This window comes from Drosophila guanche, unplaced genomic scaffold (genome assembly GCF_900245975.1).
Source record: "Drosophila guanche unplaced genomic scaffold, DGUA_6, whole genome shotgun sequence".
Taxonomy (NCBI): domain Eukaryota; kingdom Metazoa; phylum Arthropoda; class Insecta; order Diptera; family Drosophilidae; genus Drosophila; species Drosophila guanche.
The window spans coordinates 3,463,043-3,535,131 of NW_022995755.1; the positions used below are offsets into that span (position 1 = coordinate 3,463,043).

The 72,089-nt window shown below is 45.7% G+C and overlaps 2 protein-coding genes across 3 annotated transcripts in view; both read right to left on the reverse strand.

The window, feature by feature from the left end:
- Window positions 1-12,217: 12,217 nt before the first annotated feature.
- On the reverse strand, window positions 12,218-48,526 carry LOC117589699 (GATA-binding factor C). 2 transcript variants are annotated; one of them, XM_034281861.1, is made up of 9 exons: window positions 48,100-48,526; window positions 45,914-46,443; window positions 33,465-33,751; window positions 33,190-33,340; window positions 25,943-26,088; window positions 17,163-17,306; window positions 13,663-13,849; window positions 13,328-13,515; window positions 12,218-13,191 (listed from the first exon to the last, which is right to left on the reverse strand). In XM_034281861.1, the coding sequence occupies exons 2-9, from the start codon at window positions 46,242-46,244 to the stop codon at window positions 13,165-13,167; spliced, it is 1,461 nt and encodes a 486-aa protein (XP_034137752.1). In that variant the 5' UTR covers window positions 46,245-46,443; window positions 48,100-48,526; the 3' UTR covers window positions 12,218-13,164. The 2 variants fall into 2 exon arrangements, with proteins under 2 accessions (XP_034137752.1, XP_034137751.1); XM_034281860.1 differs by having other exon boundaries at window positions 32,551-33,340.
- A 23,527-nt stretch (window positions 48,527-72,053) lies between these two features.
- LOC117589682 overlaps window positions 72,054-72,089 on the reverse strand; it is a 777-nt gene continuing 741 nt past the window's right edge. Inside the window, exon 2 of the mRNA XM_034281836.1 lies at window positions 72,054-72,089. This exon is cut by the window's right edge and continues 616 nt beyond it. The gene's annotated coding sequence lies outside the window, so the exon portion shown is untranslated.

The window sequence follows — 72,089 nt, forward strand, 5'->3', positions numbered from 1 at the left end:
TTTCTACCGTCTTAGGCTTTGGACATTTGTGTATTTTAAACCCCATAACAATGCACCTTTAGGTATCCCTCATGGCTGGTTGTTCGCTCTCCCTCTGCGGAAACATGAATTACACATTTCTTCAGTTCTTGAAACGAATTCGATTCGACTGGGAATCGCACCTGCTTGGGTAACCTGCGGCCAGGATGAAGCAATAAAAATGCAGCGCGTGCCGAGTATTCCAGAGAAAAGGGAAAAGAAAAACATAAACCGCCAAAAAATGAACACATGAAAACTGAGAAACAGAAAGTGCAAGGTGCAAGCCGAGTGGCAAGCGGCATGAGGCATCAAATGTGGGAATGGGAACTCGACTGTGTGGCATCAGTAAATTGAATTACCGGGGGCTAAGCTGAAAGGCAAACCCAAAATGCATACCCTCAAAGAGAGGAGAGAAACAATCCTAGGCGGATTAATGCGTTTCTCGTTTTGCGCTTGAGTGACGGAAACCGCAACACTGAACATTTGTTGGCAATTGTCGGATTTTGAAATTTGTCCAAAGATTTAATGCCTCAATGGATAAACACACACATTCGAAACCGATCCGATCAGATCCGATCTGATCTCGGCTGAGCGATTGCTTTGTCAATTGCCAATTGATCTTTTGGGCAATTGATCCGCTTTCATTTCGTTTCATTTCGCTTTCAATTTCATTGGATGTGATTTGTATTATGTTTTGCTGTTATTTGCTGGGGTGCGTGCTACAAATAGACAAAATAAAAACAGTTAAATCAATAAATTTCAAATGCATTTCCAATGCAAATTCTGCACCATTATTCATCACGATATGCCATCTAAATCGGTATTTAATTGTGAGCATTAATTAGTCCGTACTGCGGTGGCTGCTGTGCTGCCGCGCGATAAACACTTGACTTACATGTATGTATATTTAGTATATGTATTACCCACTAGCACAAATACACTTAATTATGGCTTAGAGCCGTTTTGGGCCATAAACAAAACGGACACTCACTGCGACAAAAATTGATTCTTTACCATGGCAAAACTTTATGGACGGACAGTCGTAAAAAGTCGCATCAAATCAGGCAAAATTATTGAGAGCGAGTGAGCTAAGCCCTGGTGAATCCTCAGAGCTGTGGCACGTGTAAATAAATTGCTTTCCAATGGGTCGGAACCCTTCCACTTGACCTGACCATTCGGTCTTTATCAGTGGTCCAGTACGGCCAGCAGAGAGCCAGCCCGAAAGGGTTACCTCTAATCCCTAACAATAAAATACAATTTTGCCCAGCCCGCTCCCTCTCCCCTTACCGCTGCCGTTTAAGCTTGTGAAGGGTGTGTGGACCATCAAGGGATATCTTCTCGGAAGCTGTTCTAGCTGTTGTTTAAATAAGAATTGAACTGTGAAGAAGCGATGCGAATGACGTTTACTTTTTATGTTTGTTTATCGCTGAAACCGAAAGCTGGACACTCGCTCGGACACTCTGCGTCAGTGCGCTCCACCATAAATCCGGTTACTTATTCACTTCTTGCCGTTGTTAAAGGATTCTACCCACATATATCCCTGCTTAGGATTTTGTTTTATTTTATGGATTTATACAGATTTTGTTGCTCTTTGACTTGCCTCTAGGCCACTCATTCAACTGTGTAATTGGCTTTGAAATGCGAATTTGCTCTGCTTATTTCTGTTTCTGTTTCTGTTTGGAGTTGGAGTTATGTTCGATATAATGGCTGCAGAACTGTAAAGTTTAGAGTTCTCGCTGATGATGACCATCGCGTGTGACCAAAGGGAGAGAGAGAGAGGTAAGTACTCTCCGCTTTTATGGCTTATTACTGAACTAATTGAGGCCATTGTCATTCCGACTCTTTGGCAGATCTTGCTGCAGCTTGCATGTCTCCTGTCCGGGCTTTGGGTTTGAGTTCGGGTTCGGGTTCACTCGCCCACTTAATTGTCATTTCCAGACCATGTGTGTGTGTGTGTGTTTGGCGAATGACAGACAGCATTTTTGGTGCTGAAATGCTCCAGTTGCACGTGAGGCGACAATTATGCAGTAACATTCACCACAGCAACATGTTGCCAAGACCACAAATGTTGCCAGGCATTCCTGTGTGTGAGAGAATTGTCTTAGATCAGAATTACATGAATTAGAGATAGTTCGGTGATTAGTTAACTGCAGCTTGGGCGTAATACCTGTTATAAAAGATGTCTGCGTGATGGCTGAGAAGTTTGATATGGAATGCTTACAAATAACATGGATTACGGAGGAGTTTTATGCTAGCTGGTTAACAAACTATGGTTAATTGAGATCTTGTTGCAGAAATAACTAGAGAAATTAGAGGGAACTTTAAGAGCTAGATTCTGGGAATATATTGCTAAAAATTCAGCAACTTACACTCTGAAACATAAATAAATACAGACATTCGGCAAGAATAAAAACGGAACTGGCAAACAATTTATTTCTCCAAATTCTTCAGGAGTTATGCATGTTTGAATGTTTTTAAAATATATTACCCAATGGTTTGTTTAAATAAGAATATAAGCAATATAATTGCAATATTTTCTAATTATAACCAACGCGCAATAAAATGTCTAATGTTCGGTTTTGATCCATCCTAAGCAGTATTCAGTTCCCTCTTCCCCTGTTAGATGTGCGTCTTGGAAACGAGTCTTATGCGAGACCTGCCTCAAAGTGGCATAATTACATGTTTCGATGACAAATGCCAGCCCGGGCAGGGGACTGACTGCGTTCATTAGGGATTGTCGCTGGAGTGGGTGAGCGGAATGTCCGCTGTGGGGGAAGGTCGGTCTCTCTGCAAACCGAAGGAATGCTGCACGAATGCGCGCGATTAACTAGCCAAAGGAATGACCAAAAAAAAAAAACAAAAACAAAAAGTAGAGAAGAGAGAATAGAGAGGGAACGTACCCTGTCCCTGGTTACAGCCACAATTGCATTTTTGGTTACATTTCGCTCACGTTTCGGCTGCAATTAAAACCGAACGAAAGGGAACCACAAGCGAACAGCGGAGGTACGGCGCAGAGGTAGAGTAGAGGCCGCACCGCGCTTAGCCAACTATGAAGATTCAGATAAGCGTCTCATTTTCCTAGCAGCTTGTCCAGGGTCCACCTCGGGCCCAGGTCCATGGCCAGTCGCAGTCTCAGTACCTGGCCCGGGGCACCGGACAGCTTTTGGTCAGTTCTCGTTTTGTGTTCTCCACGTTTTCCATTTCATTTCATTTTCGTGTGGCACAAGGGGCGTGTTGCAACAGTACACAAAAAATTGTCGCCTCAAGTGACCTGTGGGGAGGAGGTTTACATAGGAAGACAGAGAGAGAGAGAGAGAGAGAGAGAGAGAGAGAGAGAGAGAGAGAGAGAGTAAGAGTGGCGGGGTAAAGACCTTGAGTGTCCTGTAAATGCATTGAAATTACATGAAAATGCAACAAAATGTGTACGAGGGTGTAGACTCTCCTCCCCTTCTTCTGCTCTACCTTTTGGCTTCCCCTCTCTTGGTCTCCTACCGTATTCAAATTTATTTGTAATAATGTCATTTTAAATGTTTCCAAACTGCTGTTTTGTCTCTGTTTTTAATTAAAAAGCCATTTCGAAGCGTTCTACTGTGCAGCGGGGTGGAGTGGGGGGAATGTCGCACTTGGTGGTGCTCGACTCGACAGCAGGATACATTTACAAATTGCCCAAAAGCGGGCACAACCAATCAAAACTGATCCTCATTCGTGGTCGTGGTCGTTTGTAATGATTGCAAACACTATCTGGCCATGTTGATCTCTGTCTTTGTGGGCACCGTTTTTGCTGGGCACAAAAAGAAAACGCTTTTCCATAGAATTTCCCCCAGATCATGACTGTGTTGGGGCTCGCGGACTGCGAAACTGCATAGAATTTCAACCATAATCGCAGCGAGTGAGCGAGTGAGCGAGCGAGCGAGCGACTAACAAACCAGCAAACAAGGCGAAAACAGCACAAACTGCAACTTGCAACAGCAACAGAACCACCATCACCACTACTACCAACAGCAACAGCAACAGCAACAACATCTTGCAACAAACAAACAAAGAGCGGCAAAGGTATCATCATAATCATAATGCGCATAAGCCGCCTGCCTGCCTACCTGCCTGCAATGGAAGATGTGGGGAGTAGGTTGCGTCCGGGAATTCATTCCAACGAATTCGCAATTCTGCGAAATCAAATTGCACAAATATTTCTCTTATGCAATGCACCAGGGATGGCGGAGCAGGCGGGGAGGATGGCAGAATAGAGCGGCAGATCCCCCAGCTGGAGCACTAACTAAGTAACTAAGCCTTAGTCTCAGCCTCAGCCTCAGCCACAGTCTCAGCTCGCGGCTGCTGGGCTGCTACTTCGCCAATGGTGGCCATTGTTAGACGCAGTCGCAGATGCTGGCGCAGACACAGAGACACCACACAGGCCAGAGATGGTCGCCATGGAGCAGTCTCAGTCATTTTTTGGTTTACACGGTGAAACAATTGCACAACAAAATAATGTATAGAAAATAGAAAAAAAGATTGAGCTCGAACTATCAAGTATCCATGCTTTAGGCTGATGTAAAATTTCGGATTCAAAATAAATCTAAAGTCTGATTGGATTTGCTTGATAATTAAAGACTACAATCAAGATAGAGTAAGTTGCGTGTTGTAAACGGGGCTAAAAATGGGATAAAATGTGTATCCTGCCAGGAGTCGCTGCCGACATTTTCTGCTCCGTAGCCACAGGAACGATACCTTCTCCATGTGTGGTTTTGTTTGCATATCATTATGATGAGTTACTTCTATTGAAATACAGAATATTTTGAATGCAGATAGCTATTCGGAGATTGAAATTCAAAGTTAAAATACTAAGTATAATTAATTTTGAAATATGGAACACAACACAGGCTTTCAGTATTTAAAAAGCGATTTATCATTCAATGAAATCATTCATCTAGAGATATTAATATGAACGCAAAGATGTAGACTTCACATGGGTACATTGATAGATTTGATTTGGCTTTTATGAACTTGTACGTTCTTCTCTCTAGAACACTTTTTCTAGCAGACTTCACAATCTCTGAGTGCCGTGTAAACATTTTGAGCGTCTGGCAGTCTCCCGTGAACGTGATAAGCCCAAATCAACCGCATCATCATCATCATTGCCGTCGTCGTCGTGGTGGCTGCCGTTGTTCTTCCTGTTGTGGTTGTTGTTGTTGTTCCTCTTGTTGTGGCAGTTGAGGGCCTAAACCTCGACTCACCCAGGCCAATCGGCATCGCAGGCCATGGAATTACAGCATCTCTAATCTCTCGACAATTGTGGGCGCGCACACCGAGAGCGCAGCGCGAAATCATGCGAAGAGGAAATGGAATCGCAAGATGCAACTGCAACTGCAGCAGGATGAGGAGACTGCCGGAGGAGGGCGGCTGATCAGTAGGAGTTGCAACAGGGGGGGCGTGGGCAGGAGCGGGAGCAGACCCCAAGCAGTCTGCTAAGGTCTCTTAATGCACCCAATGCACAGTCTGTGACTGTCTGGGTTTTTGTTTCCTCTCTGCTTTTCTTTTTGGCCATGACCATATCCTAAGCCCTCTGCTACCCCTGATCGTGTCTCTCTGGCACTTCTAACTCCAGAGAATTCCTTTAAATGGTTTTGGCAACAATTTCTGCCGAGTGCCTTTAGTTTCTGTGCATTTTTTCCGCGGAGTCCAGCAAATGAATCATACCAGCTGGGCATGGAGGTGCTCGCCTCCTCCCTGCTGTGGCGTCGAGTGCTGCGTCGAGTTCCAGTCCCTGTCCCAGTCCCAGTCCTTACCAGCCGATAGAGAGGAGGATGAGGCCAGACCTGCCTGCACAAGATGTGTGAATTTTTTGTTTCTGGCCAAACAGGGACGGCCCCTGCTCTGGCTCTGGCTGTGGCTGTGGCTGTATCTGTGGCTGTGGCGAAAAGAGTGAAAATTTATTGAGCTGTGGGCGCGCATTATTCATGCACTGCATCGAGGCAGAGCCAGGCCAGAGTCAGAGCGATACCAGGCAAGGTCCCAAAAGTAGGCGACACCGAGCCAGGCCGGAGTCGAGCTGAGCTGAGCTTGGGGACTTAACAGTCGCCGTCGCCGTCAGTTTGGGTTAACAGGTTAATGTTGTCCACGGGTCCAAAAAGAGAGACAACAAAAAAACAGCAACTAAGTATATCGTATAAAACTATGCACTGCCATTGTTTCACATGCCTCACGGGGTTGGGGCCTGGACTGCAACGCCGTGACCAGATCGAACCACTTATCGCCTGTCAAATGCCATCGATGATGTTGTTGTTCCCTGTTCCCCACTGTCTACTGTCTACTGTCTACTGTCCAATGCCCCAGCTAATGATGATGATGATGACGAAAGTAGAGAGTTTCGCTGCTGGTATGCGGATTTTGCTCCGCAATTGAATGTTCAATTAGCCCCAGCAGGCAGGCAGTCAGGCATTCAGCCTGGGATCAAGAAGTGTTGCCTGCTTATCACCTTCAGTCTGGTAATTACACAAGAAATGATGTTGGCAACAATAATTCGTTTTGGCACAATTCTGGGAAATTGAAATTTATGCCTCTCCCTCTATCTGTGGAGTGTGTGCATGCATGTATGTGCCTCCCTCCTACTGCTCCTACTGCTCCTACTCCTCTCCCCACCCGAGAGAACCCATGCTCAGGGCGCATTTATCGGGCAGCATCAATAAATTCTCGCTGCCCAAGCAGAAGCCCAGCAAACAGAACACAACAGAACAGAACAGATCGGATCCGATCCGAACCGAACAGCAATCGCAGGTCTCAACATTTCATAATATTTACAATAAACATGCAACTGTGTGTAGCTGCTGGTACACTGAGGGAATTCGTTTTCATATTTTATTTTTAGAATTCTGCAATCTTGAGAAATGTTTCTTTAAAACGCGAAGTTTTTCTCAGTGTAGTTTGCAGAAGTGCAGTCAAAGGAAGCTGCAACATGGACTGTGCCCAGACGTGGACTTCAGCACAGTTGCTGGCAACATTTAGCGCTTCATGTTGCGTGAAATTTGACACTTTTGCCCAAAAGAGATGACGACACAAAACTTTTCAGCGTGAGCTGGGCCAGACAGACAGGCAACATTTTGTGGCTGCTGCTGCCTGCTGCATGTTGCATGTGCTTCTCTTTTCCTTTTTTTATAGAATCCGTACCACTTGGGGGCTACCGAATTTATGTGCCTTTGTCATATTTGCCAGGCACTTCTTTTGCCTCCTTGTTTGTGTCTTTTCTTTTCTCTTTTTTTTTTGTGTTTGTTTGTTTTGTTTTGTATTTTTTTTAACAATAATACACAAATATGGCCAGTGCCTGGTTGTCAACAACTAACCCAAAGGCCAAATAACCTCTCCACAGCCACAGTCGGAGCCACAGCCATCTCCACAGTCATCTCCATCTTCAGGACCAACTTCAGGTCCGGCTATGGCTACGGCTACGGGCCGAGTGGCTGGAGTGGGGCTTAAAAGGAAGGCTCATTGCATGTGCCATGCAAAAACGCACACAATCAAGCGACAAATTGATCGCACTCCCAGATAGCGCCGGCTGGCCACAGTGGAACAAAAACTTCTTAAAATTAACAAACACTTTGGAAACATCAAAATAATGCTAGAAATATTCCAGAAAAGTTATAGGTTGGATTTAAATTTGTATAAAAAATACATTTCAATAGGTTAAGAGTGGAGAAATCATTGAATAAGTTCAAAACTGTTTAGCGGAATTCATAATAATGTCAGCCCCACTGTGACATCATTTTGTGGCCGGCACTGTTATGGTCGTAGGCCTACCTACACACTCCCTCTTGGCCAGCTCTGCAGCTCCCCTGCACTCATGATTTGGCCAGGAAAACGAGGTAACTAATATCTGTTGCAATTGCCAATGCCAATTTTCCTATTTAATATGCCACGAATTGACATGGGCCGTTGCCATTAAGCATTTGATATGACCAGGCCCAGAACTGGGACCATGACCAGGACCAGGACCAGACCCAGGCAGGGCCATGTTTGGAGCTGGGAGTTGGACATGTGATGACATTGCATTGGCCAGTTTTGCAGATGCAGTTACAGGCCCATTGGCAGTGGCAGTGGCAGTGGCCGATGCATGCCTAATTTAATCAAATTAGCTGAGAACTGTAATGGAATGAGATTGTTTGGGGCATGCAGAGCAGAAGCTCATTTGGTTAATCAGTTGATTGTGTGTGTGTGTGTGTGTGTGTGTGTGTGTGTGGAGCAAATTATGACAAAGTTGCTGAGGCAAATGGGAGCATATGGAGATCTGGCAATTTCTATAATTAATTTACAGCCCTCCCCCAGCCCTGCGAGTATCTGTTTGTGCAAGTGCAAATGCAATTTGTGCAATTTAATTTCATTAGAATAATTCTAATTAGAGCAATGAGTTGTAGCTGCTATCGGAGTCAAACCATCGTTGGGCTAAGCTCCAGCTCTGCTGCTGCCACTGTGCGAGTGTGTGTGTGTGTATCTGTGTGATAACTGAAATTTAATTGAAATTGCGGCAGGCTATTGTAGAAAATATTGAATGGAGATGCAATTACATTTGCCAGTTGGCCGGGCATTGATGAGCTCTCGGTCGGCCAATGATAAATACGGCTAATGGAAATTGGCCCACAGATTATAATGTTTGTTTCCATCTAAATTGAATTGCAATCGAGGCTCCGGCTCTCGCTCCTGTTCGTATTAAAATTCATTTAAATCGACTCCAATGGCACTCGCACTCCCAATGGTAAAAGCTATTTCCAAGGACTATCGCTGCTAATCATCTAAAGAAGTGTCCCTGTATGTTCGTTATGTGTGCGTGCGTATCTGTGTGTGTGTGTCGCCATTGTTGGGTGCACATTTCCAATCAGATAAACACGCAGACCAAAACGCACGAACTGAAACAGAAACAGAGTCAGAGTCAGAACTACGGATACAAAAGCAGAGTAAGGGCGAGAGAGGGAACGATAAAGATAGAGAGAGAGAGAGAGCAGGGCCAGGATACAATGAGGAAATGGACATTGTCAAAGCAAAGGAATGGGAACTCCTCCACTCTGTCCATCCCCAATCCGACTCCCTATCGCTGTTGCCACTAATTAGTTAATGCATGACCAAATATTTGCTGTTGTCTTGGTCTTTGACCAGACAGCGAGGAGTCGGCTGTTAGGCTCCAACAGAAATGTTCAATCATAGATTTACTCAATTCAATTAATTCAAATGTATTTGTTCATCGTTTATGGAAATTGTTGGAGCAATGACAATTTCAGAATATTTCGTTAAAGTTTCTCTATCAATTATGTGGGAATTGAAGGATTTTTCAGATTTGTATAGTTATTCTTGATTTGAACTATGAACAAATTGTTTAAAATATAATGGCCAGTCGCTCTACTACAGACAGACATTTATAGGCTGAACTCAAAATATCTTGTACAATCCCTAGAATCTACTTTGCAATCATTGAAAATCAGTTTCCATCGACTTACAATTTACAATCGAGCTCCGCCCTTAACCTCTCTAAAGCTGTTAAACTCATTTAACTCGGTTAAATCTTCATTTAAAGAAAACTAAACAAAGTTAAGGCCGCATAATTTTCACATTCCTGTCAGTTTTGTTGTTCTTGTGGCTGTCGAACCTCTACTAATTAGTTAATGCATGTGGCTCCGAATAACATTTGATGGGACCATCACAGACAAGAGTTTTCCCTAATACCCATCTATCCACCCCGAACGAAGTCCGATCCCAACACAGAACCAAAACCGAACCCATTGATTTATGCTCATATTTTGTGTGGTTTATTTATGTCGTTGGTGGCATGTTCTCCAACTGGTTTCAGATGGCGTGCCCCATTATCATCCCATGTCTGTGCCCCTTCCTCACTCTCTCTCACTCGCTGTCTGCCTGTGTGTGAATGGTTTCCCATTGGCTGGACATAGTTCCGGGCTTATCTGTGATGCTGATTAACTGATTTATATGGCTGGTCATTGCCTATGCATTGATCACCGCACTTGGCCAAATGATGGACTGGAGTGGGAGTTACTATTACAGTTAGTACGGCTATAACTGTTACAATTGGCCCGTGACATATGTGAATTGTGTCTGTCTGTCTGTTGTGTTTGTGTGTGCGGAGTGGTGGGAGGGTAATTGCCAAGGCTCTGCCTCGAATGACTTATTTTGTTTCAATTATATAGTAATTATTTAGCAATTATACATATGCATGTACCTACCTTTGTTTTGTTTTTGGGCAGCAACTTTGTTGGTCTGTAATGGCAGAGAGCCGACGGACGGACTGTGCCTAGCACGCAGTGGTCATGTGATGCTCACGAATCAGATGAATGCGGAATAGTATTCAAGTACAATTGTAGGACTCGTATGTAGACACAGCGTTTCAGTGTTGTAGGGAATTGATTTGGATAACAATTTTTAGCTTAGTAAGTTTCCATTAAGCTATGAAGTATATTCTGGGCATTGAGTATAAATTAGACATTAAAACGAATTATTTTCGTAGTGCATGTGACTTTCTCAATCTAGAAATTGATTGAGCTTCCATATTACTGGAGCTTAATGTTAATTGAAACGAACAAATGGTAGAAATACTTACATTGAGCTAAGAGCAAACATCATTTCCATTTCGTTCATCAAAAAATCGTAAAGATTCTGCGATATTTTAATGGTTTCCCATCCTCTGATAAGTTTGACTTTTCGTACAATAATTTCACTAACTCCCTGCACTGTCCATCCAAAGATATATATGCCTCAATAACTGAACAATACGGACTTGCTTGGCTGCCTTTTGGCTTCGCAGTGCCCTGCCGTGCACTTAATTGCTGTCCCAATTACTGCATTGCCATGAGATATATGAGATATACGCGGCCGATAGCTGCGTATTCATATTATTGTTTGCAATTGGGAAAATTGATAATCGCGAACAAAAAACCTTTGGCAAGGTGCAGCGGAAACGGATGCAGGGGCGACAAAAGCCTAATGGGGTCATCATTGCATATTGCTCGGCTGGTTAGGGGCTGTAATGGCTAGCAGACACGCGTTTGTCATGTTGATGACACAATTTACAGATCTGAGTGGAGTTCCCATAGTTTGATTCTGTCTCGATCAGGTTTTTGGGAGCTAGAACTTGAGTTTTCTCAGCTTTCGTCTGGACTGCGCATTCAAATTGAAGTACAAAAGACTTAGGCAACAAACTTGGCCTCTGCTGAGTAGCACTGGTGTGTGCTCTGCGGCGCTGTTCTTGTGGCAGAACATGCCATTTCACGCCTCCAAACAACTCATAATTCAAGCGTTCAATGGCCAGCAACAAATGCTGCATAACAAATGATCAACACAGAACAGAAGAGAATCGAACCAAACCCCAAACAGCACAAGAAGAACAGAAACCCAATTGAAGCACGTTTCTGGTGTACCGAAGACGCATCGAAATTTAAAGACCGATTCATGAGCATAAATGGCCATTATGAAGACATCATTCTGGGGCCGAGCTCAGGGGGGATTTGTTACCAAACCAATTTCGATTTTGTGTCCACTCATCCGCCGGCAATTAATCATCTTCAGTTACCGTTCTCAATTAGAATCGTTTGATTTTGTATTTTTTGTATTTTATGTATATTTGTTTCTTCATAAATTACTTTTATTTATTTTTATGATTTTTTTTGCTGGATTTTTCTGGTGATTGCCATTAAGTTTAGTACAATTTTCCATTTGATTTTTGTTTTGTTTTTCGATTTTAAATAAACATTATCTTTCTTGGTTTTTGTGTATATTCAACTATCAATATGGCCAAATTACAATACATTTATCGCTTATAATACATATTTATAGCTCTATATATATATAGTTGTGTATATCGTAGTGGGGGACATAAATTAGGGTTACGACTAAACCGGCTTTTTACACAGAACTTAGGGTTAGGATTTGCTCTTATTTTTTTCTTTTCATGTTTTAGGTTTTCGCTTTTTCTGGCTTTTGCTAAAATTATACAAAAATTGCTAACAAATGTATTTTACAAATTGCCTTTAACATTTAATTTAATTTAATTAAATTTAGTACTTTATGTTTATTTCTATGCATTAATGTGTGTTGTGTTTATATTTTTAAGACTTAGGTTTAAACATTGAACATTTAAGTGTGTGTGTTTCTTGTTAGTTAAAAGTTGGGTGCGGCCCTGGCTCTTTGAAATATTTATAGATTTGCTTTCTGTTTTAGTTTTTTTTGTTATTAAATTTATTTTACAATGGCTAAGGGCGCTCCCTAGTGAATATTTATATATGTATATAGATAGATTTTCATTTTTTGTTTATCACGTCTGTTTTGTTTAGAGTCTAAGAATTTAACTAGTTTACAGTAGGCATACGCTATAAAGTATTTCGTGCAATTTTCAATTGCATTCCGCGAATTAGGACAATCGTCTTTCGTTTTTTTTTCAACTTTTACTTTACAAAACTTCTTTTCTCTTCTCTTCTTTTGGACGTGCGTTGTAACGGTGTTTGTCTGCTTTTTTGTTTTTAGCAAAATTTTGTTTAGTTCTCTATGTGCTTGATTTTTCTTCTCTTTTTTATATGTATATACACAATAAATATTTATGAAACTTCCTCTGTCCCTCTCCCTCTCCCTCTCGTTTCGGTTTCTGTTTTGTTTTGTTTTTTTATGGCAGTTCATAAAGCACAATTGAATACGCTGAGAGAAACTAAATTAATTAAGCGAAATATGAAACAGAGAAGCCATAAAGGCGAAAATAAAATACAAATAAATGTGCAGCCCTTTAATTAATTTTAATGGGGGATTTTTTTTGTTATTGCTGCCGGCTTCACTCGGCTCGGAGTCCGGTCCGGTTCGACAGCAACAAAACGAAAGCTTAAATAATTAAAAATTGCACGCAATGTTTACAATTAGGAAAAACCAGCGCCTGGGCATCACTGTCATACTCGCACACCCGCACATATGTAAGTACTTATGTACCATCCACACATGCAAATGTACATGTGGGAATGTGGATCTCAAGTGCTAATAGCGAACGGGCTGTCCAGGGCTGGCTGTCAAGGAGTCCTCAGTTTGGCATTGTGTTTGTTGTATTTGTTGCATCTGGTTTGTTTCTCATTTGTGGCATTAACTGAACAGATTATTGTTCAAGTTATTACCGCTCCATCACGTATAGTCTGTGCGCCAGGTGCCCTACAAGAGAGACGGAGAGAGAGAGCAGAAAGATAGTAAAACTTTAGTAAGAAAGCTCTCAATGGAATCCACTCGCAAGGCAGAGCTTTGTCGAAACCTTGAGTGTTTTAAGCTGCTCCTCTTCAGTAGTACTCACCATTGAGCTGAGTCCCAAGTGATAGGGCTGCGAGTGGGGCACAACACCGCCGCCGAGAGAACCAGCGGTGGAAAAGCCGCCCTGCAGGCCACTTGACGCTCCCAAGGCCCCCATGCCGCCGGTATACCAGCTGCCATGCATATGCGCATGCGCCGGATGCAATCCACTCGAAAGGTGTCCATGTTGCGCTAAACAGAGAGAAAGAGAGCGAGAGAGAAGCAAATAAAGAGAACAGGCGTTAGTATGAGTGACAACCGTTTAATTGGCGCTGCAGATGCAGCTGCAGCACCAGCACCAGCACCAGCAGCAGCAGCAGCAGCAGAGATTATGCTTACCCATGGAGGCAGAGAAGCCGCCGCCAAAGCCCTTCGAGGGGTCCAGTGGCTTGAAGTCGCCCATGCCCAGATGGCCGCCCATCGGCAGACAGCCGCCGCCCAGGCCCTTCTTCTTCTTGGACTTGGAGCTCAGTTTGCGGTTACGCGTCTGTATGCCCTCCTTCTTCATGGTGAGCGGACGATTGACCTGTAAAGCGTAGGGGGAAAAAAAGAGGTGAAAAATTTTGTGCGGGAAAATCAATAAAGGAAAAAAAACTCGGTGTCTGACCACTAAAATGGGTCAAATTTATGCAAATTCATGGACCGGAAATGCCGCTAGCTGCACACGCTGTCTGTTGCAGTTGCAACTGCCAACAGGAGTTGGGGGTGCTACGTTTGTGTGCGCGGATGTGTGAGTGTTTGTGTGCTTGTGTGAGTGCAACCGGGAAGTGAAAATGAAGTATTACAAGCATTTCTACACGATCAGATAAGCGACATTTGCGAATGCGATTAGTTGGCGCTGATAAGCGCTCCCAACGGCACCCGGGCAACTTTTTTTTTGTCTGTCCTCTCCCTCTCTGTGCTCTCTTTCGCTACAGCGCTGCTGCTGTTGTCGTAGTCTTCCCTTGGCCAATGCCATTGTTGCTGCTGCTGCTGCTGGCCTCTCTTCATATGCAATGGCTTATCACTTGCGAACATCTAAGCGGCAGCATGCGCTTCATTGCGCTACAATTACAATATTGAGTTACCCTATTCCCAGCAACAACACCAGCGGAAGAGCCAGCAGGAGCAGCAGAAGGCTCTAACCGAAGCTTTGATACCCTAGCATAGTCAATGTTCCTATGGCAGTTATATTCAAATATAACAGTATAACAAATATGAGTTTTTGTTCTCAGTTTCAGACTATTCCCCACCAGGGACACAAGGCTGATCAACATACTCTTCGATGTTTCAAACAATTTGTTTAAAATCCTAATATCCCCTGCAAGGGTATATCAACGGCAGCAGAGCAAAAGGAGGAGCTGATACTCCGCAGCAGCAGAGCAGAAGCAATGACAAAAGGAAGAAAGAAATGTAACATTACAAAGAGGAAGCGGCAAAGAGAGGCAGAGTAGGGCTGCTGCTGCGGCTCTCCCTTACCTGGGCGTGAATTATACGATATTGTTTGTGCCTTTTTTTTCTGTCCTTGCAAAAGCAAACACTGAGAAATTGTTAAATTGCCGGGACATAGAAAAAGAGAGTTCTGAAGAGCCGAGATTTGAGTGCATTTCGGAGGGTTGATCATGATTGTCCCAACAAACGTATCACTTACAGAGTCGGATGAGGAAAGGGGAGTGGAGTAGTATTCAAACGTTGAACAAAAAATGTATCAAGATCACTTAGCGAGATCGGCAGCGGCGGCACGGCACAGCCCACGTAATTGATAGTCTCTCTAGCGTTTAGCGCAAATTGTGGCAATTAGCAAGTCGGCAGCTGGGCTTAAGCTTTAATTGATATGCAGCAACAAAGCATAAAGTTGTTAATGCACACAGGCCCTGATCATTAGGGAATTCACAGGAAAATTCACTCCGAGGAGCAGCAGCAGCAATATCTGAAGCATCTGCAGATTAACTTTTTTTATGCATAAAATCTAAATCGAGCGTGGAGCGCACACACGCGCCGCTGCAGTTGACTTGCAATGTGACAGCAGCCCACCCACATCACATCCACCATCCACACACACACACACAGAATGCAAGCCCGATGCAAACAAGTAGCGAGACAGAGACACTGGCCTGTTGTCGGCAAATTGTGTGAGACGTGTGTAGGTGGGGGTCGGGTCAGAGCGAGACGGCGCCAGGCTGCAGGCCTGTCGGCGCACCGGGCACCGTTAGGTCACCTTTATGAGTTATTGTCCTGGACACACACTCTCCCAGCCGGTGCACAGCGGGCAGCGAATCTCTCTCTTGTGCTCCTCGCGATAAGCAGACATAAAGATTATCGGGCGATGCTCAGCAATTGTCTCATTTGCTGTTAATTAACATGATGAGGCTCGCAGTTCCAAGGAACTGCCAGCAGATGGCAGATAACAGCCAGAAGATTTAGCAAGTGTGCGGAAAGCGTATGAAGAAGAGCACACTCGCACTGCCTATAGGGGAATACAGCTGGGGATGTGAGGGGAAAGTGCTGCTTGCCAGTACCCACTGTACGGCAACATTTCCATAAAATGTGCCAATCACTTGGGCTTGAAGAGAGAGGCCCACACAGGCGACCGGGCCGAATAGCAAACGAATTGAATTGAAATGAACTGCGCGACAAAAAGAGGCAGCAATACGATACAGGCAGACCGCGCGAGAGAGGGGGATAGAAATAGCTACAAAAATGTGCGCTGATTGGCATCTTATCGCGATGGGCCACTGTCCAATTGACGGGAAAATGCTCGCAAAAATACTTTTCGCTGTAAGAAAAAGCCACCCAAAGTGCATACATATGCCGCATGTGGCACGTTGCAAAGTTTGCTTGCTGTGTTTTTTTTCTTCTCTCTTCCCGCAGTCTCAAATCAGATTAGCGAAAATGGAGCACTCTTTGATATTTGCCTTTTATGGCCGAGCTCAATTAAAAATATTTCGCCTTTGCCGATAGCCATCGAAGTGCAGTTTTCCCCCCATGTGGAAAGTGGCAAGTGGCAGGCGGCAGGCCGCAACTTAATTAGTTTTCCCAGCCGGAGAGACAGTGGGGCCAGACAAGGACAGGTGGCCCATCACTTAGGGGCCACTGACATGTAAATGTGCCAAAAGTTCAGCCGCAAAACTCATTAAAAACTTGCCGCGGGGAAGCCCAAAGTTTTAGAAAAAAGGAAGATAGAAAAACCTAAAGAATAAGGTAGAAGGGAAAGAGCAGACGAAGAAAAACTCGAGCTTATCTCCTGAAAAGCGTGGCTAATGAATATTTAATAAGAGTGCAGGGCTGGGGGTTGGCGCCCGGAATCTGACATAACATTATTCAATCCAATGCAGTTTAGCTGGTGCTCGATTACATAAATTACCCCGATTTGTAGCTAAAAGGGGGAGATGGTCTGTGCATCCTGCCACGCGTTGCCCATAACTGAAATCTGGGAAAAGCTTATCGCATTTTCACAGCCAAACACCAGAGACCAGACGCTTATCGCAGTCGCAGGGGTGTGCGCTGCGCGTTGAGAGGGTGGTTCGTGGGTTGGTTGGTTGGCTAACTGGCATCTTTAAATAATCATCAGCCATTCATCATGAGGGGTGCAACCTGCTGGGGCAACAAATGAAGAAGCTAAACGGAAAGGCCACCCCCCGGGTGGGAGGACACTTCATTTTTGTCACATTTAATCTGTGTTCCCGTCCGACACTTATGGAGTGGTCCTGGGTGGCAAGGGGGGTTAAATGTGGCATGAAATCTCTTAAATCGTAAATCGATGAAGCTCCTGTTGGATGAGGATGGGGGTGGCGGGCTGGTCTCTCTTTATTTCTAATAGTTCCGATGACCAGTGGTCTGTGGATGAAAGTTTTACTTACATTGTGCAGCTTGTAGTACAATCCGCAGGCGTTGCAGACGGGCTCGCCGCTGGCGTTGCGCCGCCAAAGGGTTGTGGTTGTGGTCTTGCAATTGGCGCAGGATGTGCCCGCCCGCTTGGCCGCACTCTGCAGGGACTGCAGTGTCTGGAAAATAGAAATAGAAAATAAAGGGTTACTAAAGGATATCCGCTGGTTAAGCTACTTCCTCCAAAATTGATTTTGCTAATGCAGTCGATCAGCTAATTGAACAGCGCCAAAACTAACGCACAGTGCCCGTACCCACACATAACCACTCTACCTCTGACCAGATCCCAAACAAAGTTGCTCAACACGCCAGGCAACAGCATTTTTCAGATGGCATACCAAAAGCAAACCCAAACCCTCACTCCATAGCTCCTCTGCCTCCCCAGGTTCAACTCCAACTCGAGGCTGGACCCAAACTGGGGCCTTCGACTTGGGTTAACAGCAGCATCAATTCATTAAAATGACAATTTTTACAAAACTGCCCAAAAACAACAGCAGCAACAACAACAGCAACAGCAACAGCAACAAGGAGGGATCATGTCTGTGCCACGCTTAAATTTCCACGAATTGGCTACAAGAACTCAGAAGAACCAAAAGAACCCACGAGAGCGGAGAACGAAGAACGAAGAGCCCAAAAACCCAACAGAGTTCCCTCTTGGATCGCCCCACTCCCTAGTGCCCCAGCAGCAGCAGCAGCGGCAGCAGCACACTCTGTGGCACAAACTTTGTCTGCGTTTTGGTCTTCGTTATAGCGTACCCCATGTCCCGTGCCCCCTGCATCACAACGTGCTGTGGTACGAGTACATACGAGTGTATACCCTTCCAGACATCCAGTTGGTGGGGCTTGTTCGGGCTGCTGGTACAACACATGGCTACGAGGCCTTAAACTGGCGTTGATCATGTTTGACTTTGATTTTTAATTGTTGCCTCTGCCTCAGCTCCAGCTCCAGCTCAACCCAACCAAAGCCCCAGTTCCAGTTCCAGCAACACAGCTACAGCTTCAGCTTCAGCTCTGGTCTGGTCTGATCTCGATCTCGATCTGTTTAGCTCTGTGTCTCACCTGTTCTCGATTTGGAGATTAACATAAATCAGAGGTCATATGGCAAGGGCCCCCTCTCTATCTGCCCCTCTATATCTTTATCTTTGCTTTGGTCTGGTATTGCTTTTGCTTTGGGTGTCTGCATTTTTATTTTTTCTGTTTTTGTTTGCTTTTTTTTTGGTGGCACTGTCTTGTGTTAACGAGCTTGTAACATTTTCAACCAAATGCGAAAAAGTGAGAAATTCAAAATTAATTTCAACGCCTACAAGGCGGGAAAGAGAAGGATAGTGAGAGACACAGAGATTCAGACTGGTAATTATGTGAGGACTCTTGGTGCAGACTTTAGCGAGGACATGGCCAAAATGCTTAAGCGTATATAAATTAAGTTGTTAACATGACAATGCAACAAAACACCACAGAAACTGAGAGAAGGAGAGGTACAGAGATAGAGTGACAAACAGGATCGCCGGATCGCATTCCATTCCCATTCCCATTGCAACTGGTTTCGATTTGGGATGGTGGGCGTGCAACTTCTGTTGGCCAACACAGTGTCAATTCAATCAGGCTTGTCCGCCCTAACCTACAGAGCAGGCAACATAACCTCAATTTCAGCCAAACATAACCTCACAAATGCAAACATAACCTCAACAGGAATTACAAAGCAAATCACATAAATCAATGTCAATGCAATCGAAGCAAAGAGGGTGTTTGAGGGAGAGAGAGAGAGAGGAGGAGATGATGGGGAAAAATTGACAAACTGTCAGACATTGACAGGCGTTTGGGGTTTAATTGAAATGCAAAAAGCGCAAGCGCCAAAACAACAAAAGCAACAATCATACAAAACAAGATGGCGCTTGCGATTAATAACAAAAGCACGGCACCGAAATTTATTTGTGTGTGTGTGCACTCTCACACTTTTATGTTACACTGTGTGTACACTCTGCTACATGAGTGTGCTTGTTGTGGCTTTTGTTGCATGATGGTTGGTGCCGTGTGGCCATAAATTGTGATTTATCAATGCATGACAAAATGCGTTTGCATTGTTAGTGCCTGCGACTTTTTGCTCTCCGTGTTTTGTTGCTCGCTGTCGCTGTGAGTTTTTGCTCTCACAGATTCTGATTTTTAAGACACTCGAAGAGGGTTTAATGTACAATTTGTAACAGTGAGAAACGCATAAAAGAAAGTACCTACAACTGTTTGGAAGACTCAAACTTTAAGTTCTCGGATGTAAGTACGAAGCTTGCTGGGCATTTCTCCAAATCCATCACTGTTCTATCCCCTGACTGTTATTGCTTTTGTTGGCACCTTCGGTTGGGCTTTACTTGATTTATATATTTTTGTGACCATTGCCACAGAATGGTCGTCGCTTCTGCTGGCATATCTTTCTGCTGCTTCTCATGTTTTTTCATGCAATTTGCTTCTCATATTTCTGTTGAGCTTTTGTTGCTTTATGCAAATTTCGTTTTCATTTTCAGGAACACACACACACACAAAAACATTTAAATATTTAATTGTAAGTAAAACATAGAGAAGCTCAGCGCAGAAGGGCAAGCAGTGGCAGCAGCAGCAGCAGCATTGATTGTCGTGTGGAGTGGGTGCCAGAGTAAATATGTACAAAGTAAATATATTTCCACCTCCTCCCGCCCACTCCTTCAGCTGCCAGCTCTTCTTCTGCACTTCTATTTATTGCGCAGCTTTTGTGTGCGCTCTCTTTTGAGCTGGGCAATGGCAATGCCCTTTGCCATCTCAGATACGCAACGGGACACAGTCAAGATGGCAAGCCAAGAGTGAGAAAGAGGGATGGACAGCGAGAGTTAGAGCGAGTGGGAGGGAGAGAGTGTGTAGATGTAACAGTCTTATCTCAGTGTAACATCTTTCACTTGCGGGCAGTGAGTGAGGCAATCTCTCTCCCTCTCTCTCACTCCATCTCTCTTTCTATCTCTGTTGGGGACATTTTATCAACTCATTTTTTTCCTTGTTCGCTTTTCTACTTCGTTCGTTATCTAACAAAACATTCATTAAATTTTTCGCAGTCGCTTCGGCTGCCACTGCCACTGCTGCTGCTGCTGCTTCTGCTGGTGGCAACCCTCAGCGAGGGCTTAGAGCGCATGGCCGCCCCCTTTCTGGGGGTTGTTTTGGAGCTCATCAGCCCACACTTTGCTTCCCCTCCCTTTCATCCCAGATATGTACAGTCAGGAAAGATGGCAAAAAGATAGCGTGCAGAAAATTTCTATATCTGATGCTGTACAAAGGGGAATGTAGGGCCAGGAGTAGCAAGGGGAAGCTAGCCCCAACAAAATGGGCCTGATGCGGGCTGAAATTGGGCGGCTGGAGGCTTGTGTCTGGCACATAACAGTTACATTTATAACGGTGAATGTGTATTGCTGTGTGTTTGTGTGGGTGCCTCTCTTTGTGTGTGTTTGTCTGACTGTGAAATTTAATTTAAAAATTCAAATTTTATTGGCCCAGAGGAAAATGTTTCCTTGTGGGCCTCATTCTACCGTACTCCCCTCTGCCCTTGTCCTGTTCTACTTCGTCCTGAGTAATTTTACTTTTTTGTGTGGTACTTTTTGTATCAGTCTGTCCGATTAGATCTTCGCACTTTTTGCTCTTCCCTTTCTTTAGTTTTTTTTTGACCTTTCATTCGTATTATTACATTCTTTAAGGCCTCTTCTAGTTTCCTTTTTCTGAATAATCTAATCACATTTTGACTTTATTTAGGGTTCTCCACATCTCAATATAATCTTTCAACAGTTTCTATATTTCCTGACATTTCAATTGGTATTTTTATATAATTTTCCTATCCCTTTTACTGGCTCTGCAGCTGTTCCTTACACCTCCTAAAAGGAGGCGTGTGTCGGCATTGGACTCAAGCAAGGGTATTTGTGTGAAGTTGCTGCTATTCTGGCCTCTCCTTGCTCTCAGGCTAATTTGACTAATTAAAACATCAGGTTAGCTCATTTCCATGCTCGAAACGCAGCCACAGCCACAGCTACAGCCGCAGTCGCGGCACGAAACTGTTGCTAAAAATCACACCTGCCCGCCGGAATGGAGGTAAAAAATCAATAAAATGGTTTATGGCCAGCAAACAGAAACAAGCCATTAATGTCGCTCATTAATGCTGCTCAATGAATTTTACGAGCTTGCAGGGGGAAATGACTATGGAAAGGCAAAGGTGAAGGCTCTTTGAGTCGAGCTTGTCGCCTGGACATGTCTAAAGTCCCACATTGGAATTCGCAGGAGGCGCCACTGCAGGTCCAGCTACACAGTGAGAAAGTGACGGGGAAAACAAACGGAAACATCGAACAATAAGCTGGTAAATCTCATCAATTTTGTTGAGTGCATGACAAATGCAAGTGACTAAACTTGCAACAGACTGTCGACTATCCCCCTGCGCAAGTCTCAGTAGTCCCATTTGAGGGCATGAGAATCGTCATTAATATTTGTCACCGGCCATTGAAAGTGGGGCCCAGGAACACAGGCCCATGGCACTAGGCACTGGCACAGTCCAAATAAATTAAGGAACCAGCCACGAGGCAAGGTGGAGCCTGGTCACTGGCCACTGGCCACAGGCCACCAAAATGAATGTTGCCTAGACACGCGCACAGCCACAGCCCCTGACCCCGCGGACTGCGTGTTCGTTGTCTGAAAATGGGAAAAAGGGTTAGAAAGTGCACTGGCAACCCTGTAGCTCAGATGGTGAGCAGGGGAAACCTGTGCAAAATTATGCATTTGCATATTAAACAGTCACCATAAATTTCTTTAGGGGGTGGCATACCGAAGGAGAGGCGGAGGGGGGAGCGCTGCCCGAAAAGCGAAAGCAAGTTCTGAATTCCCACTTAACAAGCCAGCGAAAAATATAAGGAGGAATAAAATGGGTCCCTAACTCTTTGGGCCTTAATCATCTGCCGAGAGCCTGGCAACCCTTTCGCTGGACCTGCCTCTGAGGCTGCGTTTGAGCCTCTTTCATTATTATTATGGGCACGCCCCGCTTTTGGCTGCGTTGCGCTTCATATCGTTAATTTTTAATTGATCTGCGAGGCTGCCACAGCAGCCACAACAGCAACAAACTGTTGCAGCATTCCCTGTCCCTCTGATCAGGTCCCTGGCCCAGGGCCTTCTGTGTTTTTTCAAGTGCATTTTAATAACATTAGCCCCCCGCTTAACAAGATCCTAGCGCCCCAATAAAAAAAAACACAACCAAAAAAAAAGAGAGAGAAAAAAAACCTTAATGCTCTCGATTGCGTATACGCCCCGTTTTGGGGCAGTTGATGAAGAAGCAGCCACGTGCATTGAACTTTTACTTTGAGCCCTTCTCCTTTTTTGTTTTGCTTTGCTTTAGTTTTGATTTGGCTGTCGTTCGTTTATCGATGGTCCTCGTTTCTGGGATCTTCTGCATTCAATTTGGGAGCGTCACTGCCTACAACAGAAACTGCGAATTTTCCCACGCCAACAAGCATGGGGATGGGATGCGATGGATATGATGCAGATGGTGAGAGGAGACTCCACAGCTGGCCCCAAAAATGTGTTAATTAGTTTTCTCCCTCTACTTATTTGTAGACTGGTAACTGCCTGGCTTTCTGGATCTAGTTTGATCTCTGTTTTGCCTAAAAGACAACTTTTACAACCCGCTGAGAGGTCGTTGATCAATATACTCTTGGAAATGCTTAAAGTTCACATATTTTTTAATCAGTCTTAGCATAAAATTGTTATCTCCAGTTGGAATTTCATGCAAGAGTGTCACAAAGCTTCGGCTTGAATTTCTTTGGTTTGTTTTCATTTTATCTTTCCCGCTGTGCTGCATTTAATCATTTATTGATAGTTGTTTATGGATGTTGAGTTGTTGGCGTTGAAATACGCCTTCGGATTAATAATTAATTACGCTCGAGATTGTTATTTTTGTATTTCTTTCTAAATGCATTTATAAACGATTGTGTCAAGTGTTGATGGGTTTATTGTTTAACTATTTCTAAATGGATATGGCAGCTTTGGTAGTGGTTTTTATTTGCTGTGACATAAGACAATGTAATAAGCATACAAATAAATATTTTGTACATTTTTCCTTTGCTTCTTTTGTTGTATTGCCTGACGTGGCCGTCGTTTTGTTCAATTTACTGTGTGAAAATTCGCATAAATTAAGTGCAACAGCAGCGGCAACGGCAGCAGCAACTGAGGCATAAATATTATGCAAAATGCAAGCGCCAAGCCCCTCGCCCCTTACACACTCACACATATGCACATGCTGCTTATATAAGTCACGATCTCTGAGATGAGCAGCTGCCTCGCCTTGCCTCCGCAGCCGCCGGATTGACCCCAGACCAGCTACGTTTGTGTTCTTTGTCGACTTGCGGATTTAACATGGATCGGCAATTAGCCATAGCTATAAAAAACGTAATCTGGACAGTGCGTTACGAGATTGTAAGACAAATTTCAGACAAATGGACAGGATAATAATAAATAATTGAACAAGAAAAAACTAAAAAGCTGAAGTGTGTGATACAATTTCTTATGTTCTTATGGATTATTATCTATATTCGCTATACAAATTGAAGTTTGTTTACTGCCGATCTGCACTGTCTATAAGGTCACCCGCATTCGCCCTGCCAAATGTGACAAATCCCCGTCAAGGCTGGAACCAAAGGCTAGGCTGCCACATTCATAGCACGGCGCAGAGCCTGAGGGCGACAGGTAAAAAAAAGCGAAAACAAAGCGAAACTTTAACGCTTATAAAAGCTTTTTTTGGGCCTTATAATTAAATGCAATAATTGCGTTGCCAGCGGGCTGCTTAGCCAGTTCGGTTTGGCTCGGGCCGGGGCCGGGGCCGGGCTGGGTCGCAACACAAAAGCAGAACAACAGCGAAACAACTGGAAAACATATGTAAGCGAACGGGGCCCAGAAAGTCAGGGAGACTCACAGACTCACAGACTCAGGCTCAAACTCAAACTCCGACTGAAACTGAAACTGAGTTGCAGGCTAAAATACATAAATTAAAAATTTGCATTGTTCTGTTTCTGTTTCAGCAACAGCCAGAGCAGCAGCAACAAAAGCAGCAGCAACAGCCACAGCCACCGCCACCAATGGATCCCTGAAGAGGGAAACAGAAAGAATTTTGCATGCAAAAGAGTAACGACTTGTTGACTGTTTTCATACAATTCGGAAAGTTAATTAAAGGCCGCCCCAAAGCAGACAATGAGATCCCCTACCCTGGGACTATCCTTGGAGCCACCTCCTCCTCCCCGCCCCTAAATGCCCTTCTGGCTGAGAGGGGCAGGTGCAGCAGTGCAGCATCCACTCAACTTTGTATGCAAAACTCAAACAGATCTTGACCCTCTCTGATCGCCGGCGACTGGCGGACGAATACAGAATCAATACAATTGCCACCCAAAGAGTTTTGGCCAACAAAATCAATGGTCAGCCTCAGGGGGGGAGGAGGAGGAGCAGGAGCAGAGGCCGAACGGCAGAGCTAAACAATTGAATTGCATTTCAAGCAGCTAAAGGACATTTGATGTTGATGGGCCGCATCCTGTGCCACTAAAGTGCGCCAAGGAGAGAGCAAAGAGAAGTGCAAAAGAGCAGGCAGGAGCGGTGAGCGGTGAGCGGTGAGCGGTGAGGGGTTAGCTGTGTGGCAGCGGCAGAGAGACCCCCTTAGCCAGAGCCATAAGTCAGCTGAGTGCCACATAAATTTTAATTTGTTGCATATTTTGTCAACGAAAAAATCAACAAACAAACACTTTTCGATCAGTTCCACCTCCACAGGGAGAGAGACCGAAAGAGAGGGCTCCACCAGAGGACTGAGCTCGAGCTGGAGTTGGGGCTGCTCTCCAGCTGTGAATTTCTTGGGAATTCCCTCTCGAGCCACGTCACAGAGGAGCTGCTAAAGAGAGAGAGAGGCAGAGAGGCCATAGGCAGAGGCAGAGGCAGAGAGGGGAGCCATAATGGTTTATTTATGTTAATGTTATGCAATCAAAATGCATACGATTTAAATGCCAATAAAAAATCAACGCCAAGTCAGCGTTTAACAGTTTGGTTGTTCATGTGGTTGTTCAGGTTGTTGTTTGTGGTTGTTAAGGCTGTTGCCTGCTTTTTACGCATCTTTAATAGACCAATTTTTTGTGTGGTTGGTTGGCTGAACCGTGCTGGTTCCCCCCTCCCCCCTACGCCCGTCGCTGTTCTGCGTTCGTTGCCTAAGTCTTTCGTTGACTGGCGCCTGCAACGGGCTTGGGGTTACGCATAGGCTCGTATATTTCCAATAGTTTGTTGCTGCTGCTGCTGATGATGCTGCTCTTCAGACCCACACACATGCTCGACTCTTACTGCTGCTGTCCGCTGTCTGATTATGTTTTTAGTGCGCTAAGTGATAATGATGATGCACCTCGATCGTTATCAAGTCAGACTCCGAATCAAAACCATTTTTTCCCAAGCTAAATGCAATCAGTGTGCGACTGTGGAATTGTGAGGGTCTCTCCGGTTCCCGGAATCGTACGAGTATTATGACATTTGATAACTTTCACGCTGCTTTTTATGACCCTTGGCGACAGAAACGTGCCCCAAGATGGATGCTCATGTGCAGCGATTTCCCAGGAATCTCCCTCGCTCTCTGGAATCTCTCTCTGTCTTTCTCTGCTGTTGCTGAATTTATTAGTTAATTTGATGACGGAGCCCGGCGGGTTGGCATACTTATAGACGGACCAAAAGTTATGGATAGGTTAGGACTTACCAGTCTTCGCTTTGGCTTGATCAGGGGTCGATTCTGGCCGTTCATCTTGTAGTATAGGCCACAGGCATTGCATAGATAGTGTCCCGTTCCGTCGCGTCGCCACAGTGGCGTCGATGTGGCGCCACAGTTCACGCACTCGCGACCCTCTGCAAAAAATTAATGCACAAAATATATGAAGATTATGAGAAATTCATCAAAATTAATGGAGCAGTAGATGGAAAAGTTTGCGATTCTTATTTGCTATTTTGTATACACTGAAAAAAGCTTATACGTGATTTTAGCTTATGAAATATATTAGTATTTAACATATCTTAATATTATTTTGCATGGGAAACGAATGTTGCCATATAGTGTATATGGTAATGGTTTTTTTTTTACAGTGTATATCTGCTGCATTCTGTGTGCAGACTTTCTTGTGGCACTGTGCTTGCCAATGTTGCAGCAACACCAACAACAAAGGGCCACATTTTCAGCTGTTTCTCAGTCATTTTTATGTTTTTTTCCTCTCGTGTTTTTTTAATACATTTTTTTTTGGTTGCTGGGCAAACGCATGGAAGCGGAAATGATGGATTCGCTGGGGTCGGGCTCTGTCTCCCTCTGTCGCTCTCGCTGTCTCCCCCGCTAAACTCCCTCGCTCTGTCTCTTTCTATCACTGGGCTTCGACTTTTGCCTTTTGCTGACTTTACACATTTTAATTAAGCAGCGACTGTAGCAGAGACAGAGGCCGGGGCAGCGCAGCCGCTTCGTTCTAGTGACTGCAGTTACGCGCTCTCTTGGACGGCTCTCCCTCTCTTTGGGCTAACTGTAAGTCAGCCTCATTTGAATAAGTTTAGTCATAATTTGTAAGCAAAGTTGATTTGCCTCTCACACACACTCACACACTGACACACAAGTACACGCATAAAGAAAGGGTGGGTGAGAGAGAGAGATGAAGTTGCAAATGTAACGCGTTATTAACGTTCCATATTACAGTTGTCTTTGCTCTTCCATCTGCGCTTCTTCTCTTCCCCATTCACTGCTCTGGTCTTTTGCTCAACTCATTTAATGACGCCACTAAATGGGCTTCATTATTTCGGTTTTTGTGTTTAATGCTTTAGCTTGTTTTGCCTTTGTCTCGGTTCTGTTTGCTTTGAAATTGAAATTTAGTCATAAAAGTGGTGCCCCAACCCACTTTCCACACCCCCGACAGTTACCATTAGCTATGCTAAAGGGAGAACAGAAAGATTTAACGCTACTTTTTGGAGCTTAACCCAGGGGGCGTAATTAATTAACGGTGGCCTTTTTACATGGCCACATGAGCATAACTTTTTATTGAATATTAGCCCACTGGCCGCACCCAAAGGGGGTGGTGGGGTTGAGGGAGCGTGGTAGCGAGCGGGTGTCGGCTTCTCATTAAGTGCGTCGCCTGCCCAAATGCCATTAGGGGAATTCCAGTTGCGTTTTGATGACAGAACTTTAACGGTTATTCCTTAGTTCGGTTTGGCCTCACGTGATTTAGCTGCTGATGTTGTCACACGTGTCCTAGTCTGTCCTGTAGAGTCCTATTCTGTCCTGTCCTTTGGCATGCCAAACATTTTGTTGTTGAGCTTTCAAAGAAATTAAATTAAACGCTCTGCGTGTCTCACTCCTACTTCCATTTCCACTACCTCTTCCACCCCCACTCACACTCTCTCTCTCTCTGTGTCACACAGCGTGTGGTCAAGTAATCTTTGTCCATCTGTCTCCCTCCTGTGCGCACAGCCAGAGGCGCGTTAAATAAACAGTTCATTTGTTTTCATTTAATCGCAAGTTTGCTCTGCTCTGCTTTGCTTTTTTGTGTGTTTGCTTTCCTCTCTTCGCTCTCTTTTATCGCTCCCTGAGTACTTGCGGCGACTTGACTTTTTTAATTGCCTCACATTTGGGTGCCGTTGGGAGTGCTCTTTTTTTATACCCTCGGAGTGGGTATTCCGATTTTTCGCTTAACTGAATGATCTTATACAATCAAGCAACTGTAGTTGAGGAGGGTACAACAAGTTTCGGTCTTCTAAGCTAAGCTAGCATTCGTTTTCTGTTGTTGCTTTTGTCTTTGCGTTTGGCAAACTGCGTAACCAACCAAGGAAAGGAAGAGGGCCCCCGGCCGAAATTGCCGCCAATCAAACAGACAACACCCCCTGAATTAAAACCGCATAAATTATGCGAGGGAAAAAAAGTTTCGTTTCGCGAAACTGTTGAAGTCTGAAAATAGATGTATGTTTGTTTTGTGCTTTCTTGAGAAATTTCCAATTGAATTTATGTTTGCTATTTTTTATGTCCCACTCCACGGTGCACACAAAAGCACTCGCTCTCTCTGCCAAAAGTAACTGCAATTTTCTGACTAGCTATAACTCTTTCTCTGCTTTGCACTGTTTTGCAGTGTCATGCATATGCATATGCATATGTGTGTGTCTCTGCTTCCTCTCACACGCCTCTCACACTCTTGGCACCTCCAACAGAAGCCGTTGAAAATTGAAAACTTTATGCATTTATTAGTTTGTCATAAAGCAGAACCGTTCAGAAAGGAACAGAACAACGGAAGGCCATCGTCGAGTGTTTGTTGGTCTTTAACATTTAGCATAAATGGGCTGGCCTCTTACAGATCTGCCGAGTGCACCGCCTCCTCCGACCCCTCGTTTGCAGCTTATTAAGCCATAAAGAGTGGCTTGCTATTGTTGCTCTTCTGACTGTTTGTTCTGCTGTCTCCACTCCACTCCACTCCACTCGACTCTTCTGTTCTGCTTTCTTTGGTTATGGATTTGCTCTAGCGCAGTTCCCGGTAAGTTGTGTGTGTTTTTGGGCTCCATTCCTCCTAAGGAATAAATATCCACACTCGGCAGTTAATAAATCAAATGTGTTAATGATGTTTTTACCCAATGTGCCCACTGTGACAACACAAAAAGAGCAAAACACAGCAAACGACTGCAGTGTCCGAGAAGGGGAGGGAGCCGAAAAAGACAACGGAGTCTGCATAGAGAAATGTGGGGAGTGGGAAATCAAGGTAGAATTTTTACAAGGTATGGGAATCGTATTGCCCATGAGGTACATATCCTTTCTGGCGAGCACTCTGGCAATGCCACCACTTGGGGCCTCCCTCTGTTTTATGGCCATTAAGCCTTTGTTTTATACACTCCTCTCCTTTGTTTTATTCATTCTTCTCCTTTGTTTTTGGTATCAATTTGCCTGTCCTGTGGCCAGTCTCACCCCATCTACTCACTCCTCCTCCCCTCTCTGACCACATGACAGTTTTTCTTTTCTGGATTTTTTATTTATTTATTTATTTGTGTGTTTTTTTCCAGACACACCACGTAGCAGGTTGGTCTATGATTTAGTAGCCTGCTTATAACTGTTATTTCTTGTCTCCCCCCTCCCAACCCACTGTTGATCTGCTTCGTGGACTGTGGTCCAGGGACAATCATCATCATCATTGCCTTGTAATTTCTTGGAAATTTGTGCACACTTTGGTATTTCTTCCTCATCTGCTTCTCCGTTTTCGGGTCTTGCCTCGTCTCGTCTCTCTCTGCTGTGTTGTTGTGTTTTACGGTGTGACATTGTCTGGGGTCCCAAAAACCCATAACCGAAAACCAAAAACCTAAAACTGAAACTGAAACCGAAACTGAACCTGTTTTTAAGGGCCCGATTTGGCATCGCCTTCTCTGTTCTGCTGCTGCGCTGCTGCTGCTGCTGCTGTGCTTCTTGTTGTAGTTGTAGGCTGTCCCGGGGTCTAGAGGTCTAACTAACTGTTGCTGCCTTGATTTGACATTTGGCGTCAGTGGGCCATAATTGTCTAGAATTTATGTGTTGTACCTTTTTTCTCGTTAATTTGTTGCATGTGGGTAGACGTAGACCAGAGAGTGGGAGAGAGAGCAAGAGATCCTGAGACACAAACCAACAAAACATCACATCTCTCTGGTCTCTGGTCTCTGGTCCACACAGGTTTTAATTAGTTGTTTGGATTAATATACAGATTAATGGCTGGGCCGTGGGTCTTGGTTAGGTTTAAGATTGCTTTTGCTTGAATAGAGAGACAATTACTGGTGAGCAAGACAAAAGACACATGGATGTGTGAGTAAATAGTTGTTGTTTCAAAGTTGTTGAAATTTCAGAAATGAAAATGCTTAAAATACTCGGAATAAAACAAGAACAAGAACGAGAACGAGAGATAAACGTAAACGTAAACGGTAAACAGAAAGGCGAAAAGGCAAAATAAAAAGTATGCGCCTAGTATGAATAATTGACACGCTGCGAACAAGAGAGAGAGAGAGAGAGAGACTAAAGGGGGGAATGGGATATGGGATCCTGCGCATGCCACACATAAGTGGCAAGCGCCTCATTTTGAGGCCAGAGCTGTCAGGTCGCGGACAAAGGAACAATGGACCCTATAGCCATACCCCGGCTCATCCCTGCTGTTTAAGCCCAAAGAGCCCTGATTGAGTGAAGTGAGAGGCAGGCAGAAAGGCAGGAAGGCAGGCAGGGAACGAAGTCAAAGGAATGCCCAGTGCCCATACCCATATCAATTACTTAAAGCTCATTCACAACATTTTTTATTTTCACCTGACAAAAGCCCAAATGGCATCCAATCAATTCAATGCACATTCGTGGCAGTCTCCCAGTTCAGTTCAGTCCTCAGTTCCAGTACGAGTCGCAGTCGCATCCCCAGTGGCTGTTGGCTGTTGGCTGTTGGCTGATGCTGAGGCAGTGGCAACGAGCCACAAACTCGCAACACATGTTCTTGCGCCCGAAAAACTTATCGCAAGCGATGCGATAAAGGATAAATAAATACGGGAACAGGCAGCAGCAGCAGCAACAGAGGCAGAGGCAACTCTGAGGATGACTCGAAGTTGGAGTCGAAGTTGCTGGTTGGAGTTGGAGTTGGAGTTGGAGGAGCAGGCCTAACGAAGGTAACCCAACAATGCGGCTGCAGACAATTTTTTTTCTCATCTCTCTACCTTTTTGTTTATTTTTTATTTATTTCGTATTTTCCTGCTGGGTTAGTTAAAGCAAGCAAACTGTCGCCTGGCCAAGAAAATGAAATAAAATGAAATCTGAAAACATTTTGTCAGCGGAGATGCAGCTTCTCCCTCGTATTGTGTTCGTACCGCTTCCTCATTTGTGGTCGCTGTTATACAGTCATGATTAAACATACACGAGCATGGGGCTCATACGTGTCTATTTGCATTTTTGTGGGTGCAGCTTTGAAGCAGGGTGCGCTCGGTGTTGTAACAGTAACTTGTACATTTTGCAGGTGAATGAAAGCAGGGTGCGCGACAACAAAATCTGCCCTCAACTGGGGTCACACACAGAGCGCCTGTCAGTGATGCTAATAAGGTCCTGGGATACCCCTAAAACTAACTAAAAGTTAACACAACTACTACTCTTAGCCAGCTGGCCTCTTTCGACTTGTTTTTGGGGGTTGGCCGACTCCGACTACGACTCCGACCCTCACGCATAGCATTGCCTGCCCAAGTGGCCCAAGCTATAAAGATGTCGTTGTTTCTGTTGTTCCTGTTGTTTCTGTTGCTCTTGCTGCTGATGTTGTTGAGTTGTTGTCGGGCCATGCAAAAACGCAACGGCAAAGCAGGTGCAGCAGCGGCGTTCAACTTCCGCAGCGAATGCGAATGAATGCGGCTGCTTCTGTACGTGTGTCTGTGTGTGTGTGTGTGTGGTGGGTCTTTTCAAACATCAGCCAGGGCAGTGGCACTGGCAGTAGCAGCAACATGAAGTAATTAACAACCACAACAGCAACAACATCAGCCGCATCAGCTATACAGCAACCACATTGATGAGGAGGCAGTGGAGCCAAGCAAAGCGTTGACAATAGCATTGAAGTTGCAGTTGCCGTAGTTGCCGCAGTTGCCGCTTGCCGCTTGCCGCTTCTCCTCTCCCATTGTTGGCTGCAGTTGTTGTCATTGTAATGTGCTGATTTCATGGCAAGCGACTACACCGCGTATACGCAATGAGGGAGCGGGACATGGTCTGGGGCTGGGATCTTTCTGCATATTTTTACGCGGCCCGGCAAAAGCAGGAAACATGCTCAAGTGGCGGGAATGTGGCCAGCATGCTGCTCCAGAGCACATGTCAAGTGCAACTTCTGTGTGTGTGTCCCTCTCTTCTGCTTCTTTTTTGGATGGGGCATGGACATGGACAGGGGCCGGGTTTCGTGTGGTGCAGGAGTTAAGTGAGGAAGACGTTCTAGAGTAGCTTCCCACGTGAGCGTGTGAAACGACAATGGCAAAGGGTTTTGTCAATCAAAGCAAGGGTAACGGGGGGCGGGTGACAAAATGAAAACTACAAACTAAAACAATGAAAATTAAACATTCAGTGTTTCAATTGGAAGCGGTTTACATTGACTAACGATCATTTATCGATGTGTAATCGATTAGAAAATCAAATCTTTGATTTTTCAATTAAATTTAATGGAAAATAAATTATTTTTCTCCACTTGTAAGCAATGTAAACCATTTCCATTGGACACAACACAAAGGGTAAACATAATTGATTTGTTGTACAATCGATAACTATCGATAACAAGCAACAATGATTATTCACCCACACCAAGATCGCATAATGTCGAAATAAACTTTTGTCTTGCTTACCAGCACTCGTCCTCGGCTTCGTCCGCACCGGCTTCACATCCAGTCCTCCGCCAACGCCACCACCGCCACCACCACCCAAGCCGGACCCACTGTGTCCGCCCAGGGATGACGAGCTACCGCCCGCACCACTGCCACCTCCCATGCCGCCGCCCATGCTGCCGCCCATGCTGTGCATGGCCGCACTGGCCGCTGAGGAGGCAGAGTGATGATGGTGTCCACTGTGATGGTGGTGATGATGGTGCGCCGCTGCCGCCGCCGCTGCACCCATACTATGCCGCACGGCGGCCGCCGCCACGGAGGAACTTTGGAACATGTTGGCCGCTGCCACGGCCGCAGCCTGGTGGTGCGCCGCCTGCGCAGCGTGGTGGTAGGACGCGTAACTGCTGCTGTCGTAGCTGCCCCCGCTTCCGCCATTCGCGCTGCCGCTGGCATTATTGGAGGCCGCGTAGTGCGCCTGCGCGGTGCCATCGAACAGGCCGTTCGAGGAGGTTGCTGCAGAGGCTGAGGCGGAGGCGGAGGAGGAGGCATTGCTGTTGTTGGGATTGCTGCTGCCACTTTGCTGCTGCTGCTGCTGTTGCTGCTGCTGCTGCTGCTGCTGGCTGCTGCTGGAGTTGGAGCTATTATTATTGCTGTTAGTACCTTCGCGCTGCTTGGGCGCTGATGTGGGGGCGGGTCCGCTCGAGCTGGCGCTGCCATTCTGGATGGAGGGCTTGATGTCCAGCGCACAGCTGGCGTCCGTCAGTGAGGTAGAGCCCGTGGCCTGTTGGTGCATAAAGGCGTTCATAACGGCCTGCAAAGGGGGCGGAAGAAGTACAAAATTAACTAATGGATAAAGCAAGAAACTTCATCGATAAGTTATCGATATATTTGCTTGTAACTCTGCCATCCAACTCTCTCTTTCTTTTGTTTCTTACCTGGTACTCGGATGGACCGGTTTGTACTGAGTCGGGCGTCGAATCCTTTGGCGGTGTCGGTGGGAATGGAAACGAATGCTGGCCGGCGGCCGTCGTCTGGTGGCTCTGGCCCATCTGGCCCAGCTTGTGCTCCACCTGCGGCTCCTGGGGGCAGGCGAACTGTCCCATGCTCCAGGCGCTGGCGGGGGCGAACGACTTGTGCTCGCTGGTCAGCCAGGGACTCAGCGGGGTGTGGAAGTGCGGACGGCACACTTGGGGCGTGGCATGTGTGGAGGGCATGCGGGATGCTGCAACAGAGAGAAAAAACGCAAAGTTAAACACAAAATCTGCGGCTGAAGAAATCAACTTAAATGCTGCATTAAATCAATTATGGCCCGAATTTATAACGAAGATTAACTGACTTAGCCGCGACCAGAAGCGATAAAAATTCATAATAAACGGTGCGGTTGTTCCCTGCCTGTGGTTTCCCTCTCTGCTCTGTGGCTGCCGCGCAAATTTCGCCAAGCAAAAGCCGATCCAAGGCGGAAAAGCTGCGTTATAATTTATGAAACACCAAAGAGACAGACAGAGAGAGAGAGAGAGAGAGAGCCAAGTCGAGCCGCCACAGAACCTCTGACCACACCACAAGCAAAGATCAAGCGATCGATCCACCATCGATCCAACGCTTGCGGCCTTCGGGCCGTTTTTGCATATGGCCAAGACCAAAGAGAGCCACAGAGAGACTGAGACTGAGACTGCGACTGGTGCTGGTGCTGGTGCTGGGACTTCTGCATTGTCATAAATTGTTTAATTTGTATCATAAACAATCGCGTTAAACTTTTGTCCCAGAGCTAAAAAGATCGATCAACGGCTCGGATCGGCTCGGATCGGATCGGGGGCCCCGTTTGCCGCCTCACCTATGCGAGGGCTCGGCTAAAAGTGTAGCCTAAATGTCTGGCAGTGTATAATTTAGCAGACACCAAGTGAGATTTATGTGCGCCAGTGCTGCCGCTTGGACACAGCGATCGGCATAGGCTGGCCGTGGCCCATACACAGTCCCCCCTATGTCTGTCTGTTTGAGTGTATATCCTCGAAGCGGGTGCTGGGGAGGCATGTTGCAATTGTTTGGGGCGCACTTATTCTTATTATTATCATTAATATTGCTGGCTGCAGCTCCCCAAAGAGTCGCAGGCCTTTGGGGCTTGTTTGTATGCGAAATTATTTTTGATTATGAAGCAGCCACAGCGAAGAACAAAAAGCAGCAGCAGTAGGAGCAGGAGCTCCATCAGCAGCACTCAAAGCTGGCTGGCCTGGCCAACAGTAGGTCAGTTCAATGCACGCCAAGATGGATTAGGACAAATCAAGACCAGGCAAGAGCCACAACGCAGAACAAACTTGGAATTGTTTTTGGTAAATGGAGAAGCGGCAATGCTCTACAAGGAAGTAGAGTTTGCAAATTAAATCTTTCTCTTTGAATATTTTCTCATGGGAAACTTATGCACAAACTCGCTCCTCTGAAAGCTCTATCTGGCACCCAATCAAAGCTATAATTCCCCATTCCCCGATAAAGGGTATACCGCGTTATGTGTATTCCTTCATCGCCAGCAATCAGCGAAAGAGAGAAGAACATGATCGCTCGATGGTTGGTTTGAGTTCACTTGGATCCATCGATCGATCGATCGATCGGTTGGTTGGTTGTTTGGATCGCTGCCTGCGATAATATCCATTTGATTATCCTAATAACAGTGCTTTAGTGGCGATATTATATGTACGTGTGTCTGATTATAGAAATTAGTCAGGGCAGAGGCGGTTGCAGTTGCAACCACAAGAGCAACAGTTGCACAGTTGGACTTGTGGTTGTTTCTTTGAGTTCCGTGGAATATATGTATTTGCCCTGGCCAATGCCTCAATCAAATGTTGTTACTGCTTGTCCCGAGACTTCACACTTTTGCGCCGACAACGACAAAACCCGATTACCAGCTACGTGCCACCTCATCTTTGAATGAAAATGTCTCTCCCCCACCACCACCAGCACCACAATATTGTATATGAAGTCGTCATCGTCGTACTTGTACTTGTATAATTTGGACAGACGCAGCCGCAGAGCCAGTCTCAGGGAAATAATCACATTGGACATGCTAAATTATAGAGTGCGCGGACCTGCTGCATCTTTCGGGCAGTGCCAAATCAGTGTCGGGTTCTTCTTTAATTGGTAACTTTCAATTTGTTTTGGGGCCCCCTGCCGATGGTGTTGGCGATAACAGAGCGCTGTTAATGGTGGGTAGGCCCTGGACCCTGCTGCCTTGCTGTTAATCTGCAGCCGCATGAGTCACTGTTAGCTGAAGTACGGTTTGGATTTGAGGCTGAGCCTTACCAGAAGGCTGTTGGCATCTTATTTTATGTGTGTCTGTGTTTGTGTTTGTGTTTGTGTGTGTATAAAACAATTCGCTAATAAATCAACCGCGGAGTACACAGCAATTAAAGTTGCAAAAAAGTTGAAAGAAAAAAAACAACAACAAGAAACAACGACAATTCTTTTTTTGTTGCTTTTTTATTGTTGTTGTTGCCGGTATGCAAAGCTCGTGCTGGTGGAAAGCTCTGCCTGTTGTTGCTGTTGTATGACTCGTATGTGTTGGGGCAGGGGCAGGGGCAGGGGCAGGGGTTGCCCTTGGTCGTCCCCGGCTGACACGTTCTACACAACAAAAACAACAGCAACCTGTACAACAAAAGCAAGTTTTTTGTTGCTTTTGCTTTTGTTTTTTTTTTTTTGAAGTTTTTGGCCTGCGCTTGATTTCTTCAAAGTGACAGATCAAAGCCACAAAAGCCGACCGACTCTCCCGCTCTCTTTCTCTCTCTCTATTTTTGGACATTTCTATGGCAGTTTAAAAGCGTTTGACAGCGCTCAACGCTCTCAGCGCCTGTCCATCTAGACCCCAAAGCCTCGAGTTGAGTCGCTTCGAGTAGAGAGTCGAGAGCTAGAGCCAACGCCAAAGCCAAAGCCAAAGCCGGGTATCCGTTTGGTTTTGTGCGCCGAAAGCGCCTTTTAATTGCAATCGACTTTGCTTGACGACGACGACGTGAATGACATAATTAATGTAGGTAAGTCTGTCTATGTGTGATGTGTGCGATGCACTTAGCCGGACGTGTTGGACATTTGAAGATGACAGACCATGACAGACAGACACACAGAGAGAGAGAGAGGCAGCAGCAAGCCAGAAAACAGGTGAAGTCCCGAATGGCATGGGACTGTCGCAACAATTTCAATTAGTAAAATGCAGCCAGCAGCTGGATCCTATCATTTCGGCCATCTCATCAACGCAGCAGCCTCATACCCCATGGCCATGCCCATTCCTCATAACCTTTTCTATTATCATCATCAACACATTTGAATGGTACAACAAAAGGCAATGGGTAACGCTGCGCTCAAAGAGCATTGCCATCTTGATAGGACACAAGAGAGAAGAAAAAAAAGGATTGCCAGCTCTTTGGTAAATTAAATTCACACCAAAAGCTGCCCAGATATGGGATTAGGGGTTGAGGGATTTTCCACGTTATCAATCGAGACAAATCAAATCCGTAAATGCGTAAAACGAGACACCAGGAACACAACGCTCTCTCCGACACTCACTCTCTCTCCACGATTGCTAGATGATGTTTGTGCTGAGGGGATTCCGGAGTCGATTAGTGGATTCAGCTGCTTCCTGTGCTGGCCAACAATCAATCATGCAAAGGACTCGCGCAGAAGCCAGGGAATCCTCTGCTTTGACCCCTCGTACATGTGTATTTATGTATCTACAATCGTGAGTGTGAGTGTGAGTGTGTTTGGCTGCAGGCGGTGGCTTAATTTATGGCCAGAGCTACCCTCAAGACATATAACAAGGACTTTTCACCTGCTCCGATGTAGATGTTGCTGTTGCTGTTGTAGGCGCGTGGCGGCGGCTCCAAAATGCGGTCAAGTGTCTCTCTCTCTCTCTCCCTCTCTCTGTCTCAGTCTTTGCCTCTCTCTTGAGACACTTACACCTGCTCCAAAATTGGAAATTGTTTAAACATGCAGCAGCAGCAGCAGCAGCAGCAGCGGTCGCAGCGGGCCATAAACTATAACGGATTCCAGTTTTAGCCACCACCAAGAGCCGCCGCAGTGGCACTCTCTGCTCAGCAGGTAGGTCAGTTTTGGCCGCCTCAAAGACACCTTGATAGTTTTTAGTTGGAGCTCAAAACCCCGTAGTCGAAGTGGAAGTCGAAGCTGAAAACTGAAGCTGAAGCCTGAAATTGAAACAGTGGCTCCGAGAGCGGTCTCTGGGCTGCTTAGCATTTTGCGCGCTTGTTTGTTTTAATTATTTCTTTGCTTTTCCCTGCCTGGCATTATGGCATTTGCGTGACTCCGACTGACGGACTGACAGACCAACTGACTGACGGACTGACTGACGTCCTGGGGGCCGAATGAGTGACTGACAGAAACAGAGGCAGTCAGAGGCAGGCTGCATTATTAAGCGCAAACTGCGCTGCCTCTGCCATCTATATTATTAACACTTTATTTGCGGCATGCCGCACAACCCTCTACCCCCCCCGGCACACACGGCTAGCTACACAGTCTACGTGCAGCAGCCTCGGACCTGCCTCAAGTTGCATGCCAGCTTATCATTAGTCATAAGTTGTCAATTGTATTTATGATAATGCGTTTAATAACTCAAGTAGCAGCGGCAACGGCAACGGCAGCCTGTATGTTATGCCACCATTCTGGTGGCAGTGGCATGGGGCAATGTTGCACAACTGTCTGTGCCTGTGTGTGTGTGTCTTTTGAGGAATTCTCTGGGTTATTAATTGCTTTATAATTGTCGTATTACAAGAGAATTTCTGTGAAGAATTTCACTAGAGATAGTTTTCGGATCGGCTTGGCTCTCAAATAATGGCCAACGTGTGAATTACGTGGCCACAGCAGCAGCAGCAGCGGCTTTTGCATACTACGTGCAACAATGCTGCCTGCCACAAACTACAACAAAAAAAACGTAGGAGAAACACAACAAAAAATAAAGGAAAACATGTTGACAACAAGCAGTGCAAGGCAGGGGGTAAAGGGGAGGCCGCGTTTGGGTTGGGTTTTGGCTCTGAAGTGCGCCATTTTTGTGGCCATTTGTTAGCGGTTGCAGCCGCACCATTTTCCAGCTTAGGGGAAACACACACAAACAAACAAAAATGTTAATAATGCGGCTGCAGTTGGCATTTGGTGGCACATTGAACTGCAGCTATGGCGGGGTGGAGTAGGTTAGAGCAGGGGAGTAGGGCACCTGGAATCCTTGCCACGCAATGGCCACAGCCACAGCCAAAGCCAAGGAAATTTATGCAAATACCAACTCGCCTGTCACTCAGTCACTCAGTCAGTCAGTCAAACTGTTTGACAGTTTTTAGTTCGTTTGGCTGTTTCTCTCTCTCTCTCTCTCTCTCTCTCTGCGTCTCTGTCTCACCCGTTGGTGGTCTTTTGCTGGCTAATGAGCGAACACCCCAAAAGGGATGCCGGCCGAGTGTCCTGTGCTGCTAACAAATGCCTTCGCTCGCACTTATGACAGTTCGAAGCGTCAGCGAAATCATTAAAATTGACAACTTTTTATATGCCACAAACCAAATTTGGTCAACGTTTGAAGTGATCGCTAAAAGTGTTCAACAAAGTGCGTGTCGTCGGCTGTTGTATGCCTTGGATTCTACTGGAAGCGGATTCATCTGCTTCTCCTACGGCTGCTGCTGCTGCTGCTGCTGACAAGTTGCTGTTCGGATTGCTGTTTCTTTTTGCTGTTGGGACCACCGGCGGGCGCTGCTTCACATGTCATAAATAAGAACGCGTTGACATTTATCACAACAAAGGGCCAAAGACAAAAGGCTGGCCCTGCCTCTGTTGCTCCCCCGAAAAAAAAACAACAACAACAAAAAAAACGCAACTGGCCAAAGAAAACGTTGCATAAATTCATAAGCGGCTGCGAGCTTGAGAAATTCAATTGATGCGACCTCGACTTTGGAGCTCTCTTGGAGCTCTCGAAGCCGCGGCGGCTGTGTCCACTCTTGTGGCATATTCGCATATTAATAAAATATTTTATTAAACACACGCGCCGCCGCTGCCAACAGCCGAACGAGCAGCCAAAAGTTGAGATGCGATGAGGATCCGCTGCGAAAAATTATGCTAAACAGTTTTGCTCTGCGCCCTCCCAAAAAAGGCCACAAACGAAACGGAACGAAAAATCGTGAGTCTGTCTGCCGCCCTCTCTCTCTGCCTTGCTTCCTTCCTTGCAACAAATTTTTGGCGGCGTCTCTGGCGACACATATTTCCAGTGATCGAAACACAAGGCGGCCCCAAAAGAACCCAATGAATTGTCCACATATTTTCGTGTTATTGCTGCATTGTTGTGTTTTCTTTGGTAATCTTTGGCTCTTCTTCTCTTTTGTTTTTTGGCTAAAACTGGTTGCTCGAAGATCTAAACAAATTTGGCTGCTCATCGAAGAGGCGAGCATTGACAAATGTTAATTAGAGAGGCGTCATTTGTTAGGGGAAACGCTTACACAGGTGAGCCCAGAGGCTGCTGCTCTGCCTCCAATTCCCGGTAAGATTGTTCTAGTTTGATAGCTAATGTTGGAGGAGTGGAGTAGGGCGGGGGGTAGCAATTTCTAGGAAGCAATTTGACTGCGGGTACAATGACTCTTTTGGCTGCCTCCACTTTTGGGTGCCTCCTCCTCTGATTAATAAGCCATTCGGGTGGCTTGATCAGTTAAGGCAAATGTCGCAAAAGTCATTTGTAAACTTGACACTGCAATGGGACCACGGACTCTGCCGCGGACTCTGTCGGAGTTACAGTCGGTGCGGTGCCAGCACAATGCCAAACACGGCTGCACAAATGTATTAGCAACAATTTATCAGAGGCACACAAATGTTTGCTGCCGTTGCTGCCGTTTGGATGCTGTTGTCGTTGTTGTTGCTGTTGCTGCTGTTGCCGCTGCTGTTGCACCATTGACAGCGGGGGCAGCTGGCAGCTGCCAACAATGCGCTAATATTCAATATTGTAATTGCATGCACAAATCGTGGTCCCGAGACTCGCTGGCAACATGTTGCCAGGCAAACGTTACGGCTCCTTTGCCTCCTTTTCTGTCTCTCCCGTTGGCTCCCAGGCTGGAAAATTAATGAATGCTGGCAGGCAGGCAGCCAGCCAGCCTTCCTGCCTCATTGTATGGGGCCAGAACGGGGCATATCGACCGCTCGCTGTGTTAGACAAATCACAACAACAGCAGCAACATGTGGCTGCCACTGCCGTGCTGCTGTCCGTGTAAGATGCGTAAGCTTTTGTCTCGATTGTTGTCAATATAAATCGCCTTCAAGTTGCATTTTGATTTAACAAATTAATAATGAAAAGAGCACGGTAGCCGCCTGCCTGCCTTATTGATGATGCCACAAGCACACAGTTTCTACTGTGTAGATATATTTATAGATCTGTATATATGAATGTATTTATGACTGAACAAGTTCCTGGAAATCTCAAAATGACAAATGACAGCACATCCATGGCAGGGACTAGCCTGCAGAAGACTTCCGGCCCCGTTTCGCCAGAAGCAGTCGGCAAGCTTTGAAGGAGCTTGTGGCATTCGCCATCTTGGCCAGATTGATGCAGGCACAGGCACAGGCACAACAGGCAACATCAGCGACATTGATAGTGATTGAAGGACAGCTGTTCACACTAGGAGAAACTAGCTGAAACCGCGGCACGGCCTGGTCTGTGCTGCACTGGCGTGGAGTGTAGTGGAGCCCCGGCCAGGCCAGGGAGAATGTCAAATTAGAATGCGAAACGTGTTGGCAGTGGGAATGTGTGGCTGCAGATACTCTGGACAATGGCTGTGGCGGCACCTTTTGGACCTCTGATGGTTGTGCCGGCAACACCTTTGGCTATGTGGCATGCAAAGCAGCAGTAACAGAAACAGCAACAAAGCGCAACAGCAGAGTCCAGCCAACAGGCAAGAGTCCGTCAGAGAGTCGAGGCGAAAGAAGGCAAAATGTTGCTGGAGTGAAAATTAATTGAAGCATCGCAGCAATGTCAACGACAGTGGCAACATCACGTGTTGCATGTTTGCATTTTGGCGTAGGCAGAGAGTTTGGTTCAGGCTCTGCCATCGCATTCTTATAATTATGTCATTTAATTAAGCAGAGACAGTTCTTGCTGCCACGACTAATTAAAACATCGCGCCAGCAAGAGCAGCAGCAGCAGCAGCAGCAGCAACATCAAACATGTGCAACGCAATGCGCAACGCGGGCGGTGGCAAGTTCGTACCCCATCTTCAGCTTCAGCTTCATCTTCATTTTCATCCCCATGAATGAATGACCGGCCACTGTCAATGCATTCAACAATCACACAAACAGCGCTTCAACTTTGCCGCTTTGCATCGTACGATGTAGGATGGAATGTTTCCTGGAATTTGGGTCATAATTAATGTGGCATGATTTGGCAGACGTTTTAATCAAACGCGAATTGCTGCGAATGCTGCCCAAAGCCACCCAAAAACTAGATGGACCCTCCGCGGGTAAGGGTAGCCGTTTACCCATAGGGAACTTCATGGGCTTAGAGGCCACATCAATCATACGCAGCGGTGGCCCAGCTGTTCAATTGCAATACCATAACTCATTTTTATAGGCCATCCACTCAAAAGCACACACACTCCCGAACAGCTCCGCAATTCGTTGAAAACTTGCGCACCGGGATTAAGATTTGCAGTCGAGATTCTGTCCAGAGGTTCAGGCACAAGGCAGCAGCAGGCAGGCAGCAGGCAGCAGGCACGCTATGGTTATGATTCTGACTGTGACTCCTGCCCGGGCTGTGCCACAGCCCGTCCTGGCCTCGTGGTTGCAGTCGGTAAATTACAACAACTATTACACTCACACATACACACAAGCAGCTGGAATCCCCCCTGTAGGGGAGGGCCGTGTGTGACTTGTCTTGACTAGGAGCAGTTGTAGTTGTAGTTGTAGTTGTAATATTCCTGTGTGCTTTTTGCGCTTTTGGCCGTGTTGTAATTTCTTGGAAATTTTGCAGTTTTACGCCCGGCCACACGAAAATTTATGAGTGGCGAGCGCTTCAAGTGCAACACCTGGTAGCTGGTAACCGGCCAGGAGCAGCCAGTTGAAATCTAGACCTGGAGCTAGAGGTGGAGAAGGCTGAGAGTTAGAGAAGGAGTCTGAGCTCTGAAGTCTGTGGCTGAAGCTGCAGCACTTCTGAGAGACTTTTTTCAATGGGCCCGCATCTCATTTGATATCCTTTTGTGACTCGGTGCCACTGTGCGTGACATTTGCGTTAAGTGGTCCCCACAGCCGGCTTGTGGGAACATTCTGTCCAGCAAAAACTTTCCATTTGCCCGATTCCACTTGCCCGATAAGCCCACAAAAATAAATGCTGCTAACAACAAATGCACGACCGACACAATATGGGACCCCGCCCTGGCCACTGGTCACTTCTAACATTCGAATTTATTAATGGCTATATCTATCTCTATCTTTTAGTTAGAGTGCAATGGCTATAGTTCGCTTTGCTTCTCTTTCGTTCGTGTTGTAAGAAAAGAATCGGGCAAGAATAAGTATTCAAATGTTTGGCAATTAACAATGTATTTTATGCTCGAACTTTAACAGCGAGGCCAACAGATTATGGCTAACTAATTGGCCGTTCAAAAGGTTACAAGAGTGGGAAAATAAGTTGTAAAAAGAGTGCATTCCCAAAGAAAACTGTGAGAGAAAAAGGAAAACAAAAAAGAAGCAAAAAGAAAATGTGTTTTCTCAGAGATATTTGTACCATAAAATATCAAGTAAACTAAACTAACAAATATTTGTGGTTATCATTGAAACTTGGGCAATTTCAAAGCGATAAATAAATTGCTTAAAATTGTATATTTAATATTAGATAATTCAATGCACAAATACCTAAGAAACCTGCCCAAAGTGCCTCTCATGTCAAATAGCAAAAACAGCAAAAGACCCAGAGAAAAAATAAACACGAGCAAAACATAAACACAAAACAGCAACAACAGAAAATAAAAATAAAACGTGGGGCATATGTATATATTTTTCATCGAAAATGTTTGAGAAAAAAGGTAACAAAATTGTAGAAAATAAAACTGAAAAAGATGCAGATACAGGGACACATACACATACGCAGATACAAAGATACAAATACACAGAGTCACGCGGCCGACAAAAGTTATTGCCAAAATGTTCGGCATGTTTGCTTTTGAAATTTAAATTTCACATTTGTTGTAGTCGCTGTTGTTGCTGCTGTCGCGTACGGGGCTGGCTCGTTGTTTTGCTTTTTATGACTTTGGCTAACAAAAAAATCTCCGAGCCATTCCGCACCAGTATGTGTGTGTGTGTCTGTGTGTATCTGTGTTAGCCATTAAACTGCATTTGCTCAGCGGGCGTCTAAATTTCGTGTGGCGGGAGGAGCCCTAGTTGCTTAATTTGCCCACTAATGACAGCAACTAAAGTCAACCACTCATAATTGACAACTAAATTGGGATTTTGACAACTGGAAGTGCCCGCTCCAGGCATCACCGCCACCACTCCTAAGCCCTCACGAGATGTGACATATGCAGACTAATGAATTTTAAAATCAACGCTCGCCACAGGTGCCCCGGTGCGGTGCGCAGCGTCGCGATGCTCGTTATGGATGCGAGTGCCACTGCCGATGCCCCAGAGTCACCTCTCTTTGGACAGACAGACAAACTGTCTGTCAAATGTTGAGCGAACAGTGCGCGGGATTTGAATCCGAGAAGTTTTGAGTGCATGAATGAATTACAGAGGAGAGCCTGGGATCAGTGGATGGAATGGAATGGAATCAAATCAAGCATCAATAAAGTCGGCGTATGAATAACATGAATTAAACATAAATGCAAAAGGAATCGAGAGAGAGGGAGAGAGAGAGAGGCAGAGGCAGAGGCACAGGCACAGGCACAGGCAGTGGCTGCCGCAGCAGCCTCCCAAGCTGATTGATCACTTTGCAGTCTGCAGCCTTTCTTTGGCTGTGATCTTTCCTTCTTCGCCCGCTACACACATTCCTGATACGTATACAGAAATTTTAAATTAAAATTTTGCACACTCAAAGAGCAGGAAATAAATTCGGAGACCAGGCGACCGAGCATTGATGCATGTCACGTTTGGGTGTTCGCTGCGTTTTACGTGGAACTGTCAAAATGCAAACCAAACCACACCAAACCCAGAGACCCCAAAGAGACGAAAAGCCAAACCCCAGAGTCAGAGTCAGAGTCAGAGGCGAGCCAAATCTGCAGCCAGAAGCAGCAGCGGCAGCAACAACAATGGGGACTTGCAATGCTAAGTGCCAAGTGAAAATGGTTTGGGCCATCAGCTGTCAAAACTGACAGCAGAGTCACAGTCTGCCTTTGGCCCAGACCCAAACGCGGCCACAGAGCCGCACTTGGATACAGCAGCAAGCAGCGCGGTGGCTCCTCAAATTGAAAATTAACTTAGCGGAACTGGAAATTTTTTTGGAGGCGTGTGAACCACACATACACCCAACATAAAAATGAAAAAAAAATAACCGAAAATAATGTCGTCTGCCATTTGCTCTGTTTTGGTGTTTCAGTGTTCAGGTGGGGGCCGTCGCGCACCGCACTAATGAGCCCAGATCATTTTCTCTTTGGCCCCAGACAGTAGTCCAACGAACAAATTTCAGGCAATTAGGAAAAACTGTACAGCCAAACAAATTTCCATTTTCACGAGATGATATTCTCAGGTGGGGCCAAGCGGGGTAAGAAAAACAACCACAAATACAACTGTCTGGCTGTAATAGAGACATAGACCATGATGAGGGGGAAATTATGAACGAAAACCTAAACTTTCGTTTGGGTTTTATGTGCAGAACTTTACAGAATAAAAGAATAAATGGAAATGGTTGTGGTGTGTAGGAAATACACGATTAATCGTACTCCATTCTAGTGCTTAAATTTCCTGATTCTTCGGCTAAACATTGACCAATTGCTATCTGCAGAGTTTAATTCAATGCTTCGAGGATATCTAGGATACAATCTGGCTGCTAGTGAGTATCCACGATAGACCCCAGCGATTTCTGTGGGCCCCTCCCCCTCATTATTTATGGCGGCCAACCGGAAACGTTCACTCAGCAACACAAAAAAGGCGCGAAGCAATCGATTTGTGGGCGGTGGGCGGTGGGCGGTTACAGACGGCACCCATCAGACCCACCACCAACTCAGATCCACCCCGAGCCCCCCGCAAAATACATTCATTAAAAACGCATTAGAAATGACATTAGAACAAATGTCCGAGCCACAAGAGGCAACAAACAACGACAGAAAAAAAAGATGGAAGAAATTACTGTTAAATAAAACATAAATCCAATCGAGGTGGAACCTTTCCCCCAAACCCACACCCAAACACAAACCCAAACCCAAACCCAAATCCCTTTCCATAAATGGGTACTTACTGTGCTGATGATAGCTCGGATAGTACCGCCGATGGTGTCCATTGCTCTCCAACGCATAGAACGCACTCATATCGCTGGTATCCAGGCCGAGGCCCGAACCGGCTCCGCCGGCTCCTCCACCGAGGGCTGCTCCGACACTGCTGCCCGCCGATGAGGCGCCGCTGGACAGACTGTGGTGGCTGTGGGCCAGGCTGCTGCCGGCGCTTCCCAGGCCGTTGGTGTGTGGGGAGACGCCGCCGCCATTGCTGCCGGATCCGGAGCCGCCGCCGCCTAAGCGCGGACTGTCGTACCAGCTGCGCGCGGCAGCCTCCGCTGTTGAGGTCATATCCATTTCGAGTATAATCTTGAAAGCTTTTCTGTGCTACTGTGGGGCGTATGGGAATTGGCTCCACTCCTTCTCCTTCTCTCTAGCTTCGGGATGGGTGGGTGTGTGTGTGTGTGTGTGTATGTGTGTGCTGCAGTGGCAAGTAGCGCTCGGTTCTCAGCAACCACACATTTTCCTGTTCACGCGCCTAACCACACAGAACGCGCTGCAATTTCAGAAATGTTTGTACTTTAGAAACTGAAATTTTGTGGCTTTCCTTTCGAGGTGTCTGCGCTTGATAAGATTTTAACGGTAGCTGGCGTTATCAAGTAGGTGCCCCAACACTCTGCACTCCTTATCAGGCCCCGAACGCACTTCAACGCTTTACATTTTGTTTTTGTTTTTGTTCAATTGTTTTTATAGCTACTTTATGGGTACAGTTGCGGTGGCAGTTTGTGCTAGGATAACCGCAGGTTGATTTACGACTGCTCCACAGACTGCCACCGTAGGAAAATTCGAGTATTTTTGGCAGTTTCTGCTGCAGTTGCAATTGCAGTTGCAGCCGGCCCTTTGATTGATGATCTTCACTGCATCCCAGGGGATCTAATAAACATGTCCCTGGCACAATATTCTGGGATTGTCTTTCTCTACTGTCACAATGTTTACACTGTCATAAAGCCGAGACAATTGTGCCTGTCAGACAAAAGGATCTCACAGTACATGTACCCGTATCCGTGGGATGTCAAAGACGGCGCCTGTGCGGATTGTGCGTGGGAGTGCGGAGTACCGAGGCAGGTGTGTGTGCGCGAATGTCTCGGTGCGTGTGTGTGGGCCCAATTAGAGTTTCATCTGAGGTTTATCTCTTCTAGCTTGAATTAGTACGGGCATCTGTGTGTTGTGTGGCCCCCCGCCCCGCCCCGCGCTATCGGAGACTATCAGACAATCAGACAGACAAGTTCTATTGATTTAGACAGGTAGCCCCAGAGGTGAGACAACATTTTTGGGGGAAATTTTTTCGGGAAATTTTTTTTTATCAGCCATAGATAGTACGAGAAGTGTGTGCCGTGTGCCCCGTTTGCGCCAGGTTGTGTGTGTGTGTGTGTGTGTGTGTGTGTGTGTGAGTGTGCGTGTGTGCACTGCACTCGTTGATTTCTTTTTTAAAAAATAGATTATAATCAACAGGAGTTGTGCTATTTGCTTTCTTTGTTTGCTTTGGCTTCGAAAAATTAATAATACAACCCATGGGTTGGACCCGACTTCTTCTATCTTTAAGGTACGTATTCCAGATGCCTATCGCTCGATTGACAATTGCGCTACAGAAATATGATAAGGCAACATAATTTGTTACCTCAACGCATGGCCCCTCCCTGCCCACCTCTCTCCGACCCTCTGGGGAGGCAGAAAGACAAACAGGTCTCTTCTCCCCCTGTACTTCTCCTATCCAACAATTTTTGATTTGCTTTCTGCGTGGCAGCGTTGAAACCCAATCAATTTATCTATCTATCAGCAGAAGCAGCAAGAGCAGCAGCAGCACCACCAGTACCAGTACCAGTACCAGTACCAGCGATACGGGAAAAAGAAGCAAACACTTTTCATTAAATGTCTTCAAAAATATTTGATTGTTGTTGCTGCTGTTGGTGTTTGTGTTGCTGTTGTTGGTTAGTTGATAGCAATAAATTGATAAGCCAGTTGCCAGATTTTTCAATGCCTGTGTCAGCCAGAATGACAGTATTTGGGGCTATGTATGGGTCCCTTGTGCCACTGATGATTGCTCGATAAGGCGCTCCGCTGAACCGTTAAAATCTCATCAATTGTTTGGGGGAAACTTTTGTTGTATTTTTTGATAGGATTATTTTGGGTTATTCCTTCATTTTAATCTTACATTTTAGCACATTTATTAGTCACACTGTTTCGGTCGTTTTGATTTGTTTCTCTGTTTTGGGGGCTCCTTCAGTTGTATCTCTGTTTTGGGAGTTGTATCACCGTTTTGGGGATCTCGTATTTGTATCTCTGTTTTGTTTTGCTTTTGCTTTTTGTAACACTTTTCTTTCTTGGCCCTGGCTCAAATTGGGTGTATTTGCCGACGCGTTTTGAGCTTTCTTCTGGGGTTTGCTTTTGTTTCTTTTGTTAGTTTCACGGAAAAACACCGCCGCCGACGTAAAACCAACGCGAACGGGGAACGGCACGATACGCTGCGGGTACGGTAAACGGTAAACGGTAAACGAACGGAACGGCGAACGAGACAGGCGAACACGATAGCGCTTCAGTTATATTTGCTCTGCTGTATGTTGCATCGAACACGTCAACGGTCGTCGTCCAACTGAACAGGCACGAGCGCGAAACAGGAAAGACAAGCGCGTTCGCGTTCAGCCACTCACACAGTTACACTCTGAGGCGCGCACACACACACACACAGAGGCTCGCTCGTTGTATCTGAGGGAGAAGCAACTCGTCTGACGAGGGCCGGACTTCGGTGCGTGTGTCGCTGTGTGCGCGTTTGGCACATACAAGATGGTCGCACCGTCAAGCAGTGCTGTGTGCGGTGCAAGCAGGATGGCTATACCGAGCTGGGTACGCAATATGCTTGTCACTCTTTCGCCTGGTGAGCGGGGCGTGTTTTTTTGGCCGTGTCGTGTGTGAGAGCAGCCAGCAGCAGGTAACCGGTTCGGTTCGGTTCGTTCGGGCTGCAGTTGCATGTCCGTTGGTTTGTTTGTTTGTGCAGCAGCAGCAGCAGCACAGCTCCATGATGTTGTTCGTGTTGTTGTTGCTGTTCGTCATGCTCGAGTGCATCGTTCAATAATCTCTTTGCGGCACGCCTCTCTGCACTTGGCATGGTGCCTCGGTTGCGTTTTGGTTGTCTGTTCGACGACGCTCTGCCTGCTCCTGCTCTACACTCTGCCCCCCTCCCACTCCCACTCTCACTGCCCTGTCCTGCCCTGTCCTGGCCTCCTATTCGGATGTTCGGCTGCTCTGCTGCCGCCTTTGCCCGGCTGTCAAACAGTGACAACAATCATCGATCGTTCCGTTTGTGATTATGTGGTTTATTTATGGGCTTTAACATGTGTGCAGATTTGTCTGACGATTTTTGAGTTATATGAATGCGTGTGAGTGGCTGCCTCTCTCTCTATCTCTTTTTAAGAGGGAGACAGATATAGAGAGAGGGAGAGCGAGAGAGATGTAGAGCGCGATATGTATGAAGCTGGCACATAAAACGAAATTTGCATAAATTAGCAGCTGGAAATGAAGCAAACTATAGAATTATGCCTATCCCATGCTTATTTGTATGCTTCCAACCCCATCCCAATTCCCACCCCCTGCACAACCTTCACCTCATCCAGCTAGCAGCATCTTTTGGCTGCCGAAAACAAAACAGAACACTCAAAATATAGTTTCCGTATCCAGATACAAATTATTAATATTGAGCTCGTTTATTTTGCTGGCAAGTTGGCTCCTCCGCGCTGGCTCTGGTACATGGTACATCTGCTGCGCATAAACAGCTCTCACACACACACTCAGCCACAGTTTGTGGAGGTGAAAGCTGCGGTCCTAAAGCATCGAAACTGGTCCTTTCTTTTGAAATGGCGCAAGGAATTCTCTAACTGAAATTTTAGCTTTATTTTATTGCCACAATGAATTTTAATTCAATGTCTTTAAATTTCTCAATGTTCATTTACCGATATATCAAATATTTGTCATTATAGAAGGGAACTTTTGGCCTTTAGAATTCAGTGATGATTTTCAGTTTTTTTGCAAGTGTACGTGAGAAACTTTTTGTTGGCGTTTTTCTGGTTCATCGCATTGATTTTCGCTTCAGAGCTGAACAACTTTTCGGCGCAGAAGGGTCAAGTGCTGCTGCTGCACCTGTAAAGTGGCACAAGGATGCTGGCTGCTTGGTGTGGCAAGAGGTAGAGTACAAGAGGGGGTACATGCACAGGAAGACAGCTGCACACAGAAAACTTTCCCAGGCTGACTTAACTTTACATGAATATTTTTGTATGTATTTTGGGGGCTTAAGCTCTCGCTTTTGAAGGCACTTCATAAGTTCATATGCTCGAAGCTGCGTATCTCCGCATCTAACGAGAACTGCCTGGGTTTTATGGCCAAAATGAACCGTTTGTCAAAGCCTCTGGGGCGACTACCTAGGCAGCAGCAGCAACAACAACAACAGCAGAAGCAGTTTATGTATGTAAATACTCACAGCCGCAGATAGCGCGCTCGATAGTTACAGATACATATTTTGAGATAAAGATACACACCAAAAAAAGGTGGCTGCCAAAAAAATAAACAAAAATAAAGAAAAAAAAACAAAACCTGTAACTAAAATCAGATCAACAAACGGCGCGAACACCAAACACGAGCGACGAGTCACAACAGCAACAACAACTAGAAACAACAACAGCCAGAGACAGCGACCAGAGACAACAAACAACAAACACAAACACTGCTGAGTGGTGTCGGTGTCAGGCAGAACAACGCAAACAAGAGCTCGCCATAATCTGCCGGACGATCTACAAAAGGATTCCCAGAGAGTAAGCCATCGCAGATCTTCGATGGGATGGAAATCGGGCATCTGTTCCATCGCAGTCCACAGATTAGATAAACGCCTGCACTATATGTAGATATCATCAGAGATCTGGCAAAAAACTCTGACAAACTATTCCCCCGACTTCCAGGCCATAAAAATCTCAATGGCGATAAGATTGGGCCAGTCAGGTCTATAAGAATGGGCCTAGTCACGTCTACTTAGGGGTATCAGAATTGATGAATTGTCACGTCTTGGTGTCAAGCACTAAACACTTGGCTGATAGCCCACGTCATCTTCAATTGGTCTAGTAAGTAGTAGCAGCCCCGAAATACATTTCCAGCGATAGCAGACTAAAATGGGACTGGCATTCCATATACAATAATTGTATGGAGCAGAATCAGCGTTTAATATATGGCTTGCTAGTATATAAAATACAATATATTGGGGTGTCTCAATGGATCAGCATGCCAGTGAAATGTGAATGAATAAATGAGTATAAATAATTGTGGGATTGGTATTTCCCAAGAGAAAAGTTGATAAGGAAATGTGTGCCACCTTCAGATATCTAAATGGTTTAATTGAATTTCGTATTAGTTTTTGCCTCATATCTTTCAAGGAAGTTCAAATGACGAGAGTTCTAGCTTGAACATTTGCTTTAAATGCTGAATTAAACTTTTAGTGAAAGCTATCCATTATATTCATTTAATTCTTTAAATTTACCAAAAATCTTTTTTGCAAGTCAGAACTTTATTTTGGATTATTCGCCAACTTTCTTTTCAACTTGAGGGCCATTATCTAAGCACCTGAACCCTTCTCCCTGTTGCCGTTCGGCACCCATGCTCGCATACACACATGTGTGCACGATTCTTGTGACTTTTACTTCGAATGCATATTTTTCCAGCACGTGCGCAGCTTTTCCGGCTCCGTCCGACATTCAATGTGAAGCCTCAAGTGGAAAGCCGTCAAGCAGAGACGCAGAGGAGCAGAGAGAGAGACAGACGCACGAGGTGGATGAGTGACATGGAGCTGGAGACCAGACATGGCTATCGTCATGCCCAAGCCATAGACCATGTGTGCACCGTCTGTGTCTATGTCTGTTCCCCCACTACACTCCCTCGCATACCATAGTACCCCTAAAAAGCTGACGCACGTTGCGTGTAATTCCGATTTTAATCGCATAAAAATGTTTTGTTTATATGTATAATTTAGTTTTAACAATTTACGTTAACCTTTTGTTACCATTTTTAATTTGCTCAGCGGTGCTGAGGTTGTGTATTCCACCATGTACTTGTTTGTGGTTGTAGTCCATAAGCAGCAACAATTAAATGCTCCATAAAATTGGTTTAAATACGCGTTCAGTTTGTCTCTCTGTGAGTACTCGTCTGAGTATGTGGCATATCTGTATCGCAGTACATACAGATGTACACATGTGTGTATATCTGTGTGCCCCTTGGTCTTTTATGCATATAGACAGTTATTATTACTGAGCTCACTTTATTGCTGCTTGCCTCTTTTATAATTATTGCCATGCGATAGAAATCAGCGACATTTTTACAGCATTTAAACAAAGCATAAATTCTGATTTAGTTCCAAAAGTGTCGCCTCGCCTGGCTTTTCCTATATGGCAGATTGAGTGTGTGTGTGTGTGTGTTGGAGTGCTTAAATATTGCATAAACATGGTTAAATAGAACAGCAGTGGCATCATCAGTAACAGCCACTGGCACAACCATTTATAAATACAATACAAATTCTATTTAAATTGCCACATGTAATTAGAAAATCCCTCTCTCCTTTACCCCACAGTCTGTCTGTTAAACATATTTTATAGAGGCCGTAATAATGGAACGAAAATGACTAGAACTAGGACTAGTATTGATTCAAGGGTTCAAGATTGATTGATTGGCATAAAGAAAGTTGCTAAATAAAATAAATTTTAAACATATTTATACTAAAATTTACTGCATATTTTACTTGATATTTGTATCTATCTGTTGGTACATCACTTTCACCAAAATTTCATAAGTATTAAAGTAATCCTTCATACAATTTTGACTTCATTAAGATACAAAATCTATTAACATCGAAGTATAATCACAGACAGCTACAACTAGTTGTATTTATCTATTTCTGAACATCTCCGTCTGGATGTTAATACCGCCCTAAAGCTCTTTCCGCTGAATCCAAATCCCTGGCTGCTCGTCTGTCATCAACATTCTCTATTTATGTATCACCCTTGGCAATAATCGGCAAACATTTCGCCCTCTCTCCGGCGTACTCCTCAGACTGTGTGCCACCATCTCTACACATAACTCCCTGCTGCCCTCTCTGATATGGCTGGCTTCTTGGTCTTCCATGTTGCTGTTGATTTTGTTATAGGCTGAGTATTTAATTTAATAACTATAACAACAAAGCGACAACACAACGGCAAGCGGCAAGCGGCAAACGGCAACAGCCGCCACAGGAACAACAACAATGTTGCAGCCGGGGCACAGTTCATACGTCATGTGCCAGTTTTTTGACTGCAATGCAGCGCCCGTTCCTCTTCCAAGTCCAACGTCCATGTCCCTGACTCCCAGCCCCCCCCCAGCCGTCTCGTCTGGCTCTCTATCCCTGCCCACAACCAATCCTGGCCATGCGTTCTAATTTCATAATAAACTTGGCTGCCAGCCCCAGTCCCAGTCCCAGTGCCAGTCCTAAACTCCATCCCGAAGCGTACGACGGCAACTAAAATTGGCTGGATCCAAAACCGCAACGGGTGTAAATTTCAGGTTGCCCCTCTCCGGCTTGCAGCCCCTCCAGCCCTGCTGTGGCAGTGCACCGCCAATGGCGGCACATCCTGTGCAGCTCGTAAGCACCTCATGCGCCAGGCTATAAATGTAAATTGCCTAAATGGGCAAAAGCTCGAGCATACGTTGGCCAGGACATGGATACTGCCAGGATGGGTTGAAGCAAGGGAAAACAGGAGGTGGGCCTCGGCATGGTCCTGGTCAGCACTTGCATCGTAAATGAAATCAGTTGGTGCGCGAATCCTGCATGGGTCAATTATGCAAATGTCCTCCACTCGCACATGAGTGTATCTGTGTGTCCTGACTGCATTTGTATGCTTGTTGTCCTGGTCAAAAGTAGCAGCAGGAGCAGGAGTCAGAGCGGGAGTCATAGCAGGAGTCCGAACTGTATGGCGAAAGTGATTTGTTGCCTGGCAGTGTAAATCTGTTTTCATATTAAGTATTTTAGCGGCAAATTAAGCTGGACAGAGGCAGGTCCTGGCTCTCAGTTGGCTATACCAGAACCGCAAATACATATGTAGATAGATATGTACTCAAAAATGTGTGCGATTGCCCGATGAAATGCAATGCCCAAGAATGAAACTTTCACTCAGAGGAAGGCACACAAAGGCTAGGGCCCAGAGACAGAGAAAAAAGAGAGAGAGCTTTCCATTTCGGCTGGTCAAATGGCAACCCCCAGAATGTTGCAGTTTAGCAGTCAAACAAATGCCCGGGCACGTATGTAAGGGGAGGCAAAAACAGAGAGTACGCGCAGTGCCACGAACAAAAGATCTGTCTAGGTTTTTGGGTGCTGGAGTTTGCCGACTCATATATTTAAAGCACGTTGCCAGCAGGACCGAATTCGGTAGCCCTTGTTGGGCCATCGAGGCTGTGGGGCTCTTTTATATTACAGGATATAAATGCTCATATTAGGCCAAAGGATTGGTGGTTTTAGCACCACACCAGTCCCTTGATTTGTGGTACCCTTTTGGCCGCTCCTGTGGCACCTCCTTTGTTTGCCCATCGTCTGGGCCGTGGGGTTTTTACTTTTCTGCCAATTCATGGAGCCTTGTCTGTGCTGTCTTGTCCTTCGTCCTTCGCCCTTCGCCCCACGGCGCTTGTCCGGCCTTTGTCCTGGCCAATACGCTTGGCAAATAGCTGGTCGAGCGCTCCTCCAACCCGGACTACACACTGGCTCGCCTTGCCTCATACATATGCATGCGAGTTTTCCGCTTTTCCATGGCTTGTCTGGCCGTCAGGATGTCGGCTTCCGCTTCACGTTTGTGCTTGTGTTCGTGTATGTCCTGCTCCTGAAAGCTTGGCTAAGCACCTGAGCAAACTTATTGTTAGCCTGCGCATTGTGTTCGATCGGACGAGCGACGACGACCCAAAAGCCGCGTCAAGGTTAGCTCCAGTTCCCTTCTGCCTGCTGCCTGCTGCCTGCTGGCTTCTGGCTGCTTGAAAATTACGATGTGTCTGCCAGGATAATTTTACGATTTCCTAGCACAAGGGGAGAATCCTCTGGGCCATTAGGCAATCAGGCTATTCGGCACGTCACAAGCACTGCAACAAGGCGATCCCTGGGATATCTTTTCAACACCTACAAACAAACCGATACAGATGAGACACCATCTTTATGATGAACGCTCACGATTCAGATACGCATCCAGATTCGGGCTTGCAAATTACTTAAAAACAAAACTCACAGCCAGGGGAAAATCTCAACTGATGGTCGTCCGTCCACTCGAGGAGATGCGACGCTCTCGATAAGGACGATAAGCGCTTACGCATTTCGCTTTAGAGATCTGATCTGATCCCAAACAGAGGCAGTGGTGAGGCGGAGGACGCTGGAACAGGGGCTGGGTCAGGGACCACGTAGGGCCGGAACAACAATAGCGAAAAAACAAAAACCAAACCAGCCTCTCTCTCTCTCTCTCTCTCTCTATCTCTCTCTGTGTCTCTGTGTGTCTCTTGGTTCTCGTTTTTTGCGATTGCTCTGATCAGATAGGCGATCGTGTGCGACGGGGCGTGCGGGAATCGTATGTACTCGGAGTATGGCAAAGGAAAGGGGATGGAGATGGTAGAGATGGTAATGCTGATGGCGGTGCTGCTTTAGGGGCAGGCGGAGAACGGGTCTCTCTCTCTCACTCTCTCTCTCTGTCAGCGGCAAAGTAATTTGATGTCATATTGTGTCACACACTCGGCACAAAACGGCGAAAGATGATTTAAGATAGCGAAGAGAGAGAGATGGAACTATGCCATAACTCTGATTTCAGAGTTGATCACTCTCCCTCTCGCTCAGTGTCTCCTTTACATGTCGGTAAGCCTGTCTGATCATCGGAAAGCATCCTTGTTAGCCGCCATCTGTTTGCTTTATTCCGTGTTTTGTTTATATCATAATTGTAGGCGTTTATTTGGTCGGGGTTTGGGTCTTGCACTGGTTCTGGGTCTCCTTCGGAGCATCCTTTATAAGGCACTCTGCTGATGTACTCGTTGGAAACCCGAGACAGCCAATGAGTGGCATAACCAGAGCTCAGACGACTTGTGTCAATCTTTGATGGAAGAAAGACTTTGTCGGTTTTAAAGATATTTAAGAACCATTGCTTAAGCAGTGGCTAATGATTCATACTTAACGGACGAGTAGTCTATGGTATCTAGAAGGTGATTTGAACAATCGCAAATACTTTCAGATGGCTAAGTGTACTCATAAGATCCACAACCTTGATTGGTAGATAGAAATAAATGCTGATAGATAACCAACACGCAATCTTTTATATTGACAGATACTCCCAATACTCAAATGCATTTGAAATATATAAAATATTCTCTCACTGATACGACTAGGCTAAAGATTAGTGTGTGGGAATAATTGCGAAGGAAACAAAATTTTCGCCGCTCCATTGTTCACACCTATGATTTGCAATTTCTTGCACGATTAAATGGGGCATCGTGATTAACTTTTCAGTAGATTCACAGCCATTAAACACGATTGTTTTTACACTGTATGTAGTACCCGTATATCTCTTCCAATTATTCCACTGCTTCATTCGCTGATTCAGGATCAACTTGCACTTACCTTTCTTCTTCTCAGACTGGCATTACGATAATGCATTCATGGATTTGTTTTCTTTGTTTTTTGTTAATTTTTTATAGATTTTCCTCTCGCACGCGTTCAGTTTCATGGCATTTGCTGCTGCTGCTGCTGCTGCTGCTGCTCCTGGTGTGGTTTTTGTTGTTGTTGGTACGTCTGCGGCGCTTCTTTAATGGTTAATGGTTAATGGTCAGTCTCGGGGTCTCCTCCGACTCTCTGGTTTACGAGCTCTCGTCACTTTACGATTATTTGCTGGTTGCTGGTTGCTGGTTTCTGTTGTGTTTTGGTCTTGCGTGGCGCATACAAATGATTTGATTTGGTTAAGATTTTCGGTGAACTCCCCTGCCCCCTGCCCCCTGCTCGACACTCCTCTTCGCTTCAGAGAGCACTGCTCTACTCTGCTTTTAAGCATGATTTTGGAGTTACTTCATTTGTCACTTTTGTTGCTGGGTTTCTTGCTTGGTTATTTTTTATGGCTTTTCCTGAGAATTTGCCACAGCAGCCAGCCAGCACTGATTCGTCTGCGCCGTCTGCGTCGGCTATTGACTTTGATTTTTATGGCTCTGGCCTGGCTTTTGCCTAATTTCACTCCACTGGCCACTGACTAACAGAGAGAGAGAGAGAAAGAGCCTCCGCCCCCGCCCCAGCAGCTACTACCGAAGACTTTCTTTAACCGTATTTGATTTACCTTTATCTGCAACCGACTGATTGCCGTACTTGTTAATGAGAATGAGTTTATTTTAAGTAGTCCAACCAGCGAGCCGACCACATTCCATCTGCGGTTCGGCTCAGTGCGGTTCGGTTCGATTCGATTTGTATCTGAAAGTGCCTTTTAGACTGTGATTAGTTTTAATGGATAGTTTTATTGGCATTTGAGAATCCTGCACTAAATTGAAACGAATCAACACTCGAACAACGAAATTAAATTGGTATTTTAATGAGGGACCCCAAAGTTTTGATAAATGTCCCCGCCCGTTCTCCTCCACCCAACCCCTTTAAAAGTAAATGGAAAACTATTGACACACCAAAAGCGGCCATTTTGCCCTGGTGAATAGTTTTCTCAACTTGTTCGTAAATGAAGCAATTAGCCGAGGGGTGAGGTGTCGGTCAAAAGGGTGATGAAAGGTCAACAAAAAGTAACAAAAAGCTGTGAAAAATGGATTGATACAAACATTTTCCGCAAGGCCATCTGAGAGTAAACACAACAAAGGTTTATTTATTATGTATTCATGCATATTTATGTACATCTGTATGTGTGTGTGTGTGCGTGTGTATATGCTGCATACGTGTACCCTTGTCCTTTTGTGTGAGTGTTTGTAGATGGTGTTCATGTTGGTACCCGCCAAAAATGTCATAACGGCCAAATGTTAGCCCGCATAAAAACGAGCACAACAAAATTATCATCCCATGCAAATATATTCCGGAATACAAATTGAAGGAAGAAAGCAGTGGGTCTTGCAGTTCCCCTGTGACGTGTGAAGTTGGCCAATTGCTGAGAAAGTAAAATGTATTTACTTAAGTGGCAAGTCACTGAGTCTCCTTGAGATTTCAAGATCAGGTGGCACTTTTGTGGGTATACTTTATAGCACGAAGTCCTATTTCTGGCCGAACCCGTTTCTAAACCCTATATAATCCTCTTTTTTAAAGCATAAAGTTCTGCATCTCCTAAAATAAAATCCCATTCTAATTCCACGCAAGAGAAACCAAGCTTCGTTGCCAATCCACCAGCATTAGAAGCCCAAGCAAGACCTTTTACCCCTTTTTCTTGGCTAAACCAAAAAGGTGTCACACACACACACATTCATGCACAGCACCCTCATGCATGTTTATGTGTGGTTGTGTGTGTTTTGTGTGCAATGCAAATATTTTTGACGTTCACTGAACTTTTGCAGAGAGAAAAAGAAAATTATGCAAGCTTCCCATGCCCCATGTCTGCCCGCCTGCTGCATATGTGTGAAAGTGTGCGTGAGCATCTGCATCTGTGTGTGTGACAGCTGTGTGACAAAAATTATGGCAAACAACAAAAGCCGAGCCAGACGGCAGCGGGCCAAACTTTTCTCGCAACGCAACGAAATGCAAAAAAAAACGAGGAAGAAAACAAAAAAAAACCTATTTTTCTTGACAACAACGAACATCTGCAACAACAGTTGCCGCTGCCGCTGCTGCTGCCGCTGCTGCTGTTGCTGCTGCTACTGCTGGCAGCACACTCACACACAGATACGATACAGATGCAGAGACAGCCACAGATGCAGATGCTCACGCACACTCACTGCGCACTCGCAGTGGCCAATGAGAGAGTCAATGGAGTGTCAAACAGAAACGCCGCCCAAATCAAAAATGGCGAGCTCTCAGCACGCTATGGTTGTCTCGCTCTGGCTGCCAGCAGTCCAGCCCTCTCCAAGCAAGCAGTTCAAGCAGTGCTGAATGGAGTGTGTGCCCGCCTGGCTGGCTGGCCTGGCCTTTCTGGTTCTTTCTGGTCATCGAACATATCCTTCGGGTGCTGCAATCCTTTCGCTTGGTATTTGATTTCAATTTCAATTGCGGCGCATCCTTTTGACGTTCGTTATCATGGCAGAGGGAGGAGAACCTGTCGCTTTTGTTTGCCATGATAATTGCATTTGTAAGAGCAGATCTCTCCATTCCCTCCGCAACCTCGCTCCTTTGTCATTTATCAAAAAACACTTTTTGTCGCTTTCTTTTGGCTGAACTTTGCCCGACAAAGCGTGCAGCGCATGCAGATTAACATTTTACCTGCAGCAGTCGGGAGGCGGGGGACAAGGACAAGGAGTATGGCAATCAGCCAGAGTTGTCACCGAGCTGTGGCTGATTGAAATACTGTTTGTTTTATAAGCTGCCGCCTTCCATTATGATTGCTCGCTCATTCACAGAAAGCCACAAAAAGCGAAACAATGCAAAAATTTTAATGAAAATTGTCGCTTGACTTCATTTTAACTGTTTCTGTTTCTGTTTCACGTGTATGGGTCCCATTTGATAACAAAAGGGAGCCCAGAAGCAGTGGCAGTGGCATCCAAAATATGCTGATGGCCTCACAGTTATCATTCCCAGTTATTCGATTATATTTCGTATATAATTTGAAGCAAATTTAAATCAAATGATGCTGCATCTTTAAATTTATTGCAAATAATATTCAGTGGCATATCCTGAGTTGCAAATATAATCTCTACTCGCCAATACACTGCAACAAATTCAGATGAAAAGCAAGCAGATCTTAGATGATGATTTCATTAAGCGAACTGTGCCAAAATGAACCTAAATACAGATTGTGGTTTATACCTTTTCCATCGTTTCAAGCAACGTTTGAAGTGCATTTTCTGGCTGTGTAATAATTTAATAATTGTGTTAAAATATTAAATTGACAACAATTGCCAGGGACGGCCGCAAAAGCCGCAAAAAGTGGCCAGGACAGAGATATTGTGGGTCCGATAAGAGCTCGAATCTCAGAGCAATCCAACACAATTCCAACGCTAAACCCAAAAGCAACCCTCGCCTGCAGCAAGCAACCCCCCAACAGAAGGATATACTCGTTTATACACACATACAACGAGGAAGAGGGAGAGCTGGTAGCTGGTATTAAGGCCTGACAAATCCTGCTCAGCCTCAGCCTGAGCTCCCCGTCCTGGCTTTGGCAATCTCAAATTCTCATTCTCATATCGACGATTGCATCGTTCTATTAAATTACCAAAAGGCAAACGGCAAACGTGTGCGTGGGCGGGGGATGGATTGTGCTGGTGGCAGTGCCAGGGCTAAAGTGGGTGGTGGCTCAGCTCTGAGGGGGGAATTGCCTGGTCCACAATTGAGATAAGATTGCCCGGGCCGAGATACAAGATATGTCATGTATCTCGCACACGAGAGAGAGCCAACGAATCAAAACCAAATTACATCAAATTCTCATCCTTGTCGAAGTCGCTTTGGCAGTAGGGCTGGCAGGCAGGCTGCTTGGCTGGCAAATAATTATAAAAGTCACAGGAGACAGGCAGCCAGATCGAAGATAGAACATGCATTGATAGAGTGAGATGGCAACATACACATGTGCACTAAGAAAAACAAACATATACAAAAAGTGCAAGAGGAGAAGGCTTTTAAATCTTAGTCCAATACTGTTTTGAGCATTTATTTGTACTATTTAGTCTAATGTTTGTCTACTGTAAGGACTTGAAATTCATCCGTCATGTGATGCACTTGCTTTCAATAAATATGAAGCTCTCCTGGGCTTTACATTTCCCGCAGTGTATGCAGTCGTGGATGCAGCTTCGATAGCGGAGGCCACGTGTGACTAATAGAAATTTGCATGCGCAATTATTTGAACAAACCGCAGCAATTACACGACAACGGCAACGGCAACGGCAACGGCAACACGCCGCAGCACCAGCACCAACACCAACACCAACACCCGAGACACCAACAACCAACAACAATTGCCAGACAAGCTAATTAGAAAAGAAGTATATATGGAGAGATAGTCAGCGGCAGTGCAACTTGGGGGGAGGGACGGACACACAGCATGAGGATGATGCGATGATGCTACCGCCGCGTTCTCTCTGTTTATGCGAGAGCGCAACGAATCGATTTGGGCATTTTATTGCCCATAGAGAGCGCTGGTGCGCTGCGCTGAGCTGCGTTGGTCCTGCCACCAATTTGTGCCTCGTTAAGGGTTTGTGCAGCCGCATCCAACCCCATCCCCACAGCACTGGTGTTGTGATTTGTTGTGACAGTTTGGCTACGAAAATGTTGTTATGCAAAAATTAGGCGCATCATTTTATTGCAATTTTTATGATCGAGCAGCGGCCTTCGAACTGTGAGAAAGTTTTCCTTCAACCTGATTTCGTTTTAATTGTGAGAACAACTTTGCTGACTCTTAATCTCCCACAATTACAGCAGAGCGAGCTCTTACCCTTAACGAAAATTATGATAATTTCATTTAAAGGGAATCCTTTTGCTCCCTTTGAGGCTGCATTCATTCCTGTTCAGACAATGGGGGAAAATGTCTGCACCTGACATGGCCAGGGCACCAGACAAAAGGGCATGGAATTTGGTGAAAAGTGCTTTTCATGTTTGACAAAATGCAATGACAACAAACGAAATAAAAAAGGGAATCCTTGCACTGATTTCGGGCACTTAAACAGCCACGACAGCCACAACAAACAGCAAAACAATTTCGGTTTGAGTTTATTTTTTCTTTTCCCCTCTGACACAAACACACCAGTGGAGGGGGTGGGGAATTGATGAAAAACTGTCACATCATGGAGGAGAGGAGGAGGAGGCTGTCTCGGTCTGCTTTCTCTCTCTCGTGTTGCATTTGCACCGGCTTTGATGTTGCGTATCCCATTGTCCCCGATGCCAGCCCCTGCTCCTGCTCCTGCTCCTGCCCCTGCCCCTGCCTCTGTTGTTCTCGAGAGTTGGGTTACGACCAAACCTTCTCTGTGCTCAGGTTATAGCTGATTGTTATGCCAAAACACTCGACATAGTTTCCCCGAGTGCACGAGAGTGAGCGGGATCCCCCTCCATGCCTTGGCAGTCAACACCTGAAAGAGTATGACCTGCCCGCTCATCCCTCGGCTGGTATTCAAGAACAGTTTTGGCACAGGCGAGAATCTTCTATCTTACCGCTCCACCCACTCCCCGTTGGCCCAACTCCCTAGCCACCCACACACATAGATATGTGTGTACATCTCTGAAAGCCATAAATTCTTCAAACACCAGAGCAGAGCAGATCCTAAAGCACCCACCCAGCACACCCACGTCCCTTGGCTGCCTCGGCAATACAACAAAAACAATAAAACGTGGCAAGGCACATCCTGCTTCCATCCTGCCACCACCCAAAAAAAAAAAGTTGCCTTTAACCTGGCCCACAAGTCACGGCCCAAAAAGTTGCGTTGTTGTAGCTCCTGCTCCTGCTCCTGGTGCTGGTGCTGGTGCTGCTCTGGCTGTGGCTGTTTCTTTTTGCCTTTTTCCTTTTGGAAGGACATGAAAAAAGTAGAGAAGGAGAAGGAGGAAAAGGAGCCGGAGCACACTGTGCGCGCCATTTTCCGTGCGATTGCCAATGTTAAACGCAGCTCCCGAGAGCCAAACCAAAAGCAAAACCACCCGCAACCATCAGCCCACTCCCACTCCCACACCCACACCCCACACCCCCCTCTCTTAGCCTTTCGTGGGTGTCCTTGCTGCTGTTGTTTTTGTTGCTCCGTGGTGCCTGCTCCCTCTGGACCAGAAAAAGAAATGTTTCGCATAAAATGTTATCGCCAAGATTTACGACCCGACTTTTGCGCATCACACGCCACCCCCCGAACCCCGCACCCAGGGCAACCCACTCCAGCGGCAGCAGCATCCCCCCTGTCCGTGCTGCTTTCTTCTCCTCCTTCTCCTTCTGGTGGCATCCAGCAACTTGTTTTATGATAATATACGAGCTTTCTCCGCTGAAATATAAATGTTGTGTGTATGAGTCGTCCCTCCGTGCGTCCGTTCGTCCGTTCGTCCTTCTCTCTATCTCCATCTCTTTCTGCCTGTGCCTCCTTTGCGCCATTTTGGTTGTCATCCTTTGCAGGGGGCACATCACTTGGGCTGGCGTATCTATTTATCTAAGCATTTGTACATATTTATTTTAATGTTGAGGCAGCTTCAGCTTCAGCTTCAGCTTCAGCTCCAGATACTGCGGCAGCGGACTACAATTGGGCCCACCTCAGTGCTCCAGCTAGCTCCATCTAGCGTGTGCTTCTTGCCCCCCCCCCCCCCCCCCCCCCCCCCCCCCCTCCCCCCCCCCCCCCCTCCCCCNATCCACAATAAAAATGGCTGCTGTATCCATAAGATACATGCCACTGATTTCTATGCCAACGTTTTATCTCCACAGGCATAGGGGAAGCGCTTTGGCTTTTCTTTCTTGATATGTGTGTTTCGGCTTTGTACTTCCTTCCTGCTTCTCCCCCCCTGCTCATGCCCTCTGTCGAAAATCGTAAAATGAAGATTTTTCATGTGGATTGTGTGTTAGCTCCGATGTGGTATCCTTGGGCGCATCCTTGCCACAGCGGAAGTAATTTATGACTTTTCGTTTTGCAAATGTTTAAATCTAAACATAAATATACCCCCACCCTCTACGGATCTGTGTAGCATATGAGCAGCGCTCGTATTTATTTCATTTTCTTTTATTTGCCGCTGATAAATTGTGCAATAAATGGCTCTGGCCTCTGGGCATAAACAGCGCAGCGAGAGGCGAAATTCGCTTTAAGCGGACGGGCGCCTGAAACACTTTAAAAATAACCCAATGACAATCTAATTATTCTCACACACACACAGCTACAACCACATGGATATCTGTATGTATGTGTGTACATATTAATCAATTATAAGATATGGCGGCTTTAGCCGAGTCAAAACAAACACGCAGCTACAGCTCTAATCCGACACACAAACTGGAACTGGAACTGGAACAACTCGAGTGAGTCAGATCGGAGACAAAATGTTAATGTTATTAAAGGCAAATATGGAGAGGGTACGATGGGGAATAGCTCTATATTTATCCATATACCAGCTTAATTTGTGGCCGAGCCACACACAGTGCTAGAGCCTTGGAAATTAATGAACTCCCAGCGATTATCCTGGGCATCGACATCGACAACGACATCATCATCATCATCGTCAAAGGCAGAGCACAGCACAGCGCAGAGCAGCATAAATAAACACGAATTCAATTACTTATGCCAAATAAGTAGAAATGATTCAATAAAGCAAACGCAGATACAAAACGAAACTAGGCCCAAAACACACACACACACACACACACACGGGAGGCATCAGATGGCAGATAAGGTGCAAGGAAGGAGCCTGCAGGAACTGCCACCATTTACCATTACCAGAGTGTCCAGATAAGCAGGGGACTGGGACTGGAACTGAAACTGAAACTGAAACTGAGAGAGGGACTGCGACACGGAGTACCATGGCGAAACAAACTGATCAAATATGCTTAATTATAATTTGATTTGATTTATGATGTTTTCTGATTTCATTTGACATTTGTAATTATTCTTGTCGCGCCCCAAACTGCCTGCCGCTGCAGTCGCGATCAACGAAATCATCACAGAAGCAACAGGGCCACCACAATCAGGCAACAGAACAGAACAGAACAGAACAACACCAAGGAAGAACATCATTATCATCATCATCATCAGTGCCGGCCCCTTACCTCATGCCTTGGGCCATGGCCAATGATCAACGATGTCGACAGTGACAACGACGAGGAGCAAGCGACAATCCTGAGCTGCATACGAAACTAGCAGCAATGCCTGATGCCTGATGAATAACTCTCTGCAAGTACAAGAACTCGTAAATATATCTCTGTTTGTTCGTGTTTGAAGAGGGTGTTGGAGTAATGTAGTGCCTAACATGCCATAATGTGTACTTATCAAGGCTCTGTGGGGCCCTTAAAAAGGAATTCCAAATGATTCATTGCGCGCTGCAAGTGGAATTCACAATTTAGAGCTTAGCTGAGCTAAGCACATGGAAAGGTGTCTTAGAGATTGTGTAACTTCCACTAAAATGTATTCTTTTAGCGAATCAATCATCTCTCAATCTCTGTGTAACCAAAGCCGCTTTCGAGAGTATTCAATACTTTTATAAGGGCATTGTCCATTCGATTCTAAACCATCCCATTTTATGGTCGTCATCGTTGTGTGGTTTATTATTATGGCAGAGATCTTGTATATACTACATAGATATACATAGATGAATCTATATATCGAAGTCCATATATGTATGTGTGTGCCAGGCAAGTCAGCTCAGTTACCAAGTCTATGGGGAATAAATCAACACGCTGTGTGGCTTCGTCAACGATCCATCTTGGCCCCGGCTATGACTCTGTCGGGTTTGACTCTCTGTCGCTGTCTCTGTCTCTGTCTCTGTCTCCGTCTCTGTCGCTGTGTCTGGGCCTACTTTGGCCTGCTGCCGACGATCAAAATCAACGAGCAAAGCCTGTTGATCGGAAATTCTCGCCTACGATCGAGTGACAAAGTAAACAAAAACAACGCAAACTCAAATTTTAGGTAGGTTGGCCAGCAGCGTCTCAATGGAGAACTATAAGCTCTCGATACACCTACCCCTCTCTCCCTTTGTGTATCTCTTTGTGTGTGCTGATTATCGCTTTTCGATCACCAAATCGATCAGTTAAGGCAAAAGGCGCGCGCGCGCCTTCTCCTTGGATAATAAGCTGAATAGGCGTATGACAATAAGCTATGTAATTATATGAGGCATATCGTCTAGCTCCGGCAATGAGAGTAACTGGAGCGGATTACCGAGAAATGCGTGGGCAGAGACCCAGAGATCTAGAGATGGCCTAGAGCTGCACACAACAGAGTTCACTTGGAGATGGGTGATTCACAAACACGAAAGTTGTTCTATGACATCCCCATTGAAGTCATGACTGGCCCCAAAATATAACTTCCCGCTTCGTGCTCGTGTTCCTATCACGTTACCATCTCTGATCTGCATATAATTGTGGTTGACAAATTGCAGTCAGCATAAGATAGATTAGCATGAAGGATGATGAGGGGTAGAGGTACTCCCCGTACCTGTACCTCTACCTGTAACCTCACCTTAACTCCATTTCCCCCGTGTTGGCGGCTGTTTTGCTGCTGCTGTCTTTTAATTAGCATGTCATCTGCGACCGCACCAGCACTTGAGCTGTCTCCTGCCACGCCCACAACGAGCGAGCGGAGGGAGAGAAGTGCATTTCGTTCGATGACTTGCAGTAATTTCAATTTACTTTTTAAATATTTTGTGCGGGTTCGCGCTGCTCATTTGTGTTTACCAGCGGACCGTCTCCAGCTCCGACTTCGACTTCGGCTGCCACTCAGGCTCAGGGGCCGCTCCTGCAATGATTGGCGCTTTTTGCGGCCTTCCGCAGAATCGAGCTAATATCGATGACTCGACCATTGAGTGGCCACGGCCTTCTGCTCCTCCTGTGCTCACTGCCGACTGATGCTAATGCTGAACTGACTCCCTGACGGACTGACTGACACTGACTGCTTGACTGACAGGGTCTGCCCGCCACATCTTGGGATATTTATTAGCCCACTACTCAAAGAGCGCCACTTGAGTTTTGTTTTTTTTGTCTTTTATTATTTTTTGGGCTTGCGTTTTTAATAAGCGGTTGCCCCTGGGCCTGCCCTTTGCCTGCTGCCTTCTGCCTTCTGCTTTCCATCTCCTGGCGCGGTTTTCAATTAGCCCGCTGCGGGCCCTAGGCCGACTCTTTGGGTTTTGCGTAGGGTTCGGGTTCTGCACTTTAATTAATCGCCGTGTCTAACAAAATATGACAAGCGCCATAAATTAAAGAGTTAGCCCCTCCACTCCGCACTGCCTGTCCTGATCTGGGGACACAGGCAGCTCTTACAGCGACTCTTGCGGGCTGCAGGTGTGCGTCTGCCTGGAAATTTGCGTGTGCGGACAGCTAAACTGCTACCGCACTTGGTTTCAGGCCTCTCCTGGCTCTGGGCGCTTATAAATGAGAGATGTTTAACTAAGAGACACACTCGCAGACTCTGCGGAAAAGTAACAGAAGCCCAGCGCGTGGGTCTAGACTCCAGATGGAGCTCTGATTGGAAGCTGGTTAGCTCTGGCTGACTGTGTGGCTGGCTGGCTGGCTGGGTGTTGGGCGAACAAATGGGCACAGGGCTGGGCTGTGTATGTGATGGGAAACTATTCAAAAGTGCACAAGGCTGCTGTGGCAGTGTATTTATTATGGTTTACATTTTAATTTTTAATAGAATAATAGAATAAAAAGTTACAGCAACAGAACATGTAACCTTCGTATCCATGCAGCACTAGTGCCACAATTTTAACCCCGATAAGCAGAAGATAACCATTCCTCAGCACATTTCCATTCGCCTAATCCAGAATCTTAACTGCCAGAGGAAGAAATCGAGAGAGGGAGAGCGCCGGATCCCTTTACATAATACAATTATATAATATAGCAATAAATTCCAGCGGCATCGCATATAAATTAAAAGCATACAAAACAAAAGGGTTACGCTTTTCCACCATTTTGCGGCACAAAAAGATGTGGCAATGGCCATGGAAATGGGGGAAAACAAATGGAGAGGGGAAATGGGAGTAAGCAAATGTACAAGGGAAATGGAGGAAAATGGCTGTGGGCATGGGGCTGTGGGTGCCACATAAGCCACAGCCACGCTGCATAACTCAAGGCGTCTGTGACATTTTTATGGCATCAAATATATATTTTATTCGTCGTGTGACCACAAGAGGCACCAGAGGCGTAGTCCCCCCAGAGTTCCTTCGTCCACACAGCAAGGCTCCCTTTTAAGCTGAAATTTCAGCCCGCTGGTATATTTTCAGCTACGCCTCTGATTATAATATATTTGTGGCACTTTTGGGCAATTTACATTCTGTTTCGGCCCATTCCTTTTTGGCCCCAAGCCGCTGAAGCCGCCCCCGCGCACCTCAATGCAATTAAAACAAAAGGAAAAAGGGGCCACATTAATCCTTTTTACACAATATCCTGTATGTATGACCGCCAAGATGGATGGCGCGGGTGCTCGTGTTGGTGGGGAGAGGTTTTGGCCTGCTGTGGCGGGGAGGGAGCAGTGCTGGGTTGGACGGCCATTTTCTTTTACCAGCTGCCATTTTTATGCTCGTTTTGTTGCCTTTTTATTGTCTCTTCTCTCGCTCTGTGTTTTTTGTTGCTGCTTCTGCCACTGCCGTTGTTTGGCATTAAAAATGTTTTATGTTGTGTGCGATTTGAGCAACCTACTTTGCACATGCCCCACCACCCCCTGGGACTGAAGCGCGGAGAGGCAATGCTGTTTGAGAGATCTCCCCGGGGTTTTATTTTATACATATATATGTATTTTCTATATATAAATTTAACAAGGATATGCGCTCGTTTGTTTGCGTAGAAAGGCTTAATTTGTACAGGACTTTTCGTACACAAATACACACACACACACACACACACACACACATTTAACGACTCCCAAATCGCTTTTGCATGAGTGTGTGTGGGTTGTAGGTGTATGTGTTTGTGTTTGTGTGTGACTTTTGTCTTGGCTTTAACTGTTTTTATGGCGCATTGCGACTTTTTATGGCCTTGTCTTGTTATACACTGCCCTAAAAGCGGTTCCTTTGCTTCCTTTATCACAATTGTGCTACTTGGAATACGCGTGAAAATGTTTCTTATGTGCACAGGTACCACCAATGTATAACTCTGGGCAATGAGCCAATTTATGACTCACAGCACTCTCTGGGCAAATGTCCACTTAATATATTGGTGCTCGCCAACATTGCTGCACTTTCAATGCAAATATTGTTTAGCCTTGTGTGTTTTGTGCTGAGAAGAGATAATATATTGTATAAATATTGCCTAGAGATATATAAAGATTTAATCCCCTTGATGATAATGGCGTTACTTGCATTAGAGTCGATTTCCACAAAGCTTTTCCGACCACATATTAAATCGTTCCTTCAACCTTAGCTCATACGGAAAAAGAGTAAGGTAGTCTGAAGTCCTTAGCTGGACTTGGTTGGGAACATTTAAACTAAAATGTAGCCAAGATACATGGGTAGAAATTACTTTCCAATTACAAAGAAAGAGCATTCAAACTTCGCTGTGATGCCATCCACCGCTGGTGTCTCGTTTCGGCTTTGCCTATTCTAATGTGTAGCGCCTCGTGCCTAGGCCATGCCCCTTCAAAAGGAGAACCCCAACAAAGGACCAGCAAACAAAAAAAAAAGCCCACGAAAAGTATAAAGGATAATAATAAAACGGAGTCTTATCGCTGATGTCGATGCTCCTGCTGATGGGGAATGCTGCTGCTGCTGCTGCTGCGTATAATAAAACAAATGGCAGCCAGCCCCATTTAATTGCTGCCCATAAATGTGTGTGTGTGTGTGTTGGCCTTTGGTACGGTACCTCGCATATCCTTTGGCGAGGATGCCACACCGAAAGTGATCCCCCATACTCCGTGCGGTGCGTGTATTACTTTTTATTATTATTAGTATTTAAATTTATTTGTTACTTTATGGCGCGCACGCTGATAAATCTGAGCAAGCTCGTTCTCCTTTTTAATGGCAGACCATAAAAGGTAAGCCCCGCAAGAATGAGGGAAATTATACAATCAAAGCAAGTTAAAAGTCCATTTAGCATCACCGATATGACATAATTGAGGGAGCCACAACCCAAACCAAATGCTAAAACCCAATCAAAATGCCAGCATATGGAGTGACCATTTGAGGCGATGTCCTGTGGCTTTTGTTTTTGTTCGTTACTTGACTGCAATGCAATTAATGCAATTGCACAATTGTTTTTAGGGTTCCAATGTGTAGTGCCCTGCCAGCACCCTCACCCCTCTAGAAACAATCGACAGAAGAAGTTCCAGTTGGAGGGTAAAGTTTATTTTCGTAACATTTGGCACATTTGGTTTTATTACCCAATTGAGCAACTAATTTGTGGGGAGTGGTGTAGAGTGAAGTTCAACAATGCAAAACAAGTCAATTTGCGGTTGAATAGCCCATCTCTATACCCCTGGCAATATCTCTTCTTGAACCCTCTTCAAGTGCTGTGTCTAATGGGGAGTGCAACCCCTTGCCCGGATGAGTCTCACCTCATTAAATTGTGTCCCCGGCATTTGTTAGGATATTTTGTAGTAGTTTCTGCTGTGTCTTGATTTCAATTTGATTTGTGCGATGATTAATTCATGCTGGGCATAAGCCACACCTACTCAAGACTACTCCATACCCATTCCGATACCCATTCCCAATTCCCGATGATAAATGAACATTCTTTTTCCGATCTCCGCCTGGCGCTGGCCGCAAAATGTTGCCTTGTGTCCGTGTGTGTGTTGATGCTTATCCGCGACATTCCTGCCGCCCAAAGTGTCATTGTTGTCGATCATTTTTATGTTGTGTGCCTCCGCAATTTGATTGACAAGCCCGTCGAAGCGGAGTTGGAGTTGGAGTTGGAGTCGACTCCACTCCGAGAGTTCATTTTACATGCAGCGATCATCTTTGGGCCTCTCGTGTTTTTATTTGTCTACCTTTTATGATGATCATCGCTCGTTTTATGGGGCCAGCAGGACTGGGACTCGCCCCGAAAGAGAGTTTAACATAAAATGTACATTAATCATTTAATAGTCCGCATAATGAACTTAACTTTTTTTCCTCCACGGCCTGCCCTCAGTGACTGCCTGCCTCTCTCGGTACGGGAGTACTCTCGGCTGCTTGCCAAAAACCAAAACTAAACGATGAAAACTTTGGCAATGCTCCGCTCCGCTTTGGGATCCCTGCTCTTGGCTTATTTGTTGTTTTTTGGCTGCGGGCTGTGTGTCTCTCTGTGGCTTTGGCACCTAATCCTGGCGCACAACTATGCCGTTTGCATTGTTCCACGCACAATGGACACAAAGGACATGTTTGCACTGATTATCAGATTAGGCCATTGTACGTACAAATTGATATTGTCATGTTTCAAGTGCCAGTTCCCATTCTCAGTGGCCAATGCCCAAGCCAGAGGCAGTGCAGAACTCATTGAATGCTGTCGCCAGTGCCGATTAAGAGATTTTTATTTTCGCACTCGCCGCACTGCCAGCCATCCAGCCAGCCATCCAGAAAGCCAGCCAGGCCGAAACAATGGCCCAGTCGACGGGACAGATTTGCAATATTTAGGCGAACTGCAACTGCAACTGCAACAATTTGTTGGTTTCTTCTTTAGTTTCGGTTTTGACGGAACAATCGCCGGACAATGAGCCATGAGTGGTTTTAACGCTGCGGTCCTCCCCCACCCCTCCCACCATGGCCTGGTTCTGGCCTAGTTTTTGGCTAGTCCTGGCCCTGTTGAACCGATCATTAGCATAAAGCCACAACGGCGACAGGCAATCGTCTCGGACTCTGTCTGCGTCTCTGTCTGTGCTGGGCGTTAGCCGAACCAATCCGAGCCGAGGAAGGATTAGCAGAAAATGTGCACATCATCACCGGTACGGTCCGGTCCGGTCCAGTCCGATCCGATCCGATCCTTTCTTCTCTGCTGATCTCGAGTTCTGTAGATTGCCGATCGGACAAGTGATCATATCGCAATCTCCGGCATTGATTCTGGCCCTTGGAAAATGGGTCAAAGCCGAAAGCATATCAGATTTCGCTGGAAATCATTTCAACTATAATCGCTGCCTTTGGCTATCAATGCAGCTGAATCGATGGGCATAGTTGGAGGAGTGGAGGTGTTGGCGGCTGCTGTCTCTGATCTCTAGCCAGCCGAACTGTCTACGACAGCAGATCGTATGGCAGATCGGATAGCGGCAAGATATGCTAATCTTTTGCCACTCACAATTGTGGGGATTCCTGAAAATGTTCAAAGTGTTTTTGGCACTTGGCAGATCTTGATAGCTAAAAATCTGTGGGATTATGTATCAATTTTTACATTATTTCGGTCACTAAACACACTGATAAGTTCTGTATTGAAACATAGGTAGATCATGCGCAGA

Coding starts and splice junctions, on each gene's coding strand:
- LOC117589699 (XM_034281860.1), bottom strand. CDS start 46,244: ATGGATATGACCTCAACAGCGGAGGCTGCCGCGCGCAGCTGGTACGAC. Junction 33,341..33,464: donor CCGGTCCATCCGAGTACCAG/GTAAGAAACAAA, acceptor CCCCCTTTGCAG/GCCGTTATGAACGCCTTTAT. Junction 13,192..13,327: donor ACTTGGGACTCAGCTCAATG/GTGAGTACTACT, acceptor TCTCTCTTGTAG/GGCACCTGGCGCACAGACTA.